The 72,089-nt window shown below is 42.9% G+C and overlaps 2 protein-coding genes across 4 annotated transcripts in view; one reads left to right on the forward strand and one right to left on the reverse strand.

Annotated features, from left to right (window-relative positions):
• The first annotated feature begins 1,747 nt into the window (after positions 1-1,747).
• On the forward strand, positions 1,748-39,103 carry SLC16A14 (solute carrier family 16 member 14). 3 transcript variants are annotated; one of them, XM_043909783.1, is made up of 6 exons: positions 1,748-2,125; positions 10,005-10,276; positions 15,786-15,929; positions 21,614-22,594; positions 30,869-30,933; positions 39,045-39,103. In XM_043909783.1, the coding sequence occupies exons 2-6, from the start codon at positions 10,018-10,020 to the stop codon at positions 39,057-39,059; spliced, it is 1,464 nt and encodes a 487-aa protein (XP_043765718.1). In that variant the 5' UTR covers positions 1,748-2,125; positions 10,005-10,017; the 3' UTR covers positions 39,060-39,103. The 3 variants fall into 3 exon arrangements, with proteins under 3 accessions (XP_043765718.1, XP_043765717.1, XP_043765716.1); XM_043909782.1 differs by lacking the exon at positions 39,045-39,103 and adding an exon at positions 38,281-38,845; XM_043909781.1 differs by lacking the exon at positions 39,045-39,103 and having other exon boundaries at positions 30,869-33,170.
• Positions 39,104-44,989: 5,886 nt separating this feature from the next.
• FBXO36 (F-box protein 36) overlaps positions 44,990-72,089 on the reverse strand; it is a 93,017-nt gene continuing 65,917 nt past the window's right edge. Inside the window, exons 3-4 of the mRNA XM_043909784.1 lie at positions 60,225-60,397; positions 44,990-45,514 (exon numbers count right to left, since the gene is read on the reverse strand). Of these exons, the coding sequence (XP_043765719.1) occupies positions 45,326-45,514; positions 60,225-60,397 (362 nt within the window). The 3' untranslated portion in view covers positions 44,990-45,325. The remainder of the gene's footprint in view (positions 45,515-60,224; positions 60,398-72,089) is intronic.

Consider the following 72,089-nt stretch of genomic DNA (forward strand, 5'->3'; position numbering starts at 1 on the left):
AATGAATGGTATCTGAGAAGGTCAGGTCACAAGAATACTAACCATCCATTTGCTCATGTTCTGATCAGCAAAAGGAAAACATATGAACCACATAAGCCTGGTACCTCATCAAAACGTTCTCACTTAACCACAGTTTCTCGTAATGTTCTCAATTATTTTTAATCAAGGCTTGATATAAGAAGGAGCAATGTAAAAAAAAAAAAGGGGAGCAATGTGAATATTTTTGTTTTGAAAAAAAAAAGGAAATAAGAAGAAAGATGGAAATTTATGATAAGTAAAATTATAGTCCCTCAAAGATGTCCACTGGATTCCCCAGTGGCTCAGATGGCTTAAAAAAAAAAAATCCACCTGCAGTGCAAGAGATGTGGGTTTGATCCCTAGATTGGGAAAGTCCCCTGGAGAAGGGAGTGGCAACCCACTCCAGTATTCTTGCCTGGAGAATCCCATGGACAGAGGGGCCTGGCAGGCTGCAGTTCCATAGGGTCGCAAAGAGTTGGACAAAATTGAGTGACAAACACTTTCACTTTCAAAGATCTTCACATCATAATCTCTGGACCCTGTAAATATATTACCTTACAGAGCAAAGGGGAATTAAGGTTGCAGGTGGCATTAAGAATGTTAATCAGCTGACCTTAAAATGGGGAGATTGTTTGGATTATCCAATAACCCAGTTACCCCGGGTAGGCCCAATGTAATCCCGAGAGCCCTTAAATGTGGAAGAGAGAGGCAGAACAGAAGAGCCTGCCGGAGATGTGACTGTGTAGAAAGGTACAGAATGATGCACCCATTTCTGGCTTTGAAGACAGAAGAAGTGGCCGGGATCCAGGGAATGTGGGCTGACTCCAGAAGTCTGAGTTCTTCCCTAGGGCTGCCAGGAGGAACACAAACCTGCCAGCTCCTTGATTTTAGCCAAGATCCCTTTCAGACTTCTGACCCCCAGAATTATGAAATAGTAAGTTACTGCTTTCAGTCAGGAAGATGGTGATACTCTATTAGAACAGCAATAGAGAACAGAGTGCTTCCAGTGAAGTAAAATAGCACTGGTTTCATTTATTCACACGTTCACTTAACAAATACTGAAAACTCTCCCTGGGCAAAGCATTGAGTTGGGTGCCCTGTTGGGAACAAAGCAGGTACAGGTGGAAATGAAATCTATGGTGCCCATGAATGTAGGAACCGGACAATGGTCAGATACTGGAAAGAGAACAAGGAGAGGTACCACGCAGGACGAAGTGAAGTGAGTGAAAGTCGCTCAGTCGTGTCTGACTCTTTGTGATCCCATGGAATGTAGCCCGCCAGGCTCCTCTGTCCATGGAATTCTCCAGGCCAGAATACTGGAATGGGTAACCTTTCCCTTCTTCAGGGGATCTTCCCAACCCAGGGATCAAACCCAGCTCTCCCGCATTGCAGGCGGATTCTTTACCAGCTGAGCCACAAGGGAACCCACCACTCAGGCTTTGGTCGCGAACGCTGCAGGGCCTGCATCTCTTCCATCTACAAACTGCTATATGATGTGGCCCAGCCTTCAGTGAGGGGTTCCCCCCACCCCCCATCACTTCTCTCCTATCTCAGAGAAATAGAAGGTCCTTCTAGTCCCACCTGCATTTTAGGTTTCAGGCCCTTTCCTCCAGTTATAAACGTGCCGAGAGCATTTGAAAACCTCAGTCAAAGGTGGAAACTACAACCCGCCACAAGAGTGTGCACGCGAGGTGACTCCATTTTTTTTTTTTTTCTTTCCTGCCAAACCAGAATTAGCCGGTATGGGAATGAACAAGCGTGCAGATTTGAAATTGCACGGATTGGAAGGAAGCTCAGGTTAGGTTCGGGCACCTCCAAACGCACCCCCCCCCCTTTTTTTTTTAAAAAGCCACATGGACTGAGGTCTCGATCTCCAAGCTCCCCAAGACGGAGCTGGCCCGGCAGCGAGAGGCGGAGGCGCCGGGAGCCCGCACCGAGCGCCGAGCCGGGCGGAGCGCCGAGCCGCGGGCGCAGGCAGCTCCGGGATGATCCGCGACATCGCCACAAATCTCTCCGCCCAACCGCTCCGGGGACTCCGAGGAAGGCAGCGAGTTCGGAGATCCGGGCCGGGAGCCGAGTGAGGCCGCCGCCCGGCGGGCTGTGGGCGGTGAGTATCGCGGGCCGCGCTGCGCCGCGGGCCCGGGGATGGAGAGGCGCCGGGGGCATCTTGGACTGCGGTGGCGGCTGCGCCCCGAGACGCCCGGGAAGCGGCGGCGCTGGCCCCCGGGCTGGATCCGGGAAGGGGCTTCGGGCTATCGAGGGCAGGGCTGCGCGGAGGCGCGGTGGTCCAGCCCAGGCCGCCCGCCTGGGGGCTCGGGAGCCGCGGGCGAGGTCACCTCGGGGCGGGCGGACTAGCGCCGGGCCGGGGCGGAGCGTGGGGACACGCGTAGCTCCCACTGCGGCCAGGGCCCCGCGCGCGTCGTCCAGGGCGCACGGCGCCCCTCCGCACTCCCGCGCGGCCCGGGAGGCGCCCTCGGCCCCGCGCTCAACCTCGCCCCCCGCCTCCTCTCCCGACCCCCGTTAGGGACTCGAACTACAAGTGATGGGGCGCGGGGAGGAGGGAGCGGGGGGACCCGGGTCAGGGGACTTTCGGGGGTGCGGGAGAACTCCTGGCGCAGGCTGCCGGGACTGCGATCGGCCCCGCTTCCCCGCGGAACTGGGGGCTCCCAGCGTGTGGGGAGACGCGGGATGGAGAGGGGGTGAGGGGGTCTCGAGGTGCTGGGGAAGGGGGAGCACGGAGGGTCCCGGAGAGGGCGGCGCTAGAGGGAGGCGGGTGGCGCGGAGGCCGGATCGCTGGGGTCCAGCCCCAGGCGTGAGATTCGGGTCCCTCAGAGCGGTTCTGATCGAGTCCCTCAGGAAGGGAAGGGGAGACAAAAATGAGGCGAGGGGCCGGGGGCGGCCTTGTTGGGACTGGACGCCGCTGAGGCCTCGGACGGTGTTTTAGGAGCTCAACTCTGCTTAACAATTAAGCCGTTTTCTTTCCAGTGAAAAGCTGATCTAGGCTCATTAGCAAGGATGAGTGAGGGTTATTATTGGACATTAGAAAGGTTCCTTTTCGCTTTGCCTGTGATGTGTGTGTTTGTGTGTGTGTGTGAGAGAGAGACTGTCAGTCAGTTAGTTATTCACCATTCACTAGTGATGGTGGATAAAATAGGCTTTGGAATCCCTCACACCCGGGTCCATATTTGGCTTACCACGCAGGTAGCGCCAACAGTAAGAACCCACCTGCCAATGCAGGTAGACTTAAGAGAGGTAGGTTCGATCCCTGTGTTGGGAATATCCCCTGGAGGAGGGCATGGCAACCCACTCCAGTATCCTTGCCTGGAGAATCCCATGGACAGAGGAGCCTGGTAGGCTAGGGTCCATAGGGTCGCAGAGTCGGACATGACTGAAGCAACTCAGCTCGCATGCACCTGGTAATTTAGCCTCTCTGAGCTGTGTGGCCCGCATTCTACAAGTAGCCTCGATTTCCTTATCTGTGAAACGGAACATTAGTGTCAACTGGACAGAATCGTGGTGAAGCCACCGAGCACAACCTCTGGCCATAGGAGGCACTTAGGTGTTCAGTTCCCTCTAATTCAGCATGAACTAGGGGTACCCGACAGTCATTTCTGCTGTGCTGTGGTCTCTGCACTAGCTCAGCTGCTGCAGGCTCTTTAGCCTGTTGACCTCAAGTGCACCCTCCAAAGGCTGGATATTTCCAGTGCACACCAGGTCTAGAGTGCAAATATTGATAGAGCCAAATTACAGAGGGGCCCACTACACACCTACATCTAATGATGAACCTACTACCAGCATAGCTGCCCACCTCTGGGGGAGACTGTATTTTAAATTTTATTTTGGAGCTTTCCCTTTCATGTCTCATTTATAATGAACTCCTTACACGCTAACATAATTGACCCCGATGCTGGGAAAGATTGAGGGCAGGAGGAGAAGGGGACGACAGAGGATGAGATGGCTGGATGGCATCACTGATTCAAGGGACATGAGTTTGAGCCAACTCCGGGAGACAGTGAAGGACAGGGAAGCCTGGCATACTGCAGTCCATGGGATCACAGAGAGTTGGACCAAACAACATCACCATAGTCAAATTAAAAATCGATGACTTGCTTATAAAGCTTAGTCCCCTAAGAGCGGTGTGGAAAGTTTAATTTCCTTTTAATCTCTGAAACACTCCAGCAGGCTCTGAATTATTTTCATTTCTGCCTGTTACCAGGTAAATATATAGCTGACTTCCATGTCATAGCCTGTGTGTGTTACTTCATTTACCCCATAAATAGTTTCTCTTTCACTGGTAATGAACTCACTCTAGGGAAGGATGAGAAGTTGACTATTGGTCCCTAATCTTCCCATCTCCTTCCTTCAGCTTCTTCAGTGCACAGCCCTAATGTGACGGGCAGAGCTTCTATTGTAGGTGAGCCTAGAATGGGTTACATTTTATACTTCCCTTTCTATCATTAGGCAGACTGTCCTCTCATGGGGGAGAAGAGGGTGTTGGGGAAGCACACACACAAGTCTACATCCCAGTGCAGACTAGTATTCCCAAGGGAAATGGCTCTGAATTGCCACTAATCTACTGGTGGCAAGAAGCTGAACCAGGAGATGTTTAAAAGATAGAGGGAACTTTACTTTCTTATAATAAAGTTTGTTATTCAGTCACTAAGTTGTGCCCAACTCTTTGCCACCCCATGGACTTGCAGCACACCAGACTTCCCTGTCCTTTACCATCTCCCGGAGCTTGCTCAAACTCATGTCCATTGAGTCGGTGATGCCATCCAGTCATCACATCCTCTGTTCCCCCCTTCTCCTCCTGCCCTCAATCTTTCCCAGCATCAGGGTCTTTGCATCAGATGGCCAAAGTATTGGAGCTTCAGCATCAGTTCTTCCAATGAATATTCAGGGTTGATTTCCTTTAGGACTGACTGGTTTGATCTCAATATATATTTATTTAGAACTCTTCCCAAAAATTTAAATAAAGAGAGAAATTATTTGAAAGACCATCATTCAAAGAATAATCTCCATCAACAGGTTTGTTTCACTCCAGTCTTTCCCCCCCCCCCCACAGATAACATATTTTTAAAAACAACCAAAAAGGAGTCATTTCATGCACCTCATTTTGTGACCCCCCCCCAAGTATAAGTCACACCTTGAAAGTGAAAGTGAAGTCGTGTCAGACTCTTTGTGACCCCATGGACTGTAGCCTACCAGGCTCCTCCGTCCATGGGATTTTCCAGGCAAGAGTACTGGAGTGGGGTGCCATTTCCTTCCTTTATAAATATTCAAAGAGCCTGTGTAGTTTTATTTTTGATGGTGCACTGGCATTGCATAGCTATGGCATGAGTGATTGATTTAACACTCACTGTAATGTTGGATATTAGAGATATTTGTAAGGTGTTTTTTTTTCCCCCCTCATTCTTTCAAAATTTCACTATTAGAATTCAGTTAAACCTTGAAGGATGAGCAGAAGAGGAGCAGGAGATTAGAAGGAGAGAAGAGTGTTCCCGAAAGAAGAAAACATCATGCACAAAAAGTTGCAAGGTTGTGCCAGGTTCAGGGAGCTGCAGGTGCTTCCACCAGCCTGGAAAGTAGAGGGCAAAGGTCAAGAACGGGAGGAGGGAGCCGGCAGGGTGGCAGATAACGCAAGAGGAGAACCTGGGGGCGGACAGGGCAGTTTGAACTTGATCCTCAAGATAACCTGACAGGGTGGGGAAGTTACATGGTAAGATAGCATTTTATCGCTCCCAGCAGCCCGGGTAAACGAGAGGTGACCCAGCGGAGAGCAGCATTGCGGGCAGGAAGTGTAATGGCTGAGAACTGCCCAGCTGCTTAAGAGATAGAATCATCTAAAAGATAAAAACAATGAGTATGAAAGGAAGAGTCAAGATGTGTTAATTGCTCGGTGGTGTCCAACTCTTTACAACCCCACGGATTGTAGCCTGCCAGGCTCTCTGTCTGTGGAATTTCCCAGGCAAGAGTACTGGAGTGGGTTGCCATTTCCTTCTCCAGGGGATCAAACCCGGGTCTCCTGCATTGCAGGTAGACACTTTACTGTCTGAGTCACGAGGGAAGCCCAAAAAAGATAAAAATAATGAGTACAAGAGAAAGTAAGCGTCAAGATGAGCCCCAGGATAGATCCTTTAAATTGCTCTTCCATTAGCATCCCTGATCCTTTAGTGCCTGTTTCTTCCCAACAAACTGTTAGTCTGGGGATTAGTGAACTTTTCCTATAAAGGGTCAGAGAGTAAGCATTTTTAAATTCTGCAGTCGCATAGCCTTCAAAAAGGTAAAAACAATTCTTTGCTCAGGAGTGTACAGAGACAGACTGTGCAAACGGCAGAGGGTGCTTCCGTAAAGGAGGTTGGGTGCTGGGTGCTTAGCCACAGTCTGCTTCTCTGTCCTCTCGTCCATGTACCAGTACTGCACAGAAAAGCCAAAAACAGTTGGAGGTGTTCCTAGTGTACTGGGACCGTTTTTTACATCACCTTCCTCCACTGCAACAAAAGGATTTTCAGTTATAATCACATGTCATGGTCAGTAATAATTGTTTTCTGATTTGCTCTTCTGGTTTAAAATAATTACCTGAGACAAAGAATGCATTTGCATTTTAAAGACATTATTCAACTGAGTAAAACGTTTCATGCATTGACTACTTTCCAGACCCAAGTTTTTCACCCTGTGGTCTTGCACTCTGTTTCGCTCTTTTAAATTTTAAACAAAAATAAAGACTGCAGGTGGGCATGTGGAGGGCAAAAGTCAAGTAGCCGGCATCCTGCTGTTCATCTCCACCATCATGTGATGTCAGGGTCCATCTTGAATGTCCTACTAAAGGCAGTGATGTGTAACACTGCAGGCATTGCAGATCCAAACTGAGCTGAGGTGAGTGTCAGCAGTTCTAAATTCTTAGAAACTCTTACTGTCAAAACAGATATGTGCATACAGATGGTCAAAAGACACAGGAAAAGATGTTCAATGCAAATTAAAATTTCAGTGGTCAGAATAGCCACCATCAAGAAGTCTACAAATAATAAATGCTGGAGAGGATGTGGAGAAAAAGGGAACCCTCCTACACTGTTGGTAGAAATGTAAATTTGTGCAGCCACTATGGAAAACAGTGTGGAAATTCCTTTAAAAACTAAAAATAGAGTTGCCATATGATCTAGCAGTTCCACGCATGGGCATGTATCTGGAGAAAACCATAATTCAAAAAGATACATGCACCCAAATTTTCACTGCAGCACTGTTTACCATAGCCAAAACATGGAAGTAGCCAAAATGTCCATCAACAGAGGAATGGATAAAGAAGATGTGGTACATATATACAATGGAAGATGTGGTACATATATACAATGGAATGATATTCAGCCATTTAAAAAAAATACGAAATAATGCCATTTGCAGTAATATGGGTGGATCTAGAGATTGTCATACTGAGTGAATTATGTCAGATAGGAAAACACAAATATCATATGCTATCACTCATGTGGAATCTAAAAAATGAAACAAATGAACTTATTCACAAAACAGAAACAGATTCACACTTAGAAAATAAACTTATGGTTACCAAAGAGGAAAGGTCAGAGGGAGGGATAAATTAGGAGTTTGGGATTAACATATACACACTACTGTATATAAAATAGATTATCAATAAGGACCTATTGTATAGCACAGGAAGCTACATTCAATATTATATAATAACCTATAAAGGAAACTGAATTGCTGTGCTATACTCCTGACACTTACATGATATTATAAATCAACTATACTTCAATAAAAAGATTTTTAAAAAAGAAAAAAAGCCAAAAGTGTGCAGCTGGGGCCCTACATGTGTCAGTTCAGTTCAGTCACTCAGTCGTGTCCAACTCTTTGTGACCCCATGGACTGCAGCATGCTAGGCTTCCCTGTCCATCACCAACTCCCAGAGCTTGCTCAAACTCATGTCCATTGAGTCAGTGATGCCATCCAACATCTCATCCTCTGTCATCCCCCTCTTCTCCTACCCTCAATCTTTCCCAGCATCCGGGTCTTTCCCAGTGAGCCAGTTCTCATCAGGTGGCCAAAGCCAAAATATCACCATTAGTTCTCTGAAATAACTTCCATGTAGAACACAGTGTTTAGAAAATGATGCTGATATGACGCTTTCAGACATAATATGAAAACATCATTGTTAAAAAAAAAAAATCATTGTTTGAAACTCTGACCAACAAAGGATTTTTTCAGGGAAGAGTATTTTGTCAGTGACATCTAGAATTACTGGCACAACAGTGATGACAAAAAAGCAGACCAACTTTTAGTCATTTGTTCTTGCTTTTTTTGTTCTCGCTGGTGGCTTCTGGGGCCAAGTGCCCCCTCTGCTCTGTCCGTGGTGTTTCACTGCCCCTCAGGGCTCAGCTGCCCAACAATCATTTCCACTTGTTGTAGACAATAGTTTGTTTCATTATCCTGAACACTGAGGCCCCAACATAGCCACCATCCTCCTCATTCTCAACCAATGAGCTAGCTTCCCTACTTCACCAAAGAAATTAGACAAACAAGCATCACTTTCCACCCCATGCTTACCATCTTTATCTCTATCTACCTGCTGCTTCCTCCAGTCTTAGAGGATTGGTCACCCTTCCTGATCAAGACTAACCCTGTCCCGTGACCCCTGGGGTTAGTCATTTTCTGTCTCTCTGGGCTTCCCAAGTGGCTCAGTGAGTAAAGAATTTGCTTGCGGTGCAGAAGTTGCAAAAGACTTGGGTTTGATCTTTGGGTTGGGAAGATCCCCTCGGGGTGGGCATGGTAGTCCACTCCAGTATTCTTTCCTGGAGAATCCCACAGACAGAGGAGCCTGGCAGACTACGTCCATGGGGTCACAAAGAGTCAGACACGACTGAAGTGACTTAGCACACATGCATCTATGTCTGTCTCTGTCTTTATCCCTATCTCTATTTTTTTCTTTATCCTCAGCTCCTAGCACATACTTCAATCTCATCCTACAAGATAAAACCAGAGACCTTCCCTGACCTAGTATCGTCTCCCCTCTAGCTCCATCCAACCTCCATCCTCTTGATCGAACAACTTGAGAGATGGGTCTATGCAAACCACATACCCCATCTTATCTCTTCCTTGTTCAAACGCAGCTGCCAACTGTTCATTTTGTAAAGATAAACTCCAAGATCCTTTTTTGACACATAAGGGCCTTCAAGATCTAGCCGCTGGCTTTCTGGTAACCTGAACATCACTGTAGTGTCTAAGTTTCTTTAGTCTGATTTCCTATTGTCTTAGCAGTTTTCTAGCTTCCCAGCTAAATGCTCAGAATGGGGGTGGACAGAGGGGATAAAAGTAAGTCATGTATGTCAGACATAGCATCACCATTATTAAAAAACTCTATCGCCCCTTGTCAGATAACAAATTAGCCTTCTTTATCAGTCTCCCCTGAGTTGGGTTCGTATGAGTCAGTCCCCCTGGGGCTAACCCGCTGTAGCTGTACTGAACAAATTGAACACTTGGACCCACAAAACTGAGAACACTATCCTCTGCCAAGAGCCTGCACAGGACCGGGCTACCCTACCTAAGGCCAGGCGCCGTCCTTCTCTGACATCTGTGTTATCTGTCAGTTTCCATCTCAGTAAGGGACACAAGGCTTGGGTTTTAGAATCAGGAATAGCTGGGGTCAATTCCCAGGTTCCTATCTAGCCATACTGTCTACTGGCCTTGAGAACTTGGGAAAGGTGCTTAACTTCTCTGAGTCGATTTTCATTTCTTTGAAATAACCATCATAGCATTTATATATAGGATGACTGTAAAGATGAAAAAGGTTTCATAAAAGCACTTGGCCTTGCGAAAAAGCAAAGCATGTTCCCAAATCTACATAATGACGAAGACTAAAGATCCAGTGTGACAGTGGGGTGACTTTGGTTTTGATGGGGAGGTAGTGCTGTCCAAAGAAGAAGGAGATATTTTTTGTTCTGATGTTCCATGAAATTATTTGTCCTTATGTATTTCAGAACATCTTGGAAAATGTATACAAGTCATGAAGACATTGGGTATGATTTTGAAGATGACCCCAAAGATAAGAAAACACTTAAACCCCACCCAGACATTGATGGCGGCTGGGCCTGGATGATGGTCTTGTCCTCTTTCTTTGTTCACATCCTCATCATGGGCTCCCAGATGGCCCTGGGTGTCCTCAACGTGGAGTGGCTTGAAGAATTCCATCAGAGCCGCGGCCTGACGGCGTGGGTCAGCTCCCTCAGCATGGGCGTCACCTTGATTGTAGGTATGTTCACACGTGACCTGTTGTCAATTATAATTATATAATTATAATATGACAGTCCCTCGCTGTAAGTCATGCTTATCTCGTTGAAGTACTAGAGATTAGATGTTAGTGGATGTTACTCTTGTTTTTATTGTGGTCAGATATACCTAACATGAAATTTACCCTTTTAACCATTTTTAGGTATACAGTTCAATACCATTGAGTACATCCATCTCCAGAACTTTTCTCATCTTCCTAAACTGAAATCCTACCAATTAAGCCATGAGTCCCATTGCCACCTCTCCTCTCAGCCCCCTATCTCTGGCCACTACCATTCTGTTTTATGTCTCTATGAATTTGTTTACTATAAGTACCTTGAATAAGTAGACTCAGACAATATCTGTTCTTTTGTGTGATACTCCTATTTGAGCACTGTAAACATTTTGAGCATTTAAAAAAATGATCATTTAAAATGTTTGCCCCTGTTTTCTTAACTATTATACATCATTACCTACCATTACAAATCTGTTTTTAAACACTTATCAATATTTTTAAAAGATAAAAAACTTAGAGAAAAACACAGTAAAAGTAAATAACCATCTTATTTCAGAGCCCTGGTGTTTTACATTTGAAATATTGATCCCATGTCATTGAAAAATCGATTAAGCTGTTTTTAGAAAGGTTATTGATACAGCTAACAGGAAGGAATAATAACATATTCTTGTATTTTGTAGTTTAACCTAACCACCCAGCAATCTATGAAAGCAATTCTTATCTCGTGGGAAATAGTAAATCAGAAAGATGGAAAAAAGTGAAAGTGGTTAGTCACTCAGCCGTGTCCAACTCTTTGTGAGCTCATGGATTGTAGCCCGCCAGGCTCCTCTGTCCGTGGGATTCTCCAGGCAAGAATACTGGAGAATACTGCCCTGCCCTCCTCCAGGGAAAACATAAATGGCCTCAAGTATCTTCCTGGTTGTGAAAGTACATGTATGACAGGCATATGTGTGTTTGACAACAGTCTTTGTCTTGTCAGTGATTTCCACATTGGTAATTAATTGCTTGAATTCAATTCAGAGATCTGTTGATCTTGGCTGGTATTCAGCCAGTTTTTTTTTTTTTTTTGGATAATACCAGTGACATTAGTAATGGTGGCAGTGCTAATGACAGAAAACAAGGACACAGTGTTATTTCTCAAGACGTGTGCAGGGGGTATGTGTTTATCACAGGGAATGGTTACTGATCTAGTTTTAAAATTAAATAAGGGCACCATTATGTGTGTAAGTGAATTGTTGATAAATCATTTTTGCCTGTAACTGTGATGAACTGACTCCTTCAACCCTGCCGTGGCCTTGTTCAAATCAGGACTATTCTATCATATAAGAAGTGCAAGTAGGTTAACCTTAGTGCAGGGAATTTGCTAGTTTTATGTTGGATATGGGCTTCCCTAGTGGCTCAGATGGTAAAGAATCTGCCTGCAATGAAGGAGACCCTGGTTTGATCCCTGGGTTGGGAAGATCCCCTGGAAGAGGGCATGGCAACCCACTCCAGTATTCTTGCCTGGAGAATTCCATGGACAGAGGAGCCTGGCGGGCTATAGTCCAGGGGGTTGCAAAGAGTCAGACATGACTGAGCGAATAATACTTTCATGTTGGATATAATTTTACCTTCTCAATGAGTAAGTAAAGGAAAACTAGTCTTCTGAAATACTTAAAATCCATTTTCTCACCTTTTTTAAAATAAACATTTACAGGGTAGAACAAAATACTTTCAGATTCAAACTAGGAAGTGTGTGTGTACAATAAAAAAGAAAATTCAGCCAAAGGCCAGGATATTTGTCCCAATATTTTCCAAACCATCCAGTAAGATTGTCTTTGGTGTTACTTCATGTTTCACAAGTTCCACTGGCATAAACAATGGAAATCAGTCCTGAAGTTATTGGATGTGGTTCTTGGACTTCCTTCATAGCTCAGCTGGTAAAGAATCTGCCTGCAATGAGGAGATCCCGGTTCAATTCCTGGGTCGGGAAGATCCCCTGGAGAAGGGATAGTCTACCCATTCCAGTTTCTTGGGCTTCCCTTGTGGCTCAGCTGGTAAAAATCTGTCCACAATGCAGGAGACCTGGGTCCGATCCCTGGGTTGGGAAGATCCCCTGGAGAAGGGAAAGGCTACCTACTCTAGTATTCTGACCTGGAGAGTTCGATGGACTCTCATGGGGTCACAAAGAGTCAGAAGAGTCAGACACAACTAAGCTACTTTCACTTTCACTTTCCTGAAGACGATCCCCCAAATCAGAACACCTAACTCAACAGTGGTGATGAAATGTGATTGTCACCTTTAAGTGGGAGGTAACCGTGGATTCTGAATTCTGAGAGTCCTTGAATTCCAGACAGTGGAGCTTCCGACAGTAGAGTAACCTTTCTTCAGGAAAGGTGCCTCCCAGATAAACATCTTTTATCTTGTGCTCAGAAATTATAGCACAGCAAGGCTCATAGTTATAAAAATGAAAGGTCTTTTATTCTGTCTATCATGACCCTAAATTGCTATTCATTATCTAAGGTGCCTGATACAGGTGGCAGCAGATACGTTGGGTGCTTTCCAAGGCAGAAGCCAGAAAAACAGCTCTCCTTTATTTAGCACTTACTACACACCACGTGTGGGCTTCCCAGGTGGCGCTAGTGGTAAAGAACCTGCCTGTCAATGCAGGAGATGTAAGAGAGGTGGGTTCAATCCCTGGGTCATCAAGCTCCCCTGGAGAAGGGTATGGCAACCCACTCCAGTATTCTTGCCTGGAAAATTCCATGGACAGAGGAGACTGGTGGGCTACAGCCCATAGTGTTGTGAAGAGTCGGACAGGACTGAAGCTACTTGGCATGCACAAACTCATGCACTTGCCAAGTGCGTATGATGTGCATGATCTCATTTGATTCTCTGGCAAGCCTGGGGGCCAGACCATCATCTTCATCTCACAGAGGAGAACATGCAACACTCAGAGACATTACGTTACTGAAGTTAACTTGTAACCAGTAAGTGCAGGAGAGGCTTCAAATGTGGTCCATTGGACTCCAAAATGATGCCCACTCTACCACCCTGCCTGCCAGGACACTGAATGAGAACCGAAAATATATTTGAAGTGAATAAATATAAACAGTTTTCTCTTTCTCATCCTTGTAAGGACATTGAGTTACACTTTTAAATTTAAAAATGCCATGAATTGTGTCACAGAGTTGAAAGCACTCTCTTGGGCAGTGACTCGCACATGAGAAATTAAGCAAACTCATTCTTTTTTTTATTTGGCTGCGTTGAGTATTAGTTGCAGCACTTGAGGTCTTCCTTGTGTCATATGAGGTCTTTCATCTCAGCACACAGACTCTCTAGTTGTAGCTCACAAGCTCAGTAGTTGCATGGGCTTCATTGCTCCACAGCATGTGAGATCTTAGTTCCCTGACCAGGGACTGAACCCATGTCCCCTGCATTGCAAGGCTGATTCTTTAACTGCTGGATCACCAGGAAGTCCCAGCTTAGTAAGTTTTTAACCTGAAATAGTCCCACCTGAACATAGGGTTCCATAACTATATAAAGTAATAATGATCAAAAAATGTGACATCTTTGTATTTTTATTTTTTGGCAACACTGCACAACTTGAGGGATCTTACTGCAATGAGAGTGCTGAGTCTTAACCACTGACTGCCAAGGAATTCCCTAAGATGATGTTTAAAATGCATGATCTTAGACTTCCCTGGTAGTCCTGTGGTAAAAACTACACCCTTCCAGTGCAGGGGACTTGGGTTCCACCCCTGGTTGGGGAACTAAGGTCCCACATACCACACAGCACAGTCAAATAAATAAAATGGATGATCTTACTGAATGCTCCAGTACTTTGATCACCTGTTGTGAAGAGCCAACTCACTGGAAAAGACTGAGGGCAAAAGGAGAAGGGGAGGCAGAGGATGAGATGGTTAAATAGCATCACTGACTGAGTAGATATGAATTTGAGCAAACTCCAGGAGATAGTGAAGGACAGAGGAGCCTGGTGTGCTGTAGTCCAGGAGGTCGCAAAGAGTCAGATCCAACTTAGTGGCTGAACAACAACACTGAATATTGAGTACAGCCTCAAATGGTATTACTAAAATATAGATTGCTGTTTGAAGAAGGAATCACTTATCCCAAGACAAGTTGCCACAAAGGCAGGAAGAAAAGAGGGTTGACAAAAATTAAAAAAAAAAAAAAAAAACAGAGTGAAGTGTATTCCTGAATCTCCACACAGTGTCATAAATGCATAGCCTGATGGGTCCCATTGGAACTGAGAGTCAGCAGAGGTTGAAGTATGTGTGAAGTCATGAGAAGTTCTTTCAGGCTTGGTTTGCATCTAGATGTCCTCATGAAAACAGGCTACAAGTGCCTCGCCTGAAGCATGGACGTCCCAAGAGCCCCCTTCCATGCTCCCTTAAAGCCTGGAGGAAAAACTCAAATGTGAACAGAGATCAAACAAGCAATGTAAATGCGACCAGGAGGCCAAATAAGAGACTAGTATTTGGGTGGGGGCTGCGGCAAACTGGAGAGGGTGTGACACAGCTAAACGGGATTACCTACCACACAGGGCCAGCTGCTTTGGGCCGTATGGGGAGGATTTTTTGTGAATAATCCTAATTTTTAAATGTTGGCAACTTACTCAAAACATTTAACATTTTGTTCTCGATAAACAAAATGTATCCACAGACTGGATAGAGCCTCTGGATCTCTAGTCTAAGATCTGTTGTAGACCAGAGAATGAATCAACATGTCTATTTATTTCAGGTCTGTCTTTCCTGAAAATCTAGAACCTTGTGTCATTTGGGGACATTATTGAAACCTGTCTTTGAATGCCAAAAGCTCTCTGCACATAAGGCCACGGCGGGGGGTTTGGTTTGTTTTAGTTAACAGCTCTAGTAATGTTTTGTCTTCATATAAAGATTCCCTAAGAAAATAAAATGCTACTCAGTTCAGCTCAGTTCACTCAGTCATGTCAGACTCTTTGCAACTCCATGAACTGCAGCATGCCAGGCCTCCCTGTCCATCACCAACTCCCGAAGTTTACTCAAACTCATGTCCATTGAGTCAGTGATGCCATCCAACCATCTCATCCTCTGTCACCCCTTTCTCCTCCTGCCTTCAATCTTTCCCAGCATCAGGGTCTTTTCAAATGAGTCAGTTCTTCACATCAGGTGGCCAAAGTATTGGAGTTCAGCTTTAGCATCAGTCCTTCTAATGAACACCCAGGACTGATCTCCTTTAGGATGGACTGGTTGGATCTCCTTGCAGTCCAAGGGACTCTCAAGAGTATTCTCCAACACCACAGCTCAAAAGCATCGATTTTTCGGTGCTCAGCTTTCTTTATGGTCCAACTCTCACATCCATATATGACCACTGGAAAAACCATAGCCTTGACTAGATGGACCTTTGCTGGCAAAGTAATGTCTCTGCTTTTTAATATGCTGTCTAGGTTGACCATAACTTTCCACTAGTCAGTTCCTTTCTTAATGTTCTGTGGCAGGACCTTTCATCGGCTTGTTCATTAACACCTGTGGGTGCCGCCGGACGGCCATCATCGGAGGGCTGCTGAACTCGCTGGGCTGGGTGTTGAGTGCCTATGCCGCGAACGTGTATTATCTCTTTATTACCTTTGGACTGGCAGCTGGTAAGCATTGTGGATTTCCTTCCTTTTTTTTTTTGGCCACGCCGCACACCATGTGGAATCTTAGTTCCCCAACCAGGGGTGGAACCCACACCCCTTGGTTTGGACGCACAGAGTCTTGACCACTGGGCCTCCAGGGAAGTCCCCATAAGTGGTTTTCCTAAACTTGACTTTGTGTATTTCTGTTGAGCATTCAGGCAATGAATTTCATCATGGAGAAAAGAGACCCATTAAATATTTAGTCCCTTTGTTTCTACCCCACCCTACCTATATTCTATCCTCCAGGTAATACTTTTAATATAAGATGTTAAATATACCTGAAGCATGAGGAGACAACCTAACAGCTGTACTTGGTCTCCCTAATAGAACTTAATTAAATTTTCTATACCTGGTTCTAAGTGCTAGTCCTTCTCTTGTAACAAAACCCACGTACTAACAACATTCTCTCATTTAAGAACTGCAGAATCCAGTGTGAATCAGAGAAAAATCACGTTCTCCTTTGGCTCTGTTCAAATTAATGAAATAGCAGCAAAACCCACACAGATTTAGAGACTGTAAGAATCAAATCCAGAGCAGAGTGGCAGTCCCCAGGAGATATATAAAAATTGGCTGTCAGGCAGCACAGTTTGCATATCCATTTTGCAAAATGTATTCCCAGCCATAATTTCTTCTATCAACAGAGAGCAGAATGCACATGGATAAGTAGTTTCTTACTATACAATTGTATTTCAGTGAACCGGATCCAGCCTGACCTTTTTGAATACAGAGCTATAATCGTCATAAATGGCACCTTCGTGGCAGTGTTTTTGTAAAGAGTTCAAAGTTAGAATTGGAACCCTTGCTTTTTTTTCCCCACTTACATGTGTGACTTTGGGAAAATTACTTCACTTGCTTATGCCTCAGTCTGTCTATCTGCAAAATGGAATAATTGACTGCTTGGCTTACAGGGTTGCTGAAAAGGTTATATGAAATGATCTGTATGAAGCACTTAGCACAATGCTTGGCATATAATAAAGTCTTAAGCAAATGTTAGCTAATACATAGTTATTATTATATATGATGTAACATTTTTAGTATAAGCTTAAGTTTATGCTTTAAGGTAGCAGAAGAAGGTGAACATAAAAACCAACTGTCCATATAAGCTGACAAGTTGGTTCTCTGTGATGTATCCACATATATATCTTTAGGTGTAAAAAGCACTTCTGTATTCTATGAAGCCTAGTTTGGAAACCATTGATCTGAAGGACTTGACAACACTTCTTAAAGAACAATTCAAAATGTTTTTCCTGAGGTGATTTAGAAACTGCCCCATAACAGTCCAATGAATAGAGCTGACACAGGGATCTTACTTTTGCTAAAACTAAGGAAGTCACACCAGGGTCTCTGGGCAGACACATGGGAGCCCCTAGGAACTTGATCCATGTTGTCTGGACATATGTACTATGAATCAATCCCCAACACCAGTACTTGAGGGAGTTGCCTGGCGGTCCAGTGGGTTTACCAGTGTTAGAACTTGGCCTTTCACTGCCATGGCTCAGGTTCAATCCCTGGTCAGAGAACTAAGATCACGCAAGCATGGCCAAAAGAAAAAACTAGGACTTGAAATTTATTCCCATCATTTAGAGATGCCTATGGTCAGCCTCTTTGTTTCAGTCTCTTTGTTTAAATGGAATTTTGTATCTTGCAATTAGTTGCTTTTGATCCTCAAATAATATGATCTCCATATTCATTCATTTACTTATTTATTCAACAAGTATTTATGGATCCAAAGAAGTAGGAAAAAGATCAGGAGACCAGTGAAAGGAAAGTGTTTCTTGAAACACTTTATTGCACCCACTTTTTATACGGGAAACACTCAAAGAAAGTCTCTGAAAATAAATGTACCCACTTTCTCCACAAATATATATTATAATTATATTTAAGTGGAAAATCCAGCTAAATCAGCTAGCTTGTATATTGTTGGGCTGTCATTAGTGAGACATTTTGAAACTGATTGACCTCTATTTTATAGAAAAGAAAAAAGTTAGATGCAAATATCTGCAAGAAGTGAGTGACGAAACAACAAAAAAAACTAAATTAATTTTTAAATTTTTAAATAAAATTTTAAGGCAAGTTATTGAGATATCTATGTGTGTATGCATGTTTATCACTGTACAGTGATAAACATATTTGTATATCTGTATGTACATATCTCTTTATGTTTGAAAGAGACTTTGTTGACATCCTTCTTCATTACAAGAAGCATTTGAGGCAGATTTTTTGGTATTTGTTTTTTTAACATCTAGGCAATTAAAATTGCATGGATGTCCTCTTAATGAGCAGAAAATTAACATCTGTTTGAGTGATCTTACTTACCCAGGAGAGTCTGGACAAATTTCTTCAGCTCTGCCATTTAAGGGCTCCATTTTCTTACTCAGCTCCTGGAAGAAACGTTCCCTCCAATCCGTGCTTTTTACTCAAAACCAGAAGATTGATTCTCCCCTGCTCTGGGCCTTCTTCTTCTTCCTGGCTTATCCGGGTACAAAGTGAAAGTGTTAGTCACTCAGTCGTGTCTCTTTGCAACCCCATGGACTGTAGCCCTCCAGGCTCCTCTGTCCATGAGTTCTCCAGGCAAGAATACTGGAGTGGGTTGCCATTCCCTTCTCCAGGAGAGCTTCCCCACCCAGGGTTTGAACGTGGGTCTCCTGAACTGCAGACGGATCCTTTACTGGCTGAGCCACCAGGGAATCGACCTGATGTGATGAAGAATTGTTCCAGAGCCCTGCTTGACCACTGCGCTTGGGCCTCAGCATCCCCAAGGCCTGTCCGACACACTCATAGAATAATTGTGCCAATTACGAATCACAAAGTCACATGAGGAAGGGGGATATTGTTCAGGCCATGGAGAGGGTAATAGATGCTTATAGCATCAGGCACAGAATTTTTTTTTCTCACATGTGGGAGTATTTATTATTTAAATGATGTTATAATTGGTGCTACTCTTATGCTTTGGTCTCTTGATTCGGTTCCTTATTAGTCATTTCATTCTGCTGCTGTTTAGCGATCCGTAACCACATTTAATTTAGGATGTTGGTTACTGTCAGTGACAAATCAGATTTTGAAAAGTAAACTTTTGCGCCTTCAGCAAAATGCAGAAGGGCAAATTTCAAAGGACAAACGATCCAGTTTCCTCAACAAGTAAACTGTGAGGAAAATAAAGAGAATTTAAGAGACTTAAAATGTATATATCAACAAATAGCAATGTGTGGGCCTTACTTGATTTAAACAGATCTTTTAAAAATATGGTCATTTTTGAGACAGGGTCTTTCCCAGTGGCTCAGCGGTAAAAAAAAAAAAAAAAAAAAAATCCACCTGCAAATGCAGGGTACATTGGTTCAATCCCTGGGTCGGGAAGACCCCCTGCAGAAGGAAATGGCAACCCACTCCAGTATTCTTGCCTGGAGAATCGCATGGACAGAGGAGCCTGGCGGGTTACAGTCCACAGGGTCGCAAAAAGTCGGAAATGACTAAGCAATTGAGCAGCAGCATAAGACAATTAGAAATTTAAACACCTTCTGGATATTTTATGATATCAAGGAATGATTCATTTTTCAGATAAGATAATGATAAGATTATCCAGTTTAAGGAATTCATCTATATTAAAAGCTAGAGCAAAATGCTTCTGCAGCTCCATCCTGGCAGCCAGGGGATGAGCAGTTAAGGGTGAGACAGAGCACAGACAATGGAAAGGGACCAGACCCTGCAGTTAGGTCTGAATTGCAATCCAGATTCTCCGGCTACCTGCTGCAAGGTCAGGGAAAGTTTCTCAATCTCCATGAGGTTCAATGCTCCCTTTAACAATCTGGGCATAACCACAGGTAGCTTTCAGGTTATTGTGAAAATTAAACCAGATAAAACCCGAAAGGCAACAGGCACATCATCGCCACTCAATTAGCGGTAACTGTTATTATTATATTTGTGTGTATGACTGCTCTGGTCTCCTTCCAAATTCAAGTAATTCTGAAACTGTTAAATGATGCTGAACTAGAGAAGCGTCTCAGCTTTGGAGCATGCTGTTGGTCACAGTCTCTTCTCTGCTATTAAGCTGCTATCCTAATATCAGGAGGTTGTAAACATTAGAATGCAATGGGACCCCTTGAACAACTGAAGCGGGGTTTTATGGTTTCCCTCCATCTGTACCTAAAAGTTGAGACCACAACCCTCAACCTCTTGGCCAGTGCTTTATTTGATTTGATTTCATATTTATTTTATTTTTAAATAAACTTCATTTTTAGAGCCATTTTAGGGCTTCCCAGGTGCACTGCAGTGGTAAAGAACCCACCTGCCACTACAGGAGACGTAAGAGATGTGGGTTCAATCCCTGGGTCAGAAAGATCCCCTGGAGAAGGAAGTGGCAATCTACTCCAGTATTCTTGCCTGGAAAATTCCATGGACAAAGGAGCCTGGTGGACTTCAGTCCATGGGGTCACAAAGCGTCGGACATGACAGCACAGCACGACTGTTAGGTTCAGCAAAATTGTGCGAAACCACAAAGTGTTCCCAATACCCCCTGCGCCCAACACTCACCACCTTCCCCAGCAGCGTTTTAATTTTGTCCATGTCAACCACCAGCTGTTCCTGTTTTCTAAGAAAAATACAATTAAAAACATCAGAGCTACAAATGAGTCTTAGGTGGTTTTGACGTCTAGTGGCTATGTATACTCATGGGTACATTTTAATTCCTTTTATTCTTCTGATGAATTTGGGAACACACTGGCCCATTCCTGAGGCTTCTGCAAATTGCCTGGAGTCACTGCCTCCCCTTGTCCATGAGTACTTCCTGTGTATTAAATGCAATTAGCACTGACAGCAGAACGCTCAGAATGCATGCTATCTTTCAGCAAATCACTAAGCACATGCTATGTATTCTGGGCAATGCCCAGCATACCAGGGGCAAAAATACCCACAGTCCTGCCCTGGTGGAGCTTATATTCTCATGTGAGAATGCAGACTTACTTTAGTTGTTTATTTAGTATATATAATTTATCTAATGTAATTTATTATTATTATTATTATTATTGGTGTAACCTATGCTGAAAAGCCTGTTGGGAGAAATGAGGGACTAGAAAAAGGCTTCTGTTGGTGATGGTCTTGGTACTTACCTCCCAAGCTCCTTTTTTTTTTAAACAATCATGATTGTATCTTTGTTTAAAAGAAAAGTTAAACAGAAGAGAAAACTCGGGGTGGGTGGAGGCCACAGCAGGAAAAGCCCAAATTTTGGACGACAAAAACACACCTGGGTTGAGATTCTTTCTGAGTGTCAGCTTCTCCAAGTACAAAAATGGGCATAATGGCATATATTGTGTAAGATGTTACCTTTTGATAGAGGGGATTTCCTGTGGTATTGTCTGTAAAGCTCATGGACTCCTGTGAGTGGTCAGTAAGTACTGGCTATTGTTATTTGGAGAAGGAAATGGCAACCCACTCCAATATTTGGTCTGGAGCATCCCATGGACAGAGGAGCCTGGCAGGCTATATCTAGTCCGTGGGGTTGCAACAGTGGGACACGACTTAGCGACTAAACCATTGCTGTTATTCAAAAACAGTTACAGAGATGAAGGTAATGAGATGCAGATGATCTTGAAGGCTGCCAGCCGGGGCTGTGGCCGTTTACCTTGTCTGCGTTTTCTCCCCTCTCGGGGCCGCAGGCTTCGGCAGCGGGATGGCCTACCTGCCGGCCGTGGTCATGGTGGGCAGGTACTTCCAGAAGAGGCGCGCGCTCGCCCAGGGTCTCAGCACCACCGGGACCGGCTTCGGCACGTTCCTCATGACGGTCTTGCTCAAGTACCTGTGCGCGGAGTACGGCTGGCGGAACGCCATGTTCATCCAGGGCGCCGTGTCCCTGAACCTGTGCGTGTGCGGGGCGCTCATGAGGCCGCTCTCGCCTGGGATGGACTGCGATGACCCCGAAGGGAAGGCGCCACACCACGTCCTGCCGGCTCACTCCACTGAATCGGTCAGGTCCAGTGGACACCTGGGGGAAGCCGAGGACAAGCCGGGGGGCCCCTGCACCGAGGACACCTCCCTCGGGGACGCGCCCGCCCAGGCGTGCCAGGAGAAAGCCGCACACACAGACATGTGCGCCTTCCGGCTTCTGAAGACGGTGAGCCAGCTGACCATGAGGGTCAGGAAGGGCTTCCGGGACTGGTACTCGGGCTATTTTGGGACAGCCTCGCTCTTTACTAATCGGATGTTTGTCGCCTTTATTTTCTGGGCTCTGTTTGCCTACAGCAGCTTCGTCATCCCTTTCATTCACCTCCCAGAAATAGTCAACTTGTACAAGTTATCAGAGCAAAATGATGTGTTCCCCCTGACTTCGATCATAGCCATAGTTCACATCTTTGGAAAAGTGGTCCTGGGCGTCGTGGCCGACCTACCCTGCATCAGCGTGTGGAATGTCTTCCTGATGGCCAACTTCACCCTGGTCCTCAGTATTTTTATTCTGCCCTTGATGCACACCTACGCCGGCCTGGCAGTCATCTGTGCCCTGATAGGCTTTTCCAGCGGTTATTTCTCCCTGATGCCAGTGGTGACGGAGGACTTGGTGGGGATTGAGCACCTGGCCAATGCCTACGGTATCATCATCTGTGCTAACGGCATCTCCGCGTTGCTGGGACCGCCTTTTGCAGGTAAACGCTTCAAGGCATTAAGAGCTTAGAGTGCATGTAGATAGGTCAGGTTCTTATTTATATTAAAAGCCCAGGATGAATATGAAGTAAGTTTCCATGTGTGCACATGCTCCTTTCTTCCCCCTCCCCATTCCTGCCCCCACTTTCTCATGTATAAATTTTAGCAAGTTAAAGGTCATTCATTCCCTTAGAATGTAGATGAACTTTTGGTCCTTAACCTGTGAGATAAATGGCCAGTCTGGTAAAACAGATGGTGCCATAGCTCAGAGCCTGTGCCCCATTAGAAGGAGGCAGTCTCTGCCAGTTCAAGCTGATATCACCAAGAAATAACAGAAAATCATGACTGGCTCTTCTATTGTTAGCCCCCTCCCCACCCCAACAACCCACGAGAAGCTAGGACTCTGCACTCTCAGATGACTTTTCCAGATTTTCAAAACACATCTGTAGATTCAACAGATCTGTGGGCTGGAGCTAGCCCTGTAAGAGTTTCTATGTGTGTGCTAAGTCTCTTCAGTCATGTCAGACTCTTCGCGATCCCATGGACTGTAGCCTACTAGGCTTCTCTATACATGGGATGGGATTCTCCAGGCAAGAACATTGGAGTGGGTTGTCATGCCCTCCTCCAGGGGATCTTCCCAACCCAGGGATCAAACCTGCATCTTTTATGTCTCCCGCCTTGGCAGGCGGGTTCTTTACCACTCGTGCCACCTGGGAAGCCCAGGAGTTTCCTACTGGTGCTGTAATAAATCGCCACAAACTTAGTGGCTTAAAACAGTACAAATGTATGATCTTACAGTTCTGGAGGTCAGAAGGCTAAACTGGATCACAGTGTGCCCAAACCAAGGTGTTGATGGAACTGCATTCTTTCTGGAAACTCTCTGGGGCAATCTGTTTGCTTGCCTTTTGCAGCTTCTGGGGACTGCCTGCTTTTTTGTCCCCTGGCCCCTTCCTCCATCATCTAAGCCAACAGCAGAGCATCTTCTCATTTCTCCGGGGTTCTGACTCTGCCACCTCCTCTCACTTTTATTTTTTATTTTTTTTCCATTTATTTTTATTAGTTGGAGGCTAATTACTTTACAATATTGTAGTGGTTTTTGCCATACATTGACATGAATCAGCCATGGATTTACATGTATTCCCCATCCCGATCCCCCGTCCCACCTCCCTCTCCATCCGATCCCTCTGGGCCTTCCCAGTGCACCAGCCCCGAGCACTTGTCTCATGCATCCAACCTGGGCTCTCCTCTCACTTTTAAAGATACCTGTACATGGGATGGAATAGGCATTGGGTCCACTGAATAATCCAGAAAAAAAACCCGTCTCAAGAGACCTCCAGTTGCCAACATCTAGGATGAGATCTCTCACATACATTCATCCCAGTTCACTGGAGAATTTGCTACTTGCATCGGGCATACCAGAAGCCATAGGTACCCAGGAGGAGTCCCATGGCTGGGCAGGTACCTCTCTGAACCTGTCATTCTGGGTGGGTTTTAAGCTTTGTGGCAGGTTGACCCAGTCCCCAAGAGGCCAGGTGCTGGGCAAAGTCACAGAGTCTTCCCATGGTCCTGACATTGAAGGCAGGAGCCTACAAAGCATGGCAGAGGCTGGAGTCAAATGTGAACACCAAGGTGATCTCTGGAGGTGGCTGTTGGGGCATCCAGGCCAGGACTGGCAGCAGTTGTCAGAGCTACCAGAAGTTCTGGGCAGGGTTTTCACCGGAGGAGCCTCACCTATTCAGATGTCCCACCCTCTCCTTTTCTGGCTGCTCCTGGCCCTTTATTCTTATATCCTGTGCAGAAATACTTCTTCCCAGTAGCTGGGGAAGCTCATGGATTCAGGCCAAAGCCCTCCCACCCCTTTCTTCCCAGTCTCTCTACAGGCCCACAGTCATCTCCCATCCTAGGGCCCCCCGGCAGAGGGCTTGTGCTAACTAACCCACCCATCGCTATGTCCCACCTCCCCGCCCCCCAACAAGATTTGAAGCTCCAGAAATTATATATATGTATTTTTTTATTCAACTGGTGCTTGGAAAGATTGAGGGCAGGAGGAGAAGGGGGCGACAGAGAATGAGGTAGTTGGGTGGCATCACCGAATCAGTGGACATGTGTTTGAGCAAACTCCCGGAGATACTGAAGGACAGAGGGGCCTGGCGGGCTACAGTCCATGGGGTCGTAAAGAGTTGGACACAACTTAGCAACTGAACAAAAACAGTTCAGCTGACAATGCTGGCAGCTGGCTGACTAAAGGCTTAAAATGCAAGAATTGCTTTAGGAAACCCAGAGGCTACATATGGGGCCCCTTCTGAGTCAGGCTGCTCCTATTTTCTGCTCATACACAGAAGTGCAAGCCAGCATTTCTAAGTGATAGTGAATATCTATAGCAATGCAGTAGACTGTTGGCAGCTGAAAACTGTTCAGTGATCTCATTGTATAGAATTCTCTATCAGTTAGGGATGCATTTTGTTGTAAAATCACACCCCAACAATAGTAGCTTAAATAGAGATTTAATTGTGTCACATAACCAGAAATCTGGAGTTCAGAAACTAGATGATGATATTGAGACAATGTCTCAAGATCCTCTTGGCCTTTTCCTCATGCTGGTTGCTCACAGTCACTCAGTGACTCCAGAGGCTCACTACAAACTTATTTGTAACAAGAAAGAGGAAGGGATGAAAGAGTCCCAGCAGACTTCCACTTATATCTAATTGGCCAGAACTGTGTCTCACAGTGAGTCTAAGCTTTAGGGGAAACTGAAAATTGGAGAACTTTGCTTTTTAGCCTCCGGACTAGAGGAAGGAAAGGAGAAAAGATTTGGAATGGGGGTCGGATCAATCAACCAGTGGTAACTTCCAAAGAAGTTAAATATCCATTAAGGGGATGGGGACTTTATCAGTGACTCATCCACCCTCTTGTTGGAAGTCCTTCAGATATATTGTGTGTGGAAATAGAATCTGCCATTGATGTTTCTTTGCATGATCAAGGGGTACTTTCTGCTTCTAATGGTCAGTCTGGAATTATTTTCTACTGATCCATTAGATTGCAATGGGCTTCCCTGATAGCTCAGTTGGTAAAGAATCCACCTGCAATGCAGGAGACCCCAGTTCGATTCCTGGGTCAGGAAGATCCCCTAGAGAAGGGCTAGGCTACCCGCTCAAGTATTCTTGGACTTCCCTTGTAGCTCAGCTGGTAAGGAATCCACCTGCAATGGGGGAGACATGGATTTGATCCCTGGGTTGGGAAAATCCCCTGGAGAAGGGAAAGGCTACCTGGCCTTTCTGGAATGGAATTCTTCCTTTCATGGAATTCTGGCCTGGAGAATTCCATGGACTGTCTAGGCCATGGGGTTGCAAAGAGTCGGACATGACTGAGTGACTTCACTTTCAGTTTTTCATTAGATTGCAATAGCACTATCACAAAGCAGCTGTGAGGTCCAGCATAAGTAATTCATGATCAGTGTTAATTAAAGCACCAAGGTTTGACAGCATGGTTTTCTTATCCCATCCCTATGGTCATTTCCTTTTCACACATTTGAATTCTAGTGCACTTTCTTGAGTGGAAGGGAAAGGAATTACAACTAGAAGATAGGGAGTCTGTAGCTGAATTTGATCCACGACAGATGGTAGAAACTGCTGTATTAATGGTGGATGTGTGTTAAATGCTGCCATGGTGTAGCCCCCCTATTCTCCTCTGTCCTTGGGATTCTCCAGGCAAAAGTGCTGGAGTGGGTAGCCATTCCCTTCTCTAGTGGACCTTCCCAACCTGGGTCTCCCACATTGCAGGCAGATTCTTTACCATCCGAGCCACGAGGGAATCCTCAAAATGCTGCCATGGAAATGCTAAAATCAATGTTCTGATGCACGTCTCCAGGCCAGCAACCTAAAGGGGCCTTTCCTTCTTTTTGTTTATTTCTTCTTCCCCTGAACCTATGTGCTGAGAAATGCTGAGCAGCGTGATTGGCCAACTGCATTGTGTTTAATTCATTGATCTTCCAGGCCAAGGAGCCACTATTGAAATGAGACACAAGGCCAGCCTTTATGCATTATAGCAGTGACTGGCAATATGAGTGACTAAATAACCACATTAAATTCTTGCTAGAAATTCCAGGTGGGCTAGAAATTATTACTTAGCTTGAAGTGCTATAAGGAAAATTACTGTTCACATTAGCTTTTTCTTTTTTAATGGGTTTAAAAATGAATGTGTTTTCCATTTTTCAAAGCAGTTTCTACTGGCATAAAAAAAATCTGGTACAATTTAGTAGCATGTTAGATAATCACACATTTCCATTTAGCAGAAGAATATGCAATCAAAGATATTGAACAGTCACTTCAACTGTGTCATTTAGCAACACAAACTTCTTGATGTAATTCATTGTATAATGTTCTGGGCATTCAGTTTGTCTCTTTTAAAAGACATAGTAATAGTAGATCCTTTTTTAGATGTTTCCAGGGTAAAGTATAGCAAAACTCAGCCACCAGATTTGACTGACCAAGAATCCACAATTATCTCCAGTATTCACACAAAATGTAACAGGCTAACAATAATTGGTAATGTTTTTTCATGAAGAGCTGGGAACACTTATTTATTAAGTAAGAAAAACAGCTATCACTCCTCATTTGATAGACTCAAATGAAAAAGGAATGCAAATTAATAAGGAACCAGATTTTACTTTGAAGCTGTTGATTTCAGTTGATGGTTGAATCAGGACTGCCAGGAATTCTGAGCTCCAAACCAAGGGATTGAGATCAGACCTATAGGGAGAGATGGGTGATGGATGAATGAGGTGTGCGTCTTCTCTGAAACGTGGCGTTTCTAAAGAGTTTTGTCCCCATGTGCTGGACTGAAGCACGTGATAAAAGTGCTGTCTCCTGACCTGCTTTGCATCCGACTCAGGACTGGGTTGAGTTCAAACTAGCGGAGATGGCAGGATCTGGAATCATTTCAGAATAAATCCTAAAGGTAGATTGGAGAAAACTATGGAATTAATTTAATGTAAAAATTAGGGCTACTCCTAACAATTTGCACTGTCAAATTGTTTGGTAAAGTTGGTTGCACTTTTTGAAAAATTGAGTTACTTTTAAAGATTGGGACATGTGAAGGTGCTTTTACAGAAGTTTATACTTTAAGAGGAAAGGTGAAAGACTTTAAAACATAACTAATTCAGTGTAAGGCTATAACAATATTTAGCGCTGTTTTCTATAGTCTGCAGGCAAGAGGGAAGATGGAGTGGTGCGATGGTAGGGTGTTCTCTAAGGATGATGGGTTTATTACTGTCCCCCCAGAAGGAGTAATAGTACACGTACAGTCAGGGTGCCAAGACAAATGTGCTTGAAACTCCAAAAAATTCAGAATGGCCTGTGCCTGTGGTTGAGTTCGGGGCATCAAGAGAGGTGGATAGGGGCCTTTTCACAGAGCCCTGGAGCTTGTACTCAACCACTTCTAACAAAAAAGTAAGTAAGTAAATAGTCTGAACTAAGTACATATTAATTTTCTAATGAGGATTTTGTCCTGTCTCCGAGTTCATGTTAAGCAATGGTGGGAAACCAACCTGTTCGAGCTGTTGGTTGTTTAGAGGCATTACTTTCCAACTCCCAATGATTTGATCATAGAAAAGTGAGGAATGAACTGTTAAACCGACAAGATCAACGTTCCTCTGGAATGAGTGGACTGTTAGGAGAACCTCGTTTGTATGTATTGATTTTTTACAAATTATAACTTAAGATAGTGCTGTCTTGTACTCTGCTTGTGAAGACATACCACTCAGCGTTATCTGCCAGTAAATTCTTCACTTCATCATAATTCATAGTGGTCCACAGCTGACAAATGGAGGCACGATCAAAGATGGATGTGTTTTTGTTCATATGTCAGTGAACTTTCTGATTCAGTGCTGAAGCTGAATCACGGTTTCTGGATTATATACGTAATCTTATCTGTCCCTCTTGTCTCAAACTGGAGAGTAAAAAAAGATGATAGAACATTTACTAAGCCACGTTTAAAGATTCTGATATTCTCTTCTTTTATGTATCAAATAACAGACTCAAAAGCTTGGTTTACTTTTAAAGTATATCCAGAATTCATAGCTTCTGAGGGATTTTTGAAAGTGTACATTTTTGGTGTTTTTCTTTATGATGGCCTTGACTCATTCAGGCACATTAAGCGCTGGCTACAATAAGCAAGAGATACAAATAACCCCCAGGAAGTCAGAGGAACTAGTTTACACATTTAGCAGTTGATTTTGTGTAGCTATTTGTTGGTGGGAGAGGGTTGTAAGTTACATTTATGCATTCATTTGCAGTATCATTAGATACTTTTTTAAAGTGGCCATGGAATACTATGTTTGGTCATTAAATCATTTATATTTTTCTTATGCCTCTGCTAATTAATACCCTTGTTGAAATGGGAAAAAGTGAATGTTTACATTTTTACCATAAATAAAATTCTTTGTCTAGCTTAATCCTCTCAGCTTGCATAACTGGCAATGCGGGGACCATGACATGTGACTGATCCTTAGAATTAATCACTGAAGTGAATGAAACATCATGCTTCATAGTTTCTGAAGCTTTTTTTTTTACATTTTAGCTTCTCTGAAGTCAGAATGCCTTTTACAGAGTTCTAAGAAAACATCAAGTCATATTTTAATTGACAATGTATTCCTTTTTTATTGATATGTAAGATAATGATGGATGGCATCACCAACTCGATGGACATGAGTTTGAATAAACTCCAGGAGTTGGTGATGGACAGGGAGGCCTGGTGTGCTGCAATTCATGGGGTCACAAAGAGTCAGACATGACTGAGCGACTGAACTGAACTGAACTGAAGATAATGATGCATCATGTAATTCATGGTATCTTGGAATCCATGAAATATGGTAGTGTTTTACGAAGTCCCTAGTAAGATCATTATATGAAAGTATCAGACTAATGTTGTTGTTGTTTAGTTGCCAAGTCTTGTCCAACTCTTTTTGCGACCCCAAGTACTGTAGCCCACCAGGCTCCTCTGTCCCTGGGATTTCCCAGGCAAGAAACCTGGAGTGGGTTGCCATTTCCTTCTCCAGTGAATCTTCCCAACCCAGGAATCAAACCTGTGTCTCCTGCATTGGCAGGTGTATTCTTTACCCCGAGCCACTAGGGAAGCCCATAAGACTATAATGTTAAGAGTAAAGTATTTTTAAAAGAACTGATAACTTAGCATTTAAGGCTGTATCTTTGGCAATTTAAACTTTCATAAGTTTAAATATATATTACGGTTTATAGCTGTAAATGTGAAGATAAAACCTAGAAATTCTGATTCTTCTCGAACAGATGTTTACCCTCATATACTTCAGAATGAATCAAAGTTCAAGTATCTTCCACTCAGCCTCTTTGGATACACACTAGAAACTTCTTCGGAAATGTTTTGAGGTTTTAGAAAAGATTCGTGTAAAAAGAAAATTGTTAGAGTCACTTTTCACTGTTGGCTTTGTGCCAGCTTAAAAGTCACCCTCATATACACAGTGGAATGTTACTCAGCCATTAAAAAGAATGCATTTGAATCAGTTCTAATGAGGTGGATGAAACTGGAGCCTATTATACAGAGTGAAGTCGGCCAGAAAGAAAAACACCAATACAGTATACTAACGCATATATATGGAATTTAGAAAGATGGTAACGATGACCCTGTATGCGAGACAGAAAAAGAGACACAGATATGTTGAACAGTCTTTTGGACTCTGTGGGAGAGGGCGAGGATGGGATGATATGGGAGAATGGCATTGAAACATAAATTATCATATGTGAAACGAATCGCCAGTCCAGGTTTGATGCATGAGACAGGGTGCTCAGGGCTGGTGCACTGGGATGACCCAGAGGGACGGGATGGGGAGGGGGGTTCAAGATGGGGAACATATGTACACCCATGGAGGATTCAAGTCGATGTATGGCAAAACCGATACAATATTATAAAGTAAAATAAAAAAAAAGATGTTTAAAAAAAAAAAAAAAAGATGTTACCCCCAAGGGCTATGAGCCACATTTTTCCCATAGGATGGCCAGCTATGGGTCATTGCCTTTAAAAGCACCCCAGTGGCTTTAAAGGTAAATGTAGTCATTCCCAGGCACGGAGAACTCAGGTTCCAACAGACCAGACTTAAAAATGGCTACATGAAATGTCTGGGGCATTAAACGACATATAATAAATTCTTAGAAAATTACTTATAGTAGCAATAAATGTTTGCTTTGTGTTCTTGACTTTGTTATCTCAACTTCGTTACGCTGAATATATTCTTTTCTGTTTTGTAGGGTGGATCTACGACATCACCCAAAAATATGACTTTTCCTTCTATATAAGCGGTTTACTCTACATGGTAGGAATCCTCTTTTTACTCATTCAACCGTGTATTCAAATTATAGAACAATCCAGAAAAAAATACATGGATGGTGCAAATGTGTAGTGTCCTGTGATGTTCCATGTAAGGTTTCCTTGTCATACTCATGCATCCCTCACATGGTTACTGTGAGGAGCCTGTGACATATCGTGGGAAAGTTGTCCCGTAACTGACACTGTTGTTTTAAATGCCGTTGCCATGGCTTCATGTGAAAGCAGCGCTGCCTTTCCGTGTGGGGAGAGCGCTATGGACCACATACACCTTAGCGAGGACAGTGTCCTGCAAAGACAGCTTGTTGAATCACTGGTAGAAATGCCCTTCTAAAAACTATCTCATCATCCATACTCGGACTAGGGTTTTAGACATAGCTTTTAAAACAGAATGATAGCTTCTCAACCTCGTTACTTCTTTGTAATGTGAAAATAAGGTGTTTAAGTGCTTCCGGAAAACTTAACAGTTACAGGTTTCCCCTGCTTTTTGAAAGCGCTTTTCACTACTTTGCTTTTACAAAAGACCTGCATTAGTTTTTGCTCACAGTAAAAACTAGAGGAGGATTTTTGCGTTTACAAAAAAAGGGGAACCTTGTTCAGCATTTGTTTTGCTGCGAACCTTTGTAGAGTCGGTGCCAAGCTCCCTCCCAGGAACCACACAGGCATCTCAGCATCAAGTCGCCAGAACTTTGGATGGTGTCTATGAGCATCCGTGCTTGATCTCAGTTTATTTGTGCATCCATTAGCAAGATGTGTCCGGAGGTCATGGCTTCTTTGCTTTATGCCATTTCAATTAAGGTTTCATAGAATGCTCTCTGCTTTCAGACGGTGGAGGAAACCTGTAAATGAATTTTAAGCACAAGAAAATGCTAGACTTCAGAAATTATTACAGGGAGCTATCGCTCTACCAGTGCTAAACAAAGGCAGACCCTAATTTCAAAGGCAATGCATTTAGTACAATTAGAGAAACACAGTTTATATTTTTATTAAAGAATTCTGCAGCTAGGGCATACAATTTCTAAATCTTTCTCTAAACATAGCATTTGCCATTACTCCTAATGCAGTAGTATCTAGTTATAAACTGAATCTTGAGGCAAATCTTAATAAATAAATAATATAAATAATCTCCTTAGTGAAAGTCTTATTTGTGCATATAACCATTGAGTCAAGGGCTAAAATTTAAGCACTTTTATTCATTTTATTGGCCTCTTAGTTTATCCGCATGCTCTGGGGCCTATAAAATTTTTTTTCTGGGTTTCTCTTACCCAGTAAATAAAGTGGAAAATGAATTGCTGATTGACATGTAAAGCTGGTTGTTTAAGTCATTTGTAAAGCATGTTACTAATCCCAAATATAAGACTATCACGTTGTGAGCATAATAAACAAAAGGCCCTTGGTCCAAACGTCTGTGCGCCAGACATTGGAGTGGTGGTGACAAGCAGCCCTTCTCCAATGCCTCTTGCTGGGCTATGTTGTGTCGATGATGCCATCCAACCGTCTCATCCTCCGTCACCCCTTCTACCTCCTGCCCTCAGTCTTTCCCAGCATCAGTTCATTCGCCTGAGCTCAGCACAGTTTTTAAAATAGTTCTCTTGATTGATTTCATACCGAAGATAACTATGATTCATGACATCGAGTAATGCTCTTCCTTTATCGGAGATCTCTATTTTTCTAAGCCAAACATTTTTCAGACTGCAAAATGTTCTTCTGAGAATCGTTTTGAAATTTCTGGCTGCCTTACTTGTTTACACCTATTTTAGAACTATTTAAATTTTCACTCACGATTTGCTTATCACACACACACAAATATTTTAATATCCTTGCCAGTGTCTTGGGTCAAGTTTATCTAAAGTGAGTACAGACCATTCTCAATTAGCCTTGGTGATTAGACAGGAATGGTACTAGAAACTGGAGTCACAGAATGTTACCCCAGTCTAATTTTAGCCAGCTGTTTCAGTCTTTTACTCCACCAAACCCTTCAGAGCTGTTAACAAGTGATTACATGCACACATTTCCTTTTTGTTTCATCTCCATTATTTCCTGCTCTAATGTCTAGTGGGAGGGGTTGTGTAATGAAAGGGACCACCAAAATAACAATAATAATAAAAGGCAGCTAATGGAAAGGAGGAACAAAAGCATGGCTAATATACCCACACAATATTACCTCCAATGATTCGAGAATTGCCTGTAAATTATGATAGATAATAAATTGCATGTCATACTCCATTTGGTCCAACACGACCTGTTTGTTATCGTGACAGCTTTGGTTGCTATGAAAAGAACCTACTCTCTGTTTTTGATAAAGGTAATCTTCAATGCTGACACAGTGTTTTTTCTCTCAATATATATTTACCATTAAATTAGGATGATTAGATTGAAAATCATGTTGTGGGTTTTAAAACTGACAACACTGCTTCCTTACTTTCATTTACTGACACGATCAAATTAACAAGTTGTTGTTTAGTCACTCAGTCGTGTCTGATTCCTTGTGATCCCATGGACTGCAGCACGCCAGGCTTCCCTGTCCTTCACTATCTCCCTGAGTGTGCTCAAATTCATGTCCGTTGTGTCGATGATGCCATCCAACCGTCTCATCCTCCGTCACCCCTTCTACCTCCTGCCCTCAGTCTTTCCCAGCATCAGGATCTTTTCCAGTGAATTTGCTCTTCACATCAGGTGGCCAAAATTTTAGAACTTCAGCTTCAGCATCAGCCCTTCCAATAAATGTTCAGGATTGATTTCCTTTAGGATTAACTGGTTTGATCTTCCTTGCAGTCCAGGGGACCCTCAAGAGTCTTCTCCAGGCAGAGTTAAATATTTGGAATGGTGCTATATAGCCAGTGTCAATGTTTGCACTGTTAGTTGTGCATCACAAATACAAACTTTTTATCCAATGATCCAGCTGTGGTTAACTATCCAAGTTAGACCTGCTCATGTTCAGTTCATCCAGTTGTTTGTTGATTTACTGTATTTATGGAAGTGATGATTTCTTCCAAATCAAGTCCTCATTTTACAAAGAGTAAATCTTACTTGCAATATTCATGTTGCCAACAGAAAAAAAGAGAATGCTTGTAAAGAATTACAGCAAATACATTCATATATCCTGTTTAAAATATTATTTACAGTTCTCTGAAGATATTATAAAGAGTTGATTGTAATGTTATATGCTTTATAGGTTTCCCCTCATGTATTCAAATAATTTTATTTACATATAACTAAATAAATTTTGTCCTCTTTAAAGTTGGTCAGTGAGTTTCTGTACAAAATCTTTATTTTCTTGGTTTTAAGAGGAAAATGCCTAAGTGCTGATTATCAGTTCGGTTCTTTCCCTGGAAGAGTTTTTTTCTAGGTGTGATTACCAAACCTGCTTCCCAGGCGGCACAGTGGTAAAGAATCCACTTGCCAATGCAGGAGACACAAGACGTGGCTTCGATCTCTGGGTAGGGAAGATCCCCTGGGGTAGGAAATGGCAACCCACTTCAGTATTCTTGCCTGAAAAATCCCATGGACAGAGGAGCCCAGTGGGGGCTACGTAGAGTTGCAAAGAATCAGACATGACTGAGTGACTGAGCGCCAAACCACCTGGAGAAAATTACCTGACACCAACTGTTAGAAGGGCCAAGTTTAGCTCCAAAATTTAAAAGGTTAAAAACCTTTTAACTGAGCAACTACGTTTCTAAAGTTTTTTGTACATGAACAAAGACAAATGAATAAGGGTTGTTTGATTTATTGTTTGCTATATAAAAGACTGGATATAATTTAAATGTCCATCAGTGGGAACTGCTTAATAAAGTATGGTATTTATGCAAATATTACAAAGAGACAGATCCATCTGTAAAATTAGAAAACAGTATTCAAGATATATTGCTAAGAGAAAAAAATCAAGATGTGTTTAATGTACTGCTGATTACGTTTTTGCTAACTACAAAAAAGGTAATTCATGGCTTGTGTCTGTTCATATATATATAGAATATTTCTGGAAGGAAACACAAAAAAATCATTAACAGTGTTCTGCTCTGGGGAGGAAAGTTTGGGTTCTGGGGTGGGACTGACATTTTCCCTTATACACAGGATGTTTTTCCAATTCAAAACTTGTGTCCAAATTTTTTTTTCGTGTTTCATCTATTTATTTATTTTTAGGCCACAAGGTATGTGGGATCTTTAGTTTCCCAAGCAGGGGTCAAACCCACACTCTCTGCATTGGAAGCATGGAGTCTTAACAACTGAACTGCCAGGGAAGTCCCCAGAATTGTTTTAAATGCAGGTTCCTGGAGCTACATAAAAACCTAGTGGATTGGAGTCTTGGGGAATGGGGCCAATAAATCTTCCTTGTAGATAAGCTTATCAGTTGATTCTTGTTGTTGTTGACAGTCACTTAGTTGTGTCTGACTCGTTGTGACCCCATGGACTGCAGCACTCCAAGCTTCCCTGTCCTTCACCATCTCCCAGAGCTTGGTCAAACTCATGTCCATTGAGTCGGTGATGTCATCCAACCACCTCCTCCTCTGTCACCACCTTTTCCTCTTACCTTCAATCTTTCCCAGCATCAGGGTCTTTTCTAACAAGTCAGCTCTTTGCCATCAGGTGGCCAAAGTACTGGAGCTTCAGCTTCAGCATCAGTCCTTCCAATGAATATTCAGGATTGATTTCCTTTAGGATTAACTGGTTTGATCTCCTTGCAGTCCAACAGACTCTCAAGAGTTTTCCCCAAACCACAATTCAAAAGCATCAATTCTTCAATGCTCAGCCTTCTTTATGGTCCAGCTCTCACATCCATACATGACTACTGGAAAAACCAAAGCTTTGACTACACGGACCTTTGTTGGCAAAGTAATGTCTCTGCTTTTTAATATGTTGTCTAGGTTTGTCATAGCTTTTCTTCCAAGAATCAAGTCTTTTAATTTCATGGCCGTAGTCACCATCTACACTGATTATGGAGCCCAAGAAAATAAAGTCAGTCACTGTTTTCATTGTTCCTCCATCTATTTGCCATGAAGTGATGGGACCAGATGCCATGGTCTTAGTTTTCGGAATGTTGAAATTTAAGCCAGCTTTTTCACTCTCCTCTTTCACTTTTATCCATAGGCTCTTTAGTTCTTCACTTTCTGCCATTAGGGTGGTATCATCTGCATATCTGAGGTTATTGATACTTCTCCTGGCAATCTTGATTCCAGCTTCTGCTTCATCCAGCCCGGCACTTCACATGATGTACTGATGTAGTCTGCATATAAGTTAAATAAGCAGGGTGACAATATACAGCCTTGACATATTCCTTCCCCAATTTGGAACCAGTCTGTTCCATGTCCTTTTCTAACTGTTGCCTCTTGACCTGCGTACAGGTTTCTCAGGAGGCATGTAAAGTGTTTCCATCTCTTTAAGAATTTTCCACAGTGTGTTGTGATCCACACAGTCAAAGGCTTTAGCGTAGTCAATGAAGAATAAATTGATGTTTTTCTGGAATTCTCTTGTTTTTTCCTGTGATCCAACGAATGTTGACAATTTAATGTTTCCTTTGCTGTTTCTAAATCCAGCTTGAACATTTGGAATTTCTTGGTTCACATACTATTGAAGACTAGCTTGGAGAATTTTGAGCATTACTTTGCTAACATGTGAAATGAGTGCAATTGTGCAATCATTTGAACATTCTTTGGCTTTGCCTTTCTTTGGGATGGGGATGAAAATTGACCTTTTCCAGTCCTGCGTACACTGCTGAGTTTTCCAGATTTTCTGGCATATTGAGTGCAGCACTTTCACAGCATCATCTTTTAGGATTTGAAATAGCTCAGTTGGAATTCCATCAGCTCCACTAGTTTTGTTTGTAGTGATGCTTCCTAAGGCCCACTTGACTTTGCACTCCAGGATGTCTGGTTCTAGGTGAGTGATCACACCATTGTGGTTATCTGGGTCATTCAAATCTTTTTTGTATAGTTCTTCTGTGTAATCTTGCCACTTCTTCTTAATATCTTCTGCTTCTGTTAGGTCCATACCATTTGTGTCCTTTATTGTGCCATCTTTGCATGAAATGTTCCATCAGTATTTATAATTTTCTTGAAGAGATCTCTAGTCTTTCCCATTCTATTGTTTTCCTCTATTTCTTTGCATTGATCACTGAGGAAGGCTTTATCATCTCTCCTTGCTATTCTTTGGAATTCTGCATTCAGGTGGGTATATCTTTCATTTTCTCCTTTGCCTTTAGTTTCTCTGGACTTCCCTGGTGGCTCAGACGGTAAAGCGTCTGCCTGCAATGCGAGAGAACTGGGTTCAATCCCTGGGTCAGGAAGATCCCCTGGAGAAGGAAATGGCAACCCACTTCAGTACTCTTGCCTAGAAAATTTCGTGGACTGAGGAGCCTGGTAGGCTGCAGTCCACAGGGTCGCAAAGAGTCAGACACGACTGAGCGATTTCACTTTCTTTCTTTCTCTTGTTTTCTTAGCTATTTTTAAGGTCTCTTCAGACAACTATTTTGCCTTTTTGCATTTCTTTTTCTTGATGATGGTCTTGATCACTGCTTCCTGTACAGTGTTACAAACCTCTGTCCATAGTTCTTCAGGCACTCTATCAGATCTAATCCGTTGAATCTATCTGTCACTTCCACTGTAAGGGATTTGGTATCAGTCATACTTGAATGGTCTAGTGGTTTTCCCTGCTTTCTCCAATTTAAGTCTGAATTTTTCAATAAGGAGTTCATGATCTGAGCCAGTCAGCTCCCAGTCTTATTTTTGCTGACTGTATAGAGCTTCTCCATCTTCAGCTGCAAAGAATATAATCAATTTTATTATGGTATTGACCATCTGGTAATATCCATATGTAGAGTCATCTCTTATTTTGCTGGAAGAGAGCGTTTGCTATGACCAGTGGCTTCTCTTGGCAAAACTCTGTTAGCCTCTGTCCTGCTTCATTTTGTACTACAAGGCCAAGTGAAAGAAAGTGAAAGTTGCTCAGTCATGTCTGACTTTTTGTGAACCAATGGACTATAGTGTCCATGAAATTCTCCAGGCCAGAATACTGGAGTAGGTAGCCGTTCCCTTCTCCAGGGGATCTTCCCAACCCAGGGATTGAACTCAGGTCTCCCACATTGCAGATGGATTCTTTAGCAGCTGAGCCACCAGGGAAGACCAGACTTTCCTGTTACTCCAGGTATCTCTTGAGTTCCTACTTTTGCATTCCAGTTCATTTATGGTCACTAAAATTGGAGACCAGCTTTCAGTATATTTAAGAGTAACACATTCCAGGGACTTCTCTGGTGGTCCAGTGGTTAAGACTCCATGCTTCTACTTCAGGAGCTGTGGGTTTGATCCCTGGTCAGGAAACTAAGATCCTGCATTCCCTTCAGCAGGACCAAAAAATAAAGCATTCCAGCCAATTTGAAAAAGCAACAACAACAAAAAAGAAAAAGCAACAGTGAGTTTATTAGCATGTTTTTTTTCCTTTTGCTAATCACTACCAGTGTAACACTTTGATAAAGAGAAACTTGTGTTATTATTGTATTTTAACAAATTAAAGATAATTTGTTTTCCTGTTACAACAGTATTATGTTACATGTTCATTGATATACTGAATTTGATAAGCATATAAGTATGTATTAGTACACTGAAATTAGAATAAAAATAAGCAACAAGAAGAAAAAAATGTAAATGTAATTCTAATACTCGGATATAGACATTGCAATATCTTTTATATCTTCTTAGTCTTTGTGTGTTTCACAAAAATCACTTTTATACTTTAAATTATAATTTATAATTAAATGTTATTATAAAGCAAATTATAATGTGTTCTTTGCATGAACACTGTGTCAGTGACATCTCTCTGTGTCAGTTGATATGCATCTTCAGTCCAGTAGTCTCAACCAGCTTTTTCACTCCAGCACAACTGAGGGATTAAACATAGTTTTGATAATGGTATTCTATGTCAATTCTTTCTTAAGGGGCAAGGAGATGGGGCAGCAAGGAGGGAGAAAAAATGGTCAATTTATGTCCAAAAAAACTCCATGTGACAAATACCTATCTGCAATATCACTTTTAACGATTGTATAAATTATGATGTTTTAAAAAACAAACTTCCCTGGCAGCTCAGTGGTAAAGAATCCACCTGTCAATGCAGGAGACACAGATTTGATCCCTGATCCAGGAGGATCCCACATGCCATGGAGCAACTAAGCCTGTGTGCCACAACTACTGAAGCCCATGCTAGAGGCTACACTTTGCACAAGAGAAGCCACTACAGTGAGAAGCCCGTGCACTGCAACTAGGGGGTAAGCCCCTGCTCACCGCAACTAGAGAAAAATCCAAGCAAAGCAATGAAGACCCAGCCAGTAAAGAACCACCAAAAATAAGTAAATCTTTTTTTTAAAAAATAAAAACAAATTCCTGATTGTTGGCCACTTAGGTTGTTTCTGATTTTTAACCATAATGTGTAATGTTGTGATAAATACTTCTCTCAACCTCCAATTGATTTCAGGTGCTCATCCTGACTCCCTTGCTTTGATTATTTCCTTCTTTCAGGATGAAATTCTGGTCAATTACTATCTATGGAGCATTCCTAGTACATAGTATTTTTATTCCACTTTGTGCCTCCATAGTTCCTTTCCATTCAACAGATGTAAACTGGGCTCCTAATAGAACAGGGCCAGCTCATGCAAAGTGCTTGCCTGCATGCAAAGGAAGCTACTGTTACTAAAAGTGACAATTTGATAAGAAAGCTAAGGGAAATTAGACTTGTGACCTGCTTAAATGAAATTGTAATTAATAATGTAAAATACATAGAGGCTCAAGAAAACAATTGAAGAACCATCCCTAGGTATGTCTACTTATCAAAATTGAAGGACACAGACTACAAATCCTAGACTTAGAGTTCTCAAACTCTTGGGTCTCAGGTCCCCAGTGAAGTCCCAAAGAGCTTCTGTTTTTATAGGCTATATCTTATTGATATTTACCATATTAGGAAACAAAACTAAGAAAATTTAAAAATATTTATGTTATTCATTCTAAAATAACAATGAACTCACATTCATATAAAACATTTTTTGAAAAGTAACCATATTTCTCAAAAAAAAATTTTAGTAAGAGTAGTGACATTGTTTTACATTTTTGCAAATTTCTTTAATATTTGGATTAATAGAAGACAGTTGGGGGTTCTCATGTTTGAGAACAGATAGGGTTCTCGTGTTTGTTTCTGCATTCAATCTGTTACCTCACACTTTTTTTAAAAACCTCCCTGGAAAGCTAGCAGAATTTGGGTCTTTTAAGCATGAGCTGCCTATATTCCTTTCTTGCACCCTGCAATAAATACTGTATTTTCCTTCACCACAACCAGGTGTCAGTAGATTGGCTTTGCTGCTCTATCAGACTCAAGTTTGATTCGGTAACAATTTTGTCACACTGGATATTCAAAAAGATGTGAAATCAAGAGTAAAGATTTCAAAAAAGTGATCACTTTTTACTGTTTCATCAAGGATGCCCTTAAGTGAATCTGGCCCTTGTTTGACTGCAAGCGTGCCAATGAAAAACACAGTGGCTTCTGCTACGTTTGAGTGGCCCTGCTCTGACCCGTGCCAAGGCAGTAACAGTAGCCACCAATGCCCGGCGTCAGCAGTGCAACCCTCAGCCCAGGTGCTCCAGGGTCAGCCACGAGACCGAGTGAAGTTATTCAGTATTTTGAACGTCTCAGCACCCCTTGTGTTTGCTTCTAAGCATTCACATAAAAGATCTTTGTCTAGTCGGTGTAACACTGGTTGAACACAAGCAAAATGGCGAGTCTGGACACATCCGTTGATTTGCCCATTTGTGAGACAGAAGTACCATTCTGCAGAGATGGTATTAACTCAGCCTTCCTGTTTGCGGCTAAATCTTGGATCTCACAAGCTACTGTATCATTATAAAGTGGCGCCGCTGTGATGCCTTCTGCTGGCTCTCTGGCCAGCCAGCAGTCAGCAGTGTCGGCTTGAAGGCTCACATGCCTTTCTGCCAGAGGAACTTTCTGTGATGGCGCACGCCGCACAAGTGCCTACCTGCAGGGTACTCCAGTGGCTTTGCCTTCCTGGGTTGAAAAGCCATAATGAACAATTTTGGGCGTTTAATGAACTCACCACATCTGCATTTAAAATATTCAATTCTTTTTTCTTTAGACTCTGAATGATTTCTCTTAACATGATGCCACAACATATGAGGTAACACAAAGGTAAAATTTTAACATTGTAAAGCCAAGGAATAGGTAGCTTTTAAGTCATATTTTATTTCAAATCTATACTTTTTTTTTCAGTAGATTTTAGATTCATCTTTTTCAGCATCTTTGCAATTAGATGGTACAGCTGTGAACCAAGGAAACAAGATTTCTAATCTTCCTTAAAGTTAATGATCCATGCTTAAATATAACAATAAATGGAGTGTGACTTAAATGTAACACTGAATGGAGGGTTATAAAGCCAAAATGTTGGGGGTACAGTGGTGGGGGAGAAAAGGCTGATGTTGAATTGCAAAGATGGAAGCAGCAGCATTTGGCATCAGGAAAGGGAAACTGAGTCAGGGCAGAGAGCAGATCACTGGCAATGCATTAAAGATGCCATAAATGAACTGTGTGGACCTCCAACAGTCACAGCAGGATTGGGCTGAGGGTCTCAACTTGGCACTGGGGAGCCTCTTCCAATGTCAGGTCAAGTGGGAAGAGGTGTGAGGTCTTGGGAAGGCCTGGTCTTTGGTGGAGGAAAGGAGCAGGAGGAAGAGAGGACTGAGTTTGGGAAGGTACCAGTGAGACATGTTCCACTCCGTGACTCAATCCTTTCCCCGGTTTGCCCTTAGAGCATGTGAGGGCCTTGAAGAAGAATATGCTTATTATTATTTAAATAAATGTATAGCAGTATGCTTGCTTCCCAGGTGGCGCAGTGGCAAAGAATCTACCTGCCAATGCAGGAGACAGAGGAGACATGGGTTTAATCCCTGGATTGGGAAGATCCCCTGGAGGGGGAAATGGCAAGCCACTCCAGTATTCTTACCTGGGAAATCCCATGGACAGAGGAGCCTGGTGGGCTACAGTCCGTGGGGTTGCAGAGAGTCAGACACGACCCAGCCACTGAGTGCACACACATGCACGTATGATAGTATGCTTATGGAAAAGTGGGCAATAATCTAGTTCATCAAAGGCTTGGAACAGGGACTTCCCTGGTGGCACAGTGGATAAGAATCCATCTGCCAATGCAGGGGACATGGGTTCCATCCCTGGTCCAGGAAGATTCCACACGCTACAGAGCAGCTGAGCCCGTCTGCCACCACCACTGGAGCCACTCACTCTAGGGCCCGCGAACCAAACTACTGAGCCTATGCGCCTAGAGCCTGTACTCCACAATGAGAGAAGCCACCACAATGAGAAGCCCGTGCGGTAACAAAGATCCAGCAAAGCCAAAAATAAAATTATTTTTTTTTAATTGCAGATCCCATATAATCAAAGTTTAATGCATGTAATATACTAACCTCTTCAGGAATAAAAAGCAGTACTAGAAGTTGACATGGAGTAAAATATACATATTTCTTTAGTTTATAAATTAAATATTCAAATATGCGACTGTTAATAAACTATTTTTGTAACACTAAACATATGAGTCGTTGGAGAATATCAGCATTTTACTTTTACAGTTACAATGGTGAGTGATAGCCGGGCAGAAGCACTTTTGAGTGAAAAGATGAAAAGAGACAAAAGTATAAACTGCTGTGACATTTCAGTCTGAAACGATGTGTCATGAACGAAGCAGATTTATCCGTCCACACAAAAACTGTCAGCACAGGTGGAGAGGCAAAACCACCATCGCCTCCCCATGGAGGCGGGAGAGAGAGGCAGAATGATTGACCACTGAAGTTGCTGGTGTCTTATAGGATTTTAGGTTGATTGATACTGTTCCTATTTCGGTAAAAGTATTTTCAATTAGGTAATAAGGCACTGAAATTATAAGGCCAAATAATTATTAAAATCATCTAATAACCTATGTTGTTTAACTATTAATAATAGCCAACGTACAATAACTCATTTTTAACTATTTCACTTTTAGCATCTATTTTTATCTTATAACCTTTGATATAGACAGCAAGTTTTTAGACAGCCATATTTGTGTTCTTATTAATGCAGGTTGAATCTAGCTTATTATGCATGCCCATAAGTTTTCAGAACTCAGTTGATAAAACATTACACATTAAATTTTTAAGCTGTTGACATTTTGCATCAAGGTCACAAATGGGTTGTAATTTGATATTCACACCGTTACGTTGACTTGCCACAGTGTATATGCACACAGTTGCTGTATGCACATGATATTAACCTGTCACTGAAAACCTGGCCGGGAGTGAAGTCTGGAACTTCCAAGTGAAGCAAAGCAACAGGAGCCGCACAGAGGCACAAGCCCTCTGCCTGCCTGCCAGCCACCCTGCCTCGGTCCTGGGCAGGACCGGAGGCCTGGGTCTCTCGCCAATGAAATCTTTGCTCTGTGCTTGGACTAAATCCAGACGCCACTTTGACAGACGCTTCATCTGCCAGGAAGCAGACTGCGTTTGATTTCACAGACGTCCCTGGAAACCCAAGACTGAGTGTTAAGGGCGTGTGGATGAGGGTTAAAATCCGATCTGGTAGGAATCCAGGTTTAGTACAACAGGAAGAAAGAATCTGTCGCTAAGCCATGGCTGTGGAGCTGTTCCCGAGGAGTGAGGTGTCGAGAAAAGCCAGAGCCCACCTCTGGCTCCCATTTAGGATGTCCCGGGGCATCACAGGAAGGTCCTCTGGCCTGGGGAGGGGGCTGTATTTTTTCTAGGTAGCAAAGTGGAGATTGCGGGCAAGAAGCGCTGCTAAGGTTGATAAGGTGATGGGAGGCTGAGAGCTACTTTGTTCTGTACCCTGAAAGGAGTCACGAGCCTATTCGCTGTGTGGGTACTTCATTGGTATGAGCTCTCAGGAAGAAAACAATTGTTAAAATAACCCATCTCAGGGAGGTAGAGTTTTTCTCCCTGCAAACTACTGCTTTTGCCCCTCTGCCAACTTGACAGAATACAAACTGTGCTTGGGTTTTCAACCTCCATTACCACAGCCTGGGGGTGTGTGTGTGTGTGTGTGTGTGTGTTTTCTTTAAATGCTTATTTATTTCTTCAGGTCTCCATTGTGTCCTGAGGGATCTTTCTTTGTGGCTAATTCCCTGGCATGTGGGATCTTAGTTCCATGACCAGGGATCAAACTCATGTCCCCTGTACTGCGGGATGGATTCCTAATGACCAGGCCGCCAGGGAAGTCCCAGCCTGTGTTCCTAAAATTCCCTGTTATACTTACACGTGGAATCTAAAAAATACAACAAACTGGTGAATATTACCAAAAGAAGCAGCAGACTCACAGATCTAGAGAAGAAACTAGTGGTCGGTCACCAGTGGGAGGCAGGGAGGGGAGGGGCAGTATAGCTGTGGGAGAGTGGATGGTGCTAACCGCTGGGGAAAAGATAAGCTCAAGGATGTATTGTACAACATGGGGAACATAGCCAATATTTGGCAATAACTGTAAGTGGAAAGTAACATTTAAAAATCTGTATAAAATATTTTAATGAAAATAAAGATCAAATACCCTCCCTGCAAAATAAAAAAAATCCCTGTTATAAAAGTGATGACATTCCACATTCCTTGGGGGGAGCAGCATCTCTCTAAGGAATGTTTACAGGTTTATTTGACAACATAAAGTCCTGGGAAGTTGAACTCTGCACCCAGTCTATGAGCGGAATATCTAGGCTTCTCTCCAGCCACGTCCCAGGGGGCCAGGTCAGAGGCTGTCCACGTGGGGGACACACGCCTGGCAGCCCTGGGCCACAGGGTGGGGGCCCTGAATACCAGCTTCGAGGAGCAGAGTCGGGGAGGCAGCTGCCCTCATGGGAGCACTCCCCCACCCCCCGCTCCATGGCCCCTGTCCCTTCATGGCTCCCTGTGGGCACACTCAGCCACCTACTCATGGGTGGACTCAGGTGACACAACACCAGGAATAACTCCAGAAGCCCACTTCCCCGTTTCCAACACCTAGATAAAATACATCTGGAATCAAAACCTGCCAATAATCATTTATTGTTTCCATAGAGTGGAAGCCTCTTTTCTAACGGGGCGGCAGGACATGGGTGCCTCCTGTCCTGGCAGCACCCCCCTCCCGCCCCCCAGTGGTGCCTGGGTCACGACCTGACCCTCCCTGACCTGTAGCCGAGACTGTGGTTCAGGCAAAAGGCCTGGCAGAGGCAGGCATGCTGCTGTGTGTGTGTGCAAATACTCCGACTCCTTGAATCAGCAAAGCCTTAGCGTTCAAGGAAAGGCAGCGGAAGAGGTCTGACACAGAAGGAAAACACAGCCGTGCCTCCAACTCCTCAGCAGCGGGAATGTGTGCGTCTAGGGCTGACTGCTTCGCTGGCTTCCCTGCCGCTGCTTCCTCTTGCGGAGGTGCCGCTGGAGCTGCAGCTTGTTGGTGAAGTACATCTGTCTCCAGCCCATGTCCTGGGCCAAGGCTTGCATGTCAGGGGTGATGTGGTCACAGGAACTCCGGACGATCTGCTCCCACAGTTCGTCTGACGTGCACAACTGTGGGTGGAAGAAGTCAGAGGGCAGTGACATCACACGCGGGTTAAGGGAAAGTCATTCACTCCCTCATTCACTCAGCGTCACTGTCCAAATCCTGCTGCCCGTGAGACCTGGGAGGAAACACCACGGATGCCTGGAGAGGTGCCAGTCATGGTTCTCCAGTTCCTGAAATTTCCTCTGTGGGGAGAGAGGCAAGCACCCAAGTATCTAAAGGACTGAGCGATACTTGATTAAGGGAGTAAACCGAGTCCTGATCTCATTTGAGAAGCGAAATGCCAGCTAGTTATAAATAGTGCCCATACAACATAACATAGTTAATGCAGATAGCCTGGTAGGGTGAATTTCCGATTAGCCACATAGCAGAGGCTGACAATGTGTGGTTGACCCATCTTCAGCCAGAGCTGCAGGAGCGTTGCTAACTGCTGCTCAGGTGCCTTTCATGTTAAACCCTGGCTTAAGGCCCCTCTGGCTTCCCAGGTGGCCCAGCGGTCAAGAATCTGCCTGCCACGCAGGAGACGTGGGTTCGATCCCTGGGTTGGGAAGATCCCCTGGAGTAAGAAATGGCAACCCACTCCAGTATTCTTGCCTGGGAAATCCCATGGGTGGAGAAGCCTGGAGGGTTACAGTCCATAGGCTCACAAAAGAGGTGCTCACGACTTCGTGACTAAACAACAACAGATAAGTCACCTCTCCCCCGGGGTTGTTCAGCGGACACCTTAGCTCACTGTGGGCTGCTCCGTAGTGAACCACATCGAAACAGACAAGCAGCCCTTGAAGACTGCCAACCGGCACACCTAAAATTTACACACGCTTGGGCCCAGGGTCCTGTCCACAAGTTTCTCTCCAAGTCCTTTGTATGCTTGACATCACCCCATGCAGCAGAGTGGCCTACAAGATTCAGTCTGCTCGCTGAGCCTGTAGGCACAGGGCAAAGAGAGCTGTTCTCTGGAAAACCGTCCCCGGGATGTCCTTCTGCTGTCTGGTCCTTTACCTGAGGGCCAGGAGGTTAAGGACAGACAAGACCCCTCCAGCCTAGTATCTTCACAAGACCATTTTGCCCTCCCTCAAGCTCAAAGTTGCCACAGTTCAGCTCCCATTAACCAAATATTTCCCACCAGGACTTTTCCAATTGCTACCATCATTTATGACAATGCTGTTCATCGGTCTCCTGCTACTAAACATTCTTACCATGGAGATTTCCTGACCCCTTGCTGCCATGCCCCCAAATCCTTCTTAAAGCTTCCGTTACATTTATTATCTCTGACCTTAGTGATGGCCATGGTTTGTCTTTTGGTGCGTGTATGCAAGACCAGGAGCGTTGAAAGGTGCTTGGATATTTGATGTTGCACAGTGCTAACTCCAGCAGCAACCCAAAATGTGCTCGAAGAAGGGTCCCGTGTGGGCCCCAGGACACTTCCTGGCTCCACGCTTCCTGTGCCAACTGGGCACTCAGGGGAGTTCGTCGCCAACTTGATTCCCCCTTTCATGGGTTCCATCCAGTGGTCATCACATGTGAAAATCCAGCAGTGGAAAGAACAGCAGGAGTTCCCTAGTCATCCAGTGCTTAGGAATCTGTTTTCCAATGCCAGGGACTTGGGTTTGATACCTGGTTGGGGACCGAAGATCCCACATGCTGAGGGGCAACTGAGCCCATGCATCATGACTACTGACCCAGTACGTGCTCCTCAGTCTGACCTCTAGGCTCTTCTCCACACACACCCTTCTTCTCGAATTTAAACATCCAGACAACAGTGGCAGCACAACACACTCCACCTAGTCCTCCCACGGGTGAAAACGTGTCTATTCTTTGCCTTCACCGCCACCCCACTCCTGCCACATCCCAACAGTCACTGCATACCTCTGGATGAGGCTTGTTCTTTCCAGTTAACCCCAGTTCATCTCTGTATCCTAGAATTATAAAGTCAATGGGCACCAACTTGCCCTACTTAAAATACTAAGCGAAAGGGAAAGAGGAAATATCGGTTTATGTACAAATGCATATATCACTGGGTGAGGAAGAAAATACAGGGAGCTACTGCAGTCCTGGGTTCTGAAAGTGGTCACCAGTTCTTGTGATTTTCTCATTCTACTACCTGTTCCATTTTCCTTTTGTCCTCAGCCAGCACCTGAACTGGTCAAGATTCTATACCTACTGATGTGGTCCAAACCTTCTCCAATTCCTGCCAGGTGTGAGCACATCTTGATCTTATAGGTAGAAGATATTTTAGTTTTCTTAATTAGGTTTTGCCATTGAATGTGCCAGAAAGCATTTGCCAGAGGAAATCCCTGGTGGTCCAGTGGTTAGGACTCTGTACTTTCACTGCAGGGGCCACGGGTTCGATCCCTGGTGGAGGAACTAAGATCCTCAAAAACCATGTGATGCAGCCCAATTTGAAAAAAACAGAAAACAAAAGAACAGAAACAAAAAAACTCAGCTTACTTGCATAGATGGTCTGAGTCCTAGAAATACTTCTCTGTAATTCTCTTGTGAATCAGCAAGTCTATTTTTCTCTGGTAAATAGGATTAATCACCTGAGTCAATATAGTATTGCTCATTTGGGTAGTTTTTTCTTTTTTTTTTTTTTTTTGCCTGTTTGTCCAGTGGCATTAGAAGCCCCAGGTAGACTGGGAACACTTTCAATTTCTAGTTTGGTGGAATCATTCTTATTCTTTGCGTGAATGTATTGATTCTTTGACCATCAACATTTCTAGCCTAGTAGCAGCCAAAGTTATGAAGAAGAAAGCAACATTTTTTTCACATTGGTGATTAGGCGTGACTCCATGAGAGGGTTCTCCTATGTCCGTCCTTCAGTTGTAGCTACAGAAGAAAGAGGACCACATTCTATTCAGTGACTGGGAGCATGTATTACCTCCTGTCAGACTGTGCTCCACCCTTCCAAAGTGTCCATTAGCTGATGAGATGAGGGAGTAAGTGCCTCCAAAAAGCCATTCCCTCATTCCCTGAAAACAACTGTTTCTAGATAGTGGAGTATATGCTAAGAGTGGGAAATTTTATACTCATTATCTTATGTACTTATGTCTATTTGTTTAATAAGTGAATTTATTTATTTCAGAAAAAAATAATCTGAAGCAATCTTGTGTGGGTTACCATGATGGAAAAATAAGGCATTCGGTCAATTTATACATGATGTTGCTGAAGGAGCATGGTGTGCCAGGAAAGCAGACCCAGACCCAGAATAGGAACCTCACCCAAGGAAGACACGTCACTGCTTCCTCCATGGTGGAGAGGGTCCAGCGTAACTGACCTGGCGGTGGTGTTTAGTTGTCAAGTCATGTCCGACTCTTATGTGACCCTATGGATTATAGCCCACCAGCCTCCTCTGTCCATGGGATTTCCCAGGCAAGAATACTGGAGTGGGTTGTCATTTCCTTCTGGAGGGGATATTCCCGACCCAGGGAATGTACCCGCATTCCTTGCTTCTCTTGCTTTGGCAGGCAGAGTCTTTATCACTGGCGCCACCTGGAAGCCTGTGTAACCGACCAAGCACTTTGTTAATGACTGGACCCCCACCACCCAGAGTACCTTCCTGGGGGCTCAGCATTGCCCCTCCTGTGACAGTGGACAGATTAATCTTGAAAAGAGGAGACTCATGTGGTTGAGTCCATGTACAACTTCCATCCTTGCCACCTGGGCACTTGGTTTATGAACCCAGTGGGAGAAAGGCGCTAACTGACATGCACAGAACAGACCACCTCATCCATCTCATTACTGAAGATGTCCTCGGCACTGAGTGCTCTTTGGTGAATAGTCACATGGGACACAAATATCCTGATTCTTTGGATTATTCTGAAAAGTCGATCCAAATACCTCTTTCCCCAAATTCCACACTAATCTCTAAATCTTGTTCAAGACCATCTAGGCAAAACATCAGGCTTTGCCCCACAGGAATCCAAGAGCTGTTTCTCAGCAGCAGAACAGTTATCTGCAAAAGCATCCATGCCTTTACTCTAAAAACCTAAAAGATATGAGCTGTAATTTTCCTGATGACACAAGGATCAAGATAGACTATAGCCATACAGGCCACAGACACTCTAAGCACCAATCTGCTGGATCGTAAGGAGCAAGTGATTCATCTGCTTACCCTGCATTCTGGACCAGCTGCTGGGCCCCACTTAAATCTGGCAACTTTATGGGCTACTTGGTAAATGAATCAGAGAAGCAAACTCAAATGTGTTATATGTTACCTTGAAAACTAAAAAGATCCACAAAGAACTGTGTTGCTTTCTTAGGATGCATCAATTCAGTCATTTCCAATTCTTTGTGACCCTATGGACTGTAGCCCACCAGGCTCCTCTGTCCATGGAATTCTCCAGGCAAGAATCAACTGGAGTGGGTTACCATTCCCTTCTCCAGGGGATCTTCCCAACCCAAGGATAGAACCTAGGTCTCCTTCACTGCAGGCAGATTCTTTACCATCTGAGCCACAGGGAAGGCCTTTTTGAATAGCAAGTTAAAATAAGGCAATGGATTCGAGATAACACATGGAGATGGCAGGTCTCTCAATTTTTGAGTTCATCTCCAACTCCTTCACATACACATATCTTACCAAGGCACCTAAGGTATCTGCTACCCTTGCTCAGCAGCATGATGTCATCAGTGTGGACTAGCAAATAAGAAGGTAATGGGATCAATATTTCTGTGATGTATGTATGACTCACAGCTGGAGAACCGATGTAGTACTAAGGCAAAATGATGAAAGTGTGCTGCCATCCTCGCCAGGTGAAAGCAAATCTACTGTGGCGTTCCTTCTAGAAAATCCAGGAAGATATAAGGAGGGTGTGTAAAAGGTAGTGGCAAGGCAGGAGGTGAGAAATGGTCAGACTGTAGATATATTTTGAAGGCGGGGCTCATGTGACTTGCTAATGAATTAAATGAGAAGCAAGAGGAAAAGGAAGAATTAAAGATGAGCTCTTTGACTTGGACAGCTATGTAAATGATATTTAGTTACAAGACAGTGATGCCTCTAATAACCTGAGTCCCCAAGGGACTTTGTGGAGCAGGGCCTCCTGTCAGCCTCCAGTGGGTATGAATCATGAAAGAAATGAACATCTATTATTCTCTCAAACCACTGGAGCTTTAGGGTGGTTTGTGACCCCAAGTCACAGTCTCTAACCTGGTCTATCCTAATATAGTGAGTAAGGAAAGCTTTTGAATTTTTCTAGTGTTTGATATGTAACTGCAATTTAAGGATGACTACAAGCTTTGACTCCACAAGATGATGATGGGGGTCCTTCTTGTAGTGAAACTCATTCAGGATGGATCACCTTTGTGGAATCCCATCAATGAAATGAGAAAGTGGTATAGACAAGCCATCTTCTAACTTTATCCATTCTGTTGGCACAAATGCCTGGAAAATCCCATGGACAGAGGAGCCTGGCAGGCTACAGTCCATGGGGTCACAAGAGTTGGACACAACTTAGCAACTAAACCACCAGCCAGTACAAATTCCAAAACTTGGTTCAGCAGAAATGCTGTTGTTGTTGCTTAGTCAGTCAGTTATGTTCATCTCTCTGCAACCCTATAGACTGTGGCCCAGCAGGCTCTTCCATCCATGGGATTTTCCCGGCAAGAATACTGGAGTGGGTTACCATCTCCTTCTCCAGAGGATATTCCTCACCCAGGGAATGAACCCAGGGACTTCCTGAGGCTCCTGCATTGCAGGCAGATTCATTACCATTGAGCCACTGGGGAAGCCCTGTCATTAGAAATGACTCAGAGGTAAATATTCTAAAGATGTAGTAAAAAGTATATACTTTCACAAGTATATAGTAACATAGCAGGAAGGACAGGGCTTCCTTGGTAGCTCAGATAGTAAGGAATCCGCCTGCAATGCAGGAGACCCAGGTTTGATCCCTGGGGGGGTAGATCCTTTGGAGAAGGATCCACTCCAGTATTGTCATCTGGGAAACCCCATGGACAGAGGAGCCTGGTGGGCTACAGTCCATTGAGTCTCAAAGGGTCGGACACAACCGAGCAACTGAGCGCAACTCACACAGGAGGAAGGACAGCGAAGACTGCGGCTCTTCTGAGGCGTGAGGACCTTTTTCTGCCTTACCGCTCACGGATGCTCCCATGTGACCTGAGGAAAATTCTTTCAAGGCCATGGCCTGTCATTGTGGGACCTACCTGCTGCAGCTCTTGTCCAACTGAGTGAAAAAAACACATTCGCATACTTAACTCCATCTTGTAAGAGACAGAACATTTTCCTTATGTTCTTCAGGTACCAAGGTAGACAAGGTAACCAGCAAACACAGTTGATTTGAGCACTGGCCCTGACACGTAATAATCAAGTCCTCCTGGACATTCTACTTATTGCTCCAAGCCTGTCTCCATATCCGATCTTGCATTTGGTCATCGAAGGAGCAGAATAAGATGATTTAAACACACTGGCCACCAAGTAAGGCTGCCTGGGCCCAGCACCTGACTCCATTGCTCATTACTTGTGTGCTTTACCTGAGTCTCTATTTCCTCCTTGATAATCAAGTCTGGGTGGTCTCTACCCATCCATCCCACAGCTCTGTCTGAGGACTGCACTGGATTATGTACATCCAATGCTTAGCACATAGTAGGTATTCAATAAGTGGTACTTACTGTGACTACATGGAAATGATGTTAAACTTTTAGTGCTGTGAAAGTTACTAGGGGTAACACAGATAAAGCACATGGAAAGATGTAATTGATGGGCAGGAAAGGGAGACGGAACAGATGCTACCTCACCCATTTCTGAGAAGACACTGGAAAGAAAGGTCCCGTGGGCACCTAGCTACTGGGGGGCCAGTTCAGTCACCATGGTTGGGAGTCTGGGGAGGTCTCCCAGCACCAGGATTGAGAACTCTCCCACCATGTGACTGTCTGAAGGTGATCTGACCATGCACCTGACTGATGTCCCCCACCATGGACCCACCTGATGTGTGGACCCACCTGGTCACACCAGCTGCCACTACCCACCCCACCCATAACTTCAGGAGGTCAAGCAGTCCACTCTCACCACCCCTGGCCTGGCCTTGGTGGGGTCCTGCTTTGCTCCCATGCATTCTGCTTTCTTTCTGGAGAAGGGGAAAAGCATGTAAGCATTATCTCTGTTCATGATACTATTATACTCACTTTGGAGCAGAAAGCAGGCTATAGTCTTTACTTTCATACTTCATGCTGGTCTCAATGCATTCCAATAAAGGAAAAGAGTGAATTACAAACAGAAATGAATAGAATAATAGGGCATCATCATTTAAGACCCTTTCTGCATAAATATTAAAGGCAAAAACTATCATATTCACATCATGAACATTACTGTTAAACAGCAATACTGAATCTTATGATACTGACAACTCTCCAGACATTTTGATGTTAGGCAGGTCATTCATTGTTTTATCCCACCTTCAAAGTCTTTCAAGGTCCAGTTTCTCTACTCAGATTACAACATATTCTAAATATAAACAGTAAAGGAAAACTCTTAGAAGATTTCTTAGTATTAAAAAAAAAAAAAAGATCGGAACCTCCTTTAAAAAATATGAACTCTAGATGATTATTTCTTTCCCAGCACAATACATTTCAGGGTGTCAGTGTATCTTATGTAACAGAGATCATGGGAGAAAACGATGAGGTTTGGGGGGAAAGGAAGGAATTCTTAGAGCTGAAATTTCCGCCAGTGTAACTTCATTTATGGCTCATTATATTTCATAAGGAAAATATTTAGTTTTGTTTTGCATTATAAGTTGGTCCACAAAATACCCCCAGCCAGGACTGCCAAACCCTGGGGCTCTTTTGCTTGATACATGTCAGGGTGCAAAACACAAAATACCCATCTTGACTGTGATTCCAGCCACTTGGATCCAAAACGTAGCTGATCGTGGATTTAGCTCCCCCTGGTGGTGGTGCATGAACTTAACATACATAAACTATGCAGAAGTTGTAAGGGATCCTTCAGTTCAGTCCAGTTCAGTTCAGTCGCTCAGTCGTGTCCGATTTTTGTGACCCCATGGACTGCAGCACACCAGGCCTCCCTGTCCATCGCCAACTCCCACAGTTTACTCAAACTCGTGTCCATTGAGTCGGTGATGCCGTCCAACCATCTCATCCTCTGTCGTCCCCTTCTCCCGCCTTCAATCTCTCCCAGCACCAGGGTCTTTTCAAGTGAGTCAGTTCTTCACATCAGGGATCCTAGGACTTATCTATTAATAGCTAAAATCATTCCTTTCACAATGTGAAAGTTAAGGCTGAGAGAGGATAAGGGTGTGACTGCCCAGGGTTCATGGTGGGGAGTCACTGAGTGAAGTACAGAACCCAGCTCTCTGGCCTCCAGCTGATTTAAACGCCCACACTCTCTGTACACAGTGGGGATGCCAAAACAACCCCATCACCCTCACCCCAGGCTTCCAGCCTTTCAGAGTCTCATGAGATATTTAATCTGCAGAGTTTTAGTAGCAAGTGGTCAGATTCTTGTCCTGGGTGCTTAGAATCAGGTTGTAAGTAAATGCACTTGCTAGGTCCACCAAGAACTACGCAATCCAATGCCCAGGGCCTGGGCTGGCTGGATCCACTGGCTGCCCAGGTGGCTTGCCTACTTGGCCAGACCTGGGAATCACAGTCATGGAGAATCTGGGACCATGAGGGAAAATCTGCTCTCCGTGGGCTGAAACGTGACAGAGGAGGGACTTTCTTCCTCAGTGGTTTCCATGGGGGCCTGTTCCTGAGTTCCGGACAAGACAAATATGCCCATTTGCTGGTCATGATCGTACCCCTACCTCCCATCTGAACCTCAGCATCCCCCAGGAAGTTCCCACGTGGCAGCCTTACCTCAGTAAGCCCGCCACAACCCTAGGGCTGGCCCTCGGTGTGACATTCTGGTGTCCCGTGACACAGGATCCACCTTTCAAGGATCTGCTCATCTGAGCCAAGTTCCAATAAAGAGGAGGGAAGGTTAAGATGCTTAAGAATCCACCTGCCAACGCAGGAGATGCAGGCTCGATTCCTGGGTCAGGAAGATCCCCTGGAGGAGGAAATGGCAACCCACTCCAGTATTCTTGCCTGGAGAATCCCATGGACAGAGGAGCCTGGCGGGCTACAGTCCACGGGGTCACAAACAGCCAGACACAACTGAATCGACTTAGCACACAGCACACGGAGAGACTAAACAGCAACAATAAAGAGGATGCCTCTATGTTGGTTTACCCAGAGAAATACAACCTTCCAGCTCACCAGACCTTTAGATGCTCATCCCTGGAGGCTCCATGGCTTGGTCAGCATGAAATCAGAGCAAGGCCAGGCAGCCAGATGGCCCTGATCACTGGTGGCATTAAGTGTGATAAGTGGAAACTTACAGACTTGGCTGTGGGCTAGCACCACGGGCTCTCCCAGGCTCGGACTCCCGCCCACCCAGAGTTCCCACACCCTCTGTGTCTCTCATGTGTCTTTATGCTTCCAAGGCAAACTCAATTTTGCAGAGTCTGGTCTGGCCATAGTCTGGGGAGTTATTTATAAATAGCAGAGGGAAAACAATCTAATGTCTATCATTAGGGATCTAGTTTTAAAAATTACAATTTGTCCATATAACAATAACTTAAATCACTTTTCTAAATTGAAGATTTATATGTACAGACATGAAAGAGTATTTAAAATATGTTTTAAATAAAAACACTGACAGAGAAAAATATATAAAGTGCTACCATATGCTTTTTAAAAGAGTGTATATATGTATATATATATGTATATATGCTCACACATCTCACACACACACACACACACTTACATGTGCATAGACTCTCTCTGGAAGGACATACAAGACACTGGTAATATGACTGTAGCTGGAGATGAGAATTAGAGGAATGAGGATCAAGAATGGGAGGGAGAAATACTTTTTACTACACATTAAAAGATAATTTTTTTTCAATTGTCAACCTGGTTATTGTAATGCAAATCAATTTTCTTTTTCAAAAATAAAACAAAATTGACATAACACAAAACCCAACCAAGGGAGGGGCATTCAGGAGTTAAGAGTGGTGGGAACCGGGGCTGGGACACCGTGGCTTGAAGTGCCAGCCAAGACTTTGGATCTCATTCTGAAAATGGGGGGACATCACTAAGGGTCACTGAGCAGGGCAGTGACATGACCAGTGTGTATTTTAGAAAGCCACCTTCAGCCCGCACGAAAGGTTTAGCCAATGAATCAGTGAGCAAGCCACCAGGAAGAGACCCGCCAGAGAATCCTGGAAGCAGAGATGGGTCAGGGAGTGGGAGGCCTCATCCTTTGAATGTGACAACCGAGAGGTTACTGTGAATGAGGCCAGAGATATTAGGAGGTGTGGACAGAGGAGAGATGAGAGAGGAGGGGTAGGCGGACAGAAGACCAGGGATACCCAGAATTCTGGATGTTATACGACCAGTGAAATTTTTAGAAATCAAACAAAACAACAATTAGAAACCAAAAGAAGATTGCTCACTTTGTAAAGTAAGGGTAATTTGCTACAATTATCATGTTTTAATACCACTGTTTTATAAAAGAAGGGATATTCTAAATCTCCCAGAATGGTCATTTACATTAAACAAATTTATATTGTTATCACTCGTGTGTGTGTGTGTGTGTGTGTGTGTGTGTGCAGTCACTCAATCACGTCTGACTCTGCGACCCTATGGACTGTAGCCCCTCCAGACTCCCCTGTTCATGGTATCTCCCAGACAAGAATACTAGAGTGGGTTGTCATTTCTTCCTCCAGGGGATCTTCCCGATCCAGGGATCAAATTCACATCCCTTGCATCTTCTGCATTGGAGGGCGGATTCTATACACTGTGTCACCTGGACACACCCTTACTGTTCCCATTTTCTCAGGGATTATAAAATTTCAGTTAGATGAATGATGCTGGTTTGCTGAATGTGAACTGACATGTAAATCCTTTTTTTCCCAAACAGGGAAGGGAAGAGATTTAATAAGAATAGAGCCAAGAGGACCTCCCATGTGGTCTAGCGGCTGGTGACTGAGATTCTGCACTTCCGCTTTGTGCGTGCTAAGTTGCTTCTGTCGTGTCCGACTCTTTGCAACCCTAAGGACTGTAGCACACCAGGCTTCTCTGTCCATGCGATTCTACAGGCAAGAATACTGGAGTGGGTTGCCATTTCCTACTCCAGGGGATCTTACCAACCCACGGATCAAGGCATAAATTCAATCCATGGTTGGGGAAGTTCCATATACTGTGCAGTGTTGGAGGCCAAAAATTTTTTTAATAAGAATATAGTCAAGAGTTTTTGTTTTATGAAGAATGAGACTGATTTGAGAAAAGTCAATATACTGAGAGGAAAAAACAACTGAAAGATTTATAAATAAGAACTAAATGTAACATAGGATCCCAGATTGGATTGTGGAACACTGAAAGGACGTTGGTGGAAAAAGTGATGAAATGCAAATCAAGTTTGCAGTTTCATTAATAATATTGTAGCAACACTAACTGCTGAGTTTTGATAAATGTCCAGGTTAGGGGAAGCTGGGTGAAGGGCATATTCAAACCTTTTGCATTATCTTTACAACACTTTTATAAATCTAAAATTTTTATAAATAAAAAGCAAAAATACATGTAACGACAAGTACACAGAGGAAAAAGGGCTTCCCTGGTGGCTCAGTGGTTAAGAATCTGCCTGCCGATGCAGGAGACATAGCTTCCATCCCTGATTTGGGAAGATCCTACATGCTGCAGAGCAACTCAGCCCGTGGGCCACAACTATTGAGCCCGTGCCCTAGCGTCTGGGAGCCACAACTACTGAGCCCACACTCCACAACTACTGAAGCCCGTGACCCTAGAGCCCTCGCTCTGCAATAAGAGAAGCCCTCCCAGCTCAACTAGAGCGTAGCCCCCGATCACTGCAGCTAGAGAAAAAAGTCCGAGTGCAGCAACGAAGACCCAGAACAGTCAAAATAAATAAATTTTTTTTTTTAAAGTAAAAGCAGATAAGTGACAACCTGAAATCCCTCCGGCTAGACTTTGGCACCAGGGGGCAGGTGGCACTGACCTGGAACAGGAAGGAGGCCTCCCTCCCTGGGGCCACAGGAAGGGTGGGACAGGGACATGAATAATTTGCCAGTAAATTTGCCCCCAATTCAGGATGACGAGCTCCTCGGGGTCAGGGACTGACGGATGCACATGGCTACCTGCAATGTACAGAAGGGTTTTTCCTGTGTTGTCAGTGCTCAGTAAATGTTCATTGATAATAAATCAATTCCATGACTTTAAAAAAAAAAAATGCCCCCAAAAGTTTGAAATAGAAGACTTCTTAATAAAATAATGTAATAACTGATGGGACAAAACCAAAATGAAAGTAGTTTATCAATGAAGGGGGAAATAGGCAAACGACCACAATATTCAGGCTGATGACAGAAATGAAAGGTTAATATTACACAGAAAGAAAAAAAAGCAGCAGCCTTGGATCATGTTCCATCTTGGAATAATTCTGCTCCTCAAGGATTCTGAGGGCTGAAATCAGCAACCTAGAAAAGCCTTACTTTAGAGCTCTGGGTAAATTATGGAGGCTATTATCAAGATTGCGCTAAAATAATGGCAGGACATTGAGAGGGAGAGGACTAGCAAGTGGAAATGAGCAAAGCCCGGAGGAAAGACAGCTGCTCCGTGTAAGGAATCGAGTCCACGAGCCACTGTAGCTGCTGTTGATTTTCTATCAAATCCTTCCACTGACTCTCAGGACAGACCCAGGCCCCGGCAGAAGCTTTTCGTACATTCCCACTCCTATATTTTATTCACTTAAAACTCTCCTTCAGTGGTGATCATCTTGCGATATGTAGAAACAGCAAGTCACCATGCTATGCACCTGGAGCTAACAGAGCATCGTAGGTCAATTACATATCAATTAAAAAACAAAAAACCAAACAGCAAACAAACAAGAATCCTCCTTCCTTTAAAATATGAATAATCAGCTTCCTAGCAGCAACAAGTACAAAACTCTTAACTTTAATACCTTTTTTTAAGTGGAAAAAAATATACAGTATGATGATTATTCATAATACTTGTTTCTGGTGCTCCATTTTACGGTGGGGGGGGGAATCACGTATATATGTTTTTGTACTAAAAAGGGATATATAAGTAATACATACTGTATAACTTAAAAATTAATATATAAAAATGAAGAAATTTTATTGTATAACTATGGAAAAAATGTTGACTTTTTAGATAATAAGATTATGATTTGAATCACCTTGGGAGATATTGCACACTCTCTTGTGAATGGACATTGCCTTGGTACATTACAGCTAAATACTGAATTAGGGTTCTTCAGTTGCAAACAACAGACTCCAACTCTGATTAACTTAAGCTGATGATGACGATGATGAAAGTCGCTCAGTTGTGTCCGACTCTTTGCGACCTCATGGACTTTATAGTCCATGGAATTCTCCAGGCCAGAATACTGGAGTGGGTAGGCTTTCCCTTCTCCAAGGGATCTTTCCAACCCAGGGATCGGACTCAGGTCTCCCACATTGCGGACAGATTCTTTACGAGCTGAGTCACAAGGGAAGCCCAAGAGTATTGGAGTGGGTAGCCTGTCCCTTCTCCAGAGGATCTTCCTGACCCAAGAATCGAACCGGAGTCTGCTGCATTGCAGGCGGATTCTTTACAAACTGAGCTATGGGAGAAGTCCAACTTAAGCCCCAAAGCATACTAAACTGTTTCAGTCATGTCTGACTCTTTGTGGCCCCATGTACTGTTGTCTGCCAGGCTCCTCTGTCCATGGGATTCTCCAGGCAAGAATACTGGAGGTGGGTTTCCATGCCTTCCTCCAGGGGATCTTCCCAACCCAGGACCTGGACCTACATATCCTGCGGCTCCTGCATTGCAGGCAGATTCTTTACCACTGAGCCACCAGGGAAGCCCCATAATGGAAGGATAGTATGTGTGTGTTTAGTACACAGCAGCAGTCTAGAATGAATGGCTGAAAGGGCAGGAACCAGGATCTAGGGAGAGGAACTAATAATAGTTGCATCAAGGTCCTAATGTTTGTTGCAGTCACCACTGTGTTTTTCCATTCCTGTGTCCTTCTGCTGAGAATCCAGAGTTACTAAGAGAGCTTTGACGAGCTTGGGGCATGAGGCAAAAAACAGGGCACTACAATGAACAGTGCCTGAGAATCACCCATAGTGGGAGGACAGGTAATTCTGAAAAGGGCTCTTACTGGAAGAAATGGAAGTGGATGGGGAGTAATGACTACTTCCCTTCTTCTCTTATGCCACCATGCCTCTGCCTAGTTCCTGCCTGGACTTGAAATGCCCCTCTGACCTGGAATGTCTCTAGCTGGCCAGACCACATGACAAACTCCTATTTTCCCCTCAAAACCCAGATAAAGTAACCCATTTCTGTGAAACCAGGCAGAGGAAATCACTTTGTACTCTTCGGGCCTTTTCACATTTCACTTTGTTGAATTGCCAACACTGCATTGTAATGATTTGTACTTGTATGGCTCTCTATTAGACTGTGAGTTTCTCAAGTGCAAGAATAATGTCCTTTCAACTCTGCTGCTTCTGTGCCTAGAACAGGATCTGTCATAAAAAGAGAATTCAACAAATGCTAAATGCTTGCTGAAATAAATGTAAATAACAAACCACTTCTATATTTAACAATAAGAAAACCTGAAACAGAATTAGACAATTTTGAGGAAGCACAAGGACAATTCTGCAGAGACACAAAATAATTTGTTACCTTTGCAAATCTGCGTGATGTTTGAGAAAGCCTGGCAATGTCTTCAAGATCCAGATAAGAAATGATATTCAGCAGCAAACTGTCTGAGAGCCGTTCAAGGAAGTCAAATTTACCTTCACATAAATTGAAGACATAGTCTAATATTCTTGAACCAAATATTAAGGCAATTTGAACTGCAATTCAAAAAAAGCCAACAAAACAACATGGTTATCATGTGCAGTCACATAAAAACTATGATCGTTATCAGTAACACAAGCTTTGGGGCATTTTTCCCCTGAGAGTGACGTTAGATTTGCTGAGTCATTCCTACTTTCATCAAGCTGTCTCTGGGACCAGTGGTATGTATTTACGAGGCATTTGCTTCCAACAGCTGCCTCTGACCTGAGATCAAAATCTTTTAGGTATACTCAGTGTTGAGCACAGTGATGAACTGAACCAAATTCCAGTCCAAACAACTGACTTAACTAGTCTTCATGTCATTCCCATCTTCATCCTCCCAGTCGCCAAGACTAGGTAGAATGCTGGTCCATGTCATTTTTTTCTACCCCTCTGCCCCTAAATTGGTGTGAAACACTTTAATAGTCCTTAATTTTGATCGATTTTTGTTCCGTTCTTGTTATACATTGTTTCTCTACCAAACTTCCTTCTTCTTCTTTCATTCCCATGAAATTGTGAATTATGAGTGGTTAAATCCAGGGGGTGATTTTTTTTTTCCTTCCTTTTGCTTATCTGTATTTTGCAATCTTTTTTTTATCATAAACTCCGTTTTACCAATGTAATTTTTTTCATAATCTAGAATGAATGGATGGGAGGAAGAAAGTAGGGAAGAAGGCTACCACCCTTTTGTGAGAAAGAAAAATGGGGTTACAACACAGGATTTTATGCATGTGGATCACAGCGGTTCGAGCGCTGGGGACTTTGATTCTTGAAGCTCATTTCTCACTTCTGCCTCCAAAAGCACCACTCTGTCTGGCCTTTCTAGAGAACTTCTCTCAGAACAGACAGAATGGTTTCTCTACAGGGGACTAAGTGTCCAAGATTTGGGGACACTTCCTTCCCAACATGGAACATTCCTTCCAGGGCAAGTGGGATGAAGCTGTCAAAAATACCGGGCTCCTTGCATAAGCAGGCAGACCAGTGATCCTAGAGGTTGCTGGCTCTCCAATTTCAAAATGGATGTAAGGTAAGGGCTATGTTTATGTAAAAGCTCTGATTGTGCTAACCTGGAAGAGCCAGCCATATAAGGTTTCTCTCCAAAACTGGTCAGTCCAGCTTTCTAGAGGCATTAAGGGTTTTAGTTGCTTCTAAACTACTAGTGCTTCTAATTCAAAGTCCTTCTAAAGTTCAAAGTTTTTCTTGGGAGGAAAATAACCCCTCAAAAACTCATCCTCACAGGGTACTATTTGTGAAGAACCCCTGGCCCACCAGCAGAATAAGGAAAAAGAGGTGCTTACTTATTGGAAAAACAAAACCTTTAGTGTTTTAGTGTAATAAATTTCCTTAAAATAACTGGAGATATTCGAAAATTTTTAAAATGCCAGGAAAGCATGCTCAAAGTACGTGTCCAGATGTACTTTAGAAAGTCTCTACCAGGACTTCCCTGGTTGTCCAGTGGTTAGGAATCCTCCCTCCAATGCAGGGTCTGTGGGTTCAATACCTGGTCAGGGAACTAAGATCCCACCCATGTGCTGTGGGGCAACTAGGCCCACAAGCCTCAACTAGAGAGAAGAATGCACAGTGCAACGAAGATCCTGTGCGCCTCCACTAAGACCCAACACAGTCAAAATAATAAATAAGCACTTTTTTAAAAAGATAGTCTCTACCAATAAGGTCTTTTAAGTTAAAGTTATAAAAGTTATAAGATATAAAGTTATAAAAGTTAAGATAAAGTTGTAAAAGGACATATAGCCCCTAAGTATATAATGGGGTAGTTTCAAATTATACAGGTATAGGCATACTTAGAAAAAAATTTTTTGTATGTTTCTGTTTTTTTCTTTTTTTTTTAATAGCCAATAGGTCACCAACCTTAACTTCTTTTAAAATAAGGAAAACGAGGTTAGAACAAACCCCATTTTGAAGAGTAAAGTCCGTGCCTTCATGTTGGATTGTGTGACAGCCAGCCTTCCAGAGAGACCCTGCGTCTCTCCTCCTGGATTCACGCCTCTGTGTGTTCCCAGCCCATGGTGAATGAGGGCTGGCCTAGGTAACCGAGAGGAATTGCAAAAATATCCCAAGGCTGGGTCACCAAAGACATTGGGGCTTCTGTCTTGCTGTCCCGGATCACTCACTCTCGGAGAAGTCAAGGGCCATGACCTGACACTACTCCACAGCACCGTGGAGAGGTCTGTGGGGAAGGAAACTGAAAGAGCCGTGCGTGTGTCCCCATGCAAGTCATGGCAGAACTGGATCCTCCAGGGCCATCCAAGCCTTCTGATGACTGCGGTTCAGACAACATCATGCAAGATCCTGGAGCAGAATGGCTGAGTTATGCTGCTCCCAAATTCCTGACCCTACTCTCTGAGTTAATAAATGTTTATTATTTTTTAGGGCTTCCCAGGTGGTGCAGTGGTAAAGAATCCAGTTGCCAATGCAGGAGACACAAAAGGAGAGGATTTGATCCCTGGGTGAGGAAGATCCCCTGGAGAAGGAAATGGCAACCCACTCCTGTATTCTTGTCTAGAAATCCCATGGATGGAGGAGCCTGGTGGGCTACCATTCATGGGGTCATAAAGAGTTGACACAACTGAGCACACACGCGCATGCACACACACACACATTGTTTTAAGCCGTTGGGTTTGGGGGTAATTTATTACACAACCATAGACAATAAAGATTTAGGTGCCTGCAACTGTTGTGGAAACCTAGAATGTGGGAATGGCTCTGAAACTGAAAAGTAGCAAAACTTTGAATGAGCTTGAGGAAAGTATGCTGTGAAAGTGCTGCACTCAATATGCCAGTAAATTTGGAAAACTCAGCAGTGGCCACAGGACTGGAAAAGGTCAGTTTTCATTCCAGTCCCTAAGAAAGGCAATGCCAAAGAATGCTCAAACTACTGCACAATTGCACTCATCTCACACACTAGTAAAGTAATGGTTAAAATTCTCCAAGCCAGGCTTCAGCAATACATGAACCGTGAGCTTCCAGATGTTCAAGTTGGTTTAAAAAAAGGCAGAGGAACCAGAGATCAAACTGCCAACATCTGCTGGATCATCAAAAAAGCAAGAGAGTTTCAGAAAAACATCTACTTCTGCTTTATTGACTATGCCAAAGCCTTTGACTGTGTGGATCACAATAAACTGGAAAATTCTGAAAGAGATGGGAATACCAGACCACTTGACCTGCCTCTTGAGAAACCTGTATGCAGGTCAGGAAGCAACAGTTAGAGCTGGACATGGAACAACAGACTGGTTCCAAATAGGAAAAGGAGTACATCAAGGCTGTATAATGTCACCTTGCTTATTTAACTTAAATGCAGAGTACATCATGAGAAATGCTGGGCTGGATGAAGCACAAGCTGAATCAAGATTGCCGGGAGAAATATCAATAACCTCAGATATACAGATGACACCACCCTTATGGCAGAAAGTGAAGAAGAACTAAACATCCTCTTGATGAAAGAAAAAGAGGAGAGTGAAAAGAATGGCTCAAAGCTCAACATTCAGAAAACTAAGATCATGGCATCCGGTCCCATCACTTCATGGCAAATAGATGGGGAAACAGTGAAAACAGTGGCTGACTTAATTTTGGGGGGCTCCAAAATCACTGCAGATGGTGACTGCAGCCATGCAATTAAAAGTTGGGTTGCTCCTTGGAAGAAAAGCTTTGACCAACCTAGACAGTATTTTAAAAAGCAAAGACATTACTTTGCCAACAAAGGTCTGACTAGTCAAAGTTATGGTTTTTCCAGTAGTCATGTATGGATGTGAGAGTTGGACTATAAAGAAGGCTGAGCACCAAAAAATTGATGCTTTTGAACTGTGGTGTTGGAGAAGACTTTTGAGAGTCCCTTGGACTGCAAGGAAATCCAACCAGTCCATCCTAAAGGAGATCAGTGTGAGTATTCACTGGAAGGACTCAGGTTGAAGCTGAAAGTCCAATGCTTTGGCCACCTGATGCTAAGAGCTGACTCATTTGAAAAGACCCTGAAGCTGGGAAACATTGAGGGCAGGAGCAGAAGGGGATGAAAGACGATGAGATAGTTGGATGGCATCCCCGACTCAATGGATGTGAATTTGGGTAAACTCCAGGAGTTGGTGATGGACTGAACTGAACTGAACTGAACTGAACTGAGGAGAGTGTTAGTTAAAGTCTGAAAAGCCTTCAATAAATATTATACTGTGCTCAGTTACTCAGTCGTGTCCGACTCTTTGCAACCCCATGGGCTCTAGCCTGCCAGGCTCCCCTGTCCATGGGGATTCTCCAGGCAAGAATACTGGAATGGGTTACCATGCCCTCCTCCAGGGGATCTTCCCAACTGAGGGATCAAACCTAGGTCTCCCACATAGCAGGCGGATTTTTTACTGTCTGAGCCACCAGGGAAGCCCAAATATTATACTAAGTAAATAGAAGCCTGACAGACTCTGACGAGGCTTTACAGGGTAGGTTTAAAGAAAAGTGAGGAAAATATTATGTAAAAAAAAAAAAAAAACTGGAGAAAAGGGAGGAAAAATCTGGAGGAAAGGGAATCCTTGCTATGTAGTAGCAGAAAGTTTTGCGAACTTCTGAATGTACATTGTTCTACAATTTTGACTTTGAAAGCACATGCATGTTTTCTATAGTCAAAACTCAAAACAGAATTTCTTAAACTTCTTTTAAAGATTCTATTCTTCACTATAAAAAATTGTAAGGTGATTGGGAAGAGTTTGAGCAAAAGATATGTAAGACCATAATGTAGAAAATATTAAATATAAATAAATGGAGAGAAATACCATGCTCATGTTGGGAAGACCAAAGGATCACAGTTCTGTCAAAAACCTAGAAAGTTACTCCAAATCCAATTAGAATTTCAGCAGGGAGCTCTGCATAGATTTACCAGCTGGGCTTAAAGCTCAGAGGCAGAATAAAAAGTCAAGAACAGCCCACGTAAAGAATAGAATGACGGGCTTCCCTGGTGGCTCAGTGGTAAAAGATCTGCCTACCAATGCAGGAGACATCAGTTTGATCCCTGGTCCAGGAAGACCCAGGAAGCCCATGCGCCACAACTACTGAGCTTTTGCTCTAGAGTCCTGGACCTACTACTACTGAGCCCATGCACTGCAACTACTGAAGACCACACGCCCTAGAGCCCATGTTCCATGAGAGAAGCCGCCACAGTGAGAAGCCCGTGCACTGCAACTGCTGAAGACTACACACCCTAGAGCCCATGTTCCACGAGAGAAGCCGCCACAGTGAGAAGCCCGTGCACTGCAACTACTGAAGACCAGATGCCCTAGAGCCCGTGTTCCATGAGAGAAGCCGCCAGAGAAGCCCGTGCACCATAACGAGAGAGCAGCCCCTCCTCACTGCAGCTAGAGAAAGCCTGCACAATGACGAAGACCCGGCACAGCCAAAAATAAATAAATAACTTTTTAAAAGACTAGGACATCTCTGGAGGCTCAGTGGATGGGAGTCTGCCTGCCAATGCGGGGGACACTGGTTTCATTCCTGGTCCGGGAAGATTCCATACGCCTCAGGGCAACTGAGCCTGTGCCACAACTTCTGAGCCCGTGCTTTAGAGCCCTCGAGCCACAACTACTGAGCCGACATGCTCCAACTACTGAAGACCATGCACCTAGAGCCTGTGCTCCACGACAAGAGAAGCCATGACAATGAAAAGCCCATGAATGGCAATGAAGAGAAGCCTCCGCTTGCCACAACTAGAGAAAGTCCACTTGCAATGATAAAGACTCAGTACAACCAAAAAATTAAAAATAAATACATTAATTAATTTTTTCAAAAAAGAACAGAAGGAGGAGGAGGCAGATGAATTCATCTCCACAGGTAAGAGAACTTACTATAAAAATTGCAATTAGAGCAGTGTAGTTGGCGTAAGACGAATAATCGACCAACAGAATTAAATATCCCTGGAAATGGCAGATGTACATTGGAACTTGCAACAGGTAAGGATGGGATTACAAAACAATGTGGGATAATAAGCTATCCTATAAATGGTGCTGGCCATATTGACAGGCCATACAGAAAAATAATAATATTTCATATCATAACCAAAAGCAAACTTGAGATAACTTAAAGACTAAATATGAGAAACAAGTCACAAAATATTTAGAATTAAACATAGGAGTATATCCTTACGAAATCAAGGTAGGAAAAGATTTATTATACAAAAGTACAAGTCATATATTAAAAGACTGACAAATTTGAACTCCATTAAAACCATAAACTTCTTTATGGGTAAAACTCATAAACAAGGTGAAAAGATAAACCAAAAAGAGTTGGAGAAATATCTGTAGCACATATAGCCAAACCAAAGAATTGGTATTCAAAATATACATGGAAAAGTTTCTATAATGAATACAAAGAAGGTAAACAACCAGACAGAAGAATAGACAAAGGAGATGAATTAGCAGCTCTCAGAAGGAAATTGGTCAATAAATATAAGGGGTATTCAACATCATAACTATCAGGGAATTTGCACACCAAGCTTGGCAAAATTAACATGTATCTCTGATTACACTAAATGTTTGTGAGAATGTGGGGAAATAGCATCTCTCTCATAAAATGCCAATGGAAATATAATCTGATTTAACTTATTTGGAGAGCAGACTATCAATACCTAATAAAGTTGAAGAGGCACATATTTTACAACTCAACAAACACACCACAACATGCTTGATTTAGAGAAATGTTTACACATTGCACCAGGATAAATGAAGATTTATTGTTCCAAAAAAGTGGAAACCACCTAACTATCCTCAGTAGGGGAGATGATTGAGTGAACTGTGGTTTACAATATAAAATAACATAAGCCATTGAAATTAATGAACTTGAGATATGTATATATATATTTGTCAACATGGATAAATCTAAAAAAGTGTTCAATGATAAAACAAAGCTGAAAATATAGTATACCACTTATGTAAAAATTTAAACTTACAAAGGTAGTATTATTATCTACGTATTTGTGACTATTTGTAATAAAATTTGCTTGGAAATGATACCAATTTCAGAACAGTTAGTAGAAGGGTATAGAGCAAAAATAGGTGAGGAGCAGAAATTTGACCAAACGTGTAAAATTTTAAATGTTTTTGAAAGTCATTAAGTAAATATGGGTCTCACTTCAACAGCATTTGTATTAAAACTGGGACAGTGAAGAGAAGATTCTTAGGGACCTAAGAAAGGGTAACACAAAATTAAAACAATTCAAAAAAATTAAAGCCATTCAGAGTAGATTTTTGGATCACATGCAATTAAGCTAGAAATCAAGAAAAAAATGTAATAAAAAAAATTCCTAACTATCTGGAACTCAAATAAGATGTTTTTAAATAATCTATGGATCAAAGAAGAAATCAAAATTAAACTTAGAAAATATTTTACAATGAATGAGAATAAAGATGCAACATATCAAAACTTTCCTAATACAGCTACAGCAACACTTAAGGAAAATTTAGAGGAGAAATGACTGAAAGCAATAATTGAAGCTTTCCTCTCAAGCAGCTAGGAAGAGAATAACAAATCAGACCTAAGAAAGGTAGGAGGAAGGAAATAATAAAAGAAAGGACAGAAATCAATAAAAAAAGTAAGTAACAATAGAGAAAATCAACAGAGATAAAAGTTAGGTATTTGAAAAAATGAATAAAATGAATAAACTGCTGACAAAGTTGATCAAGAAAAAAGACAGAAAGTACAAGTTACTATTATCAAGAAATGAAAAAGAGAACAGCACGACAGATGCTATAGACACTGGAAAGAAGAGGATGTATGAGTAACTTTGTCGTTGTTCACTCGATAAGTCGTGTCCAACTCTTTGTGATCCCATGAACTGCAGCACACCAGGCTTCCCTGTCCTCACTATCTCCCAGAGTTTGCTCAAACTCATGTCCATTGAGTTGGTGATGCCATCCAACCAACTTATCCTCTGTCGCCCTTTTCTCCTTCTGCCCTCAATCTTTCCTAGCAGCAGGGTCTTTTTCAGTGAGTTGGCTCTTAAACCAACATATTTGATAATTTGAATAAAAAGAGGTAAATGTGACAAATTTTAAAATCTTTTGTTAGTGGTGTTGGGTATCTATAATATTATCTTCTGTTCTTTTCTGTAGCTTTAAGATATTTCTGAATTTTAAAACTTTTAAAGGGAAAGGCATAGAACATAATGTACAAGATCCTTCTTTTTGTGTTAACATATTTTGTATATATGCATAGACCATTTCTTGAAGGGTATATATGAAACTGTTAGCGATGGTTGTCATGGGAACTGGGAACTTGGGGCCAGAAGAGAACTTATTTTTATCCTATACCTTTTAAAACTGATTTATCTTTTGTTCCCCTACATACATTTTATTTGTGTTTTTTTAAATATCTCAAAAGTTAGGTAATAAAAAGTTGTAAAATATGAGAGCTTTACTTAGATCTGTCTTCCCTGCTCTGTAGCCCAGAGCCAGGCTCCCACGCTTCTATCTCTTGTTCCTCTGCCTCCCTCTTCACCCAAAGAACCTGATCCCAGTTCTGCAGAAATCTAGAGATTCAGACTGAAGACAAGCAGCAGCTGCTTAGGGAAAACAGAGAGAAGAGTGGACTAAGAGATGGTAGATCGGCACGAGAGAATGAAGTCCCAGGTCAGCGGTGGGGACGTGGGCCTCAAGAAAGGACCGAGAGAAAAGGGATTAGGGACCCATGGAATGGGGCGGGCCCAGCTTTGAGAAGAAGGTAAAGACTATGTTCTTTTCCACCTTCAGATTCCAGGTAAACCAATATTCCTAGGATCGAGAATTCAGGCCAATATTTTAGGATATTAGTTTTTATTAGTGTTATCATTTTCCTTTATAGTCCCCATTTCAATCATTGTCCCACTCTCCCCATAAATCATCTAAATGTCTAAAGAATTTCAACACTTTGACATCTAAACCCTGTTTCCCACATTTCCTTTCACATGCAATAGCAGAAATTAAAAAAATCCAGAAAATATGGTTCTTGAGGTCATCTGACTTTATCACAGGGATTTCTGTGGATTGGCCTAAATACCTAACCACAACTTACAATTCACTGAAGATCTAAGCAACCAACTTAAAACTGGAGATAAGTTGGAAAACAACTTATTTTTAGGTTGGATTCAACCTCAACCCATGCGTGAATCAGCAGTTTCAACTGAGGTTCTGTGGGCATACCTTTGCCCTAAACTAAATTTTAAAAAGTATTTCTGATAGCTAATTTTCTGGTTGTTCCTATCTATTTAGCTTAGCAAGAAAAAAAAAATCTATAGCTATTTCCTCAGATTTTTAGAGTCCTCAGAGGTGGGGAAAAAATCCAACTTCATAGACAAATGGGCAAACAGTACAAACAGGCAAATTACAGAAAGAATGTAAATGGCAATTAAATATGATGGGATTTTTACTAGTTATCAGGAAAATGCTAATTAAACATACTATTTTTACCATCAGACTGGAACAGATTAAAAAGAGTAACAATATTTAATTAGTGATGGCAAAGGTATAAGAAAACTCCTATATTCTGTTGGATGGACATATTAATATTCAGCACTTTAATATTTAATACACACTTTTTGGGAAAGCAATTTGTGAGTATAGCTGAGACTGCCATCTTATGTAAGGCGTTAATTACCGAAAATGGAAATATGGTGATATCAAAATATTAATGTTGTCTCATTTCATGAATGAATTTTGAAATAATGTAAATTATTCAACTTAAAATTCTTTCAAAAATAGCATAATTATAAAGTTGGCATAATTATAGGGGTCAAATGAGTTGTAATACCTCCTTGACAGTGCTCCTCAAGCTGGTTAACAGAAATACCATCTTTGTCAAGTTAACTTTGATTCACACAAGGTTTTCAAGAGTTCACCCCTCAAATAAAATATTCCATACCTATCAATGTAAATATCTTTGAACTGAGTAATTCCATGACTAAGAATCTGGGTTAATGACAGTCTCACACAACTGAGCAAAGATACATATGTCCCAGAATGTACCTAAAGGCTTTTGAAAATGCCCACTAATTGGAGATTGTGTATTTGTACACTGGAACACCATACAGTCTTAAAAAAGACTAAGGTACATTTTCATATATGCTAACAGAAAAATGTTCACAATATATTAAGTGCAAAAACAAATTTATGAAGTACCAATTATATTTTTGTAAACAAACACACACAAAATCCAAAGCAGAAAGAATTCAAATGTAAATAAAGCTATTATAGTAGTCATCCCTGGGAAATGGAACTTGGAGGAAGAGAAGAATTTTCACATTTACAATTTTAGAAACCTGTAATAGCTAGAATTTACTGAGTTCTTCTCATATGCTAGGCAAATTCTAAGCACTTCACTCAACTAAACTTCATAAGGACCCTATGAGGTAGATGCTATTATATTTCTGGAAACAGATATAAAGAGATTTGCCGAGGGTTATATATATCTAGTGAATCTGGAACCAGAATTTGAACAGAGGTAGTCCGTGTTAAGCAACACTCTTAATTGCCATGCTAACAGTTCTCTATACTTTGTAGTGTACAGGTGACTTTTAAAATAAAAAATATATAACTTTTGTCTTTTACATATACAAATCTGGGGACTTCCCTGGTGTTCCAGTGGTAAAGAATCTGCCTTCCAATGCAGGGGACATGATTTCAATCCCTGGAAGAGGAACTAAGAACCTACATACCACTGGGTAGCTAGGCCTGTGTGTGGCAACTTCTGAGCCTGAACACAACAAGGACCCAGTATGGCCAGAAAATAAAATTTAATTTAATTAAACATTAAAATTTTAAAATAATGATAATAATAAAGGCAACAGCACCTAGCATATGTGCATAATAAAAAGATATTACATCTAAAAAAATACAAATCTGGTGAAAAAAATCAGCAACGATTTTGATTTTACAATTTAGGTTCCTGTGACACATATCATTGTGGTAGGCAGAATAACGGGCTTCCCAGGTGGCGCTAGCAGTAAAGAACCCATCTGCCAATGCAGGAGACATAAGAGACCAGGGTTCAATCCCTGGGTCAGGAAGATCCCCTGGAGGAGGGCATGGCAACCCATTCCAGTATTCTTGCCTGGAGAATCCCAAGGACAGAAGAGCCTGGAGAGCTACAGTCCATAGGGTTGAAAGAGTCAGACACGACGAGTGACTTAGCATGCACGCGGGCAGAATAATGTTACCACACTTCCCCTCCTTCGGATGTCCTATATCCTAATCTCCAGAACCTGTGGCTTTACATGGCAAAAGGAATTTTAGAGACGTGATTAAGATCTTGATAAAGGAAGACAGCCATGAAATTAAAAATGCTTGCTTCTTGAAAGAAAAGCTATGACAAACCTAGATAGTGTATTAAGAAACAGAGACATCCGTTTGCCGGCAAGGGTCCATATGGTCAAAGCTATGGTTTTTCCAGTAGTCATGTATGGATGTGAGTGTTGGACCATAAAGAAGGCTGAATGCCAAAGAATTGATGATTTTGGACTGTGGTGTTGGAGAAGACTCTTGAGAGTCCCTTGGGCTGCAAGGAGATCAAACCAGTCAATCCTAAAGGAAATCAGTCCTGAATATTCATTGGAAGGACTGATGCTGAAGTTGAAGCTCCAATACTTTGCCCACCTGATGTGAAGAGCCGACTCATTGCAAAAGACCCTGATGCTGGGAAAGATTGAGGGCAAGAGGAGAAGGGGACAACAGAGGATGAGATGATTGGGTG

The sequence above is a fragment of the Cervus elaphus genome, chromosome 8 (genome assembly GCF_910594005.1).
Source record: "Cervus elaphus chromosome 8, mCerEla1.1, whole genome shotgun sequence".
Taxonomy (NCBI): domain Eukaryota; kingdom Metazoa; phylum Chordata; class Mammalia; order Artiodactyla; family Cervidae; genus Cervus; species Cervus elaphus.

What these genes read in the sequence shown, in the direction of transcription:
- SLC16A14 (XM_043909781.1), top strand. Translation starts at nt 10,018, where the DNA reads ATGTATACAAGTCATGAAGACATTGGGTATGATTTTGAAGATGACCCC. An exon ending in GGGCGTCACCTTGATTGTAG is followed by an intron (nt 10,277 to 15,785) that starts GTATGTTCACAC and finishes GTTCTGTGGCAG; the next exon opens with GACCTTTCATCGGCTTGTTC. An exon ending in GCTGGGACCGCCTTTTGCAG is followed by an intron (nt 22,595 to 30,868) that starts GTAAACGCTTCA and finishes TCTGTTTTGTAG; the next exon opens with GGTGGATCTACGACATCACC.